General features: G+C 43.4%; 1 protein-coding gene across 1 annotated transcript; it reads right to left on the bottom strand.

The window, feature by feature from the left end:
- Nucleotides 1–25,883: 25,883 nt before the first annotated feature.
- LOC309793382 (RAD52 motif-containing protein 1-like) lies at nucleotides 25,884–54,067 on the bottom strand (the record flags this gene model as incomplete). The annotated part of the gene is made up of 6 exons (XM_082603854.1): nucleotides 25,884–26,172; nucleotides 27,634–27,719; nucleotides 29,370–29,468; nucleotides 30,419–30,587; nucleotides 30,964–31,086; nucleotides 54,062–54,067. The coding sequence occupies 6 exons, from the start codon at nucleotides 54,065–54,067 to the stop codon at nucleotides 26,071–26,073; spliced, it is 585 nt and encodes a 194-aa protein (XP_082459980.1). The 3' UTR covers nucleotides 25,884–26,070.
- Nucleotides 54,068–72,089: the final 18,022 nt, after the last annotated feature.

The following is a 72,089-nucleotide window of genomic DNA, read 5'->3' as shown; positions in this document are numbered from 1 at the left end:
TCTGCAGGCTGTCACTCAGGTGTCAGTGAATTGTGGAATCCGTTTAAAGGCCATGATCAGCACAAAATACTCTTTTCGAATACAAATAGAAGAGAAAAAAAATCACAGTGCACAATAAGTTTGTTTCAGAAACTACTTATGTCCATATAGTATGTGTCTACTCGACTGTGACATAAAACGTAGCTCACAGCCCAAGCACAGTGTGTGATCAGTGGAGAAGTCCTCAGTGGAAAGGGACCATCTTCTTCTTGGTAATCACTAGCAGCATGACCATGGGGCAAGATAGTTTCCCTTTCTCTTTCTCCAGTTCCTTATTACAAAAGGAAGAGACAAACTAGTGTCTAAAGTTTCTCCCGGTTAAAATTCTATGAGGTTTGGATAAAGGGAAGAGAGAGTAGGGGCCTGAAAAACAGTAGGATGAGAAGGGAAGTTTTCTTGCCACTTTCCAGGAGGGACTCATATGTTCTACCTTTCATCAGCTTTGAGTGAGGCCAGCCCCTAAATCCCCAACCATGTGGCCCTCCCTACCCCAGAGCCTCCTAGAAGGCCTCTGGCCTGGCCTGATGCCTGGGAGCCAGGCATCAGCCCAGCAGGAACAGGTACAACCAAAACCTCTCCCCGTCCACCCTCTTTCCTTAAAGGACTAGTGAAAGCAGATGAATGTGTGCCAGTCCTGTTCTAACTCAGCTTGGGCTGGGGAGCTAATTCTGCTGATAAATAAATTAGGGTAAACCTTTAGGGTAATTAAACATTCCTCCTGCCTTTGGCGAGGAAATTGAAATAGATGAGTTCTAAGTTCTCCTCTAGTTGTAAAATTCTGCTTTCAAAGACCAATATTTACCTTCTGCTTCTTTTTCTATCTTCCTCTTTTGCAATTCTATGAGAAGAAATCTGTTTTGAAAGAAAACAGGATCATGATTATCCATTACAACTATTTCCAAATCCTTATTCATTCCTTTTTACTTTAAATCTGATCTATCCAGTAAGATGATAACTCTTTCAAGGAAAGGAATTCTACCCTGTTTAAGAATCCTTTGACTCTTCCACAGTACCTAACTTAGGGTCTTGCATGCAGCTGGCGATATATTTTATTGACTGTTTTAGATAACGTTCAACAGATAATTCCTAATAAAAACTCTTAGAAGTAGGAAAAGAAAATAAAATTATCTGGCAGAAACCTAAGCATTGTTTTAAAGTCAAGAACAAGAGTAGGATGCCCAATCATTACTGCTACTATTGAGCATTGTGGAGGAGGTCTTAATCAGTACGATAAGAAAAACGAAGTATTGGAAAGAAGAGACAAACATATCTGCATATGAAACAAGGGACCCAAAAAGACCAAAAGAATCAACTGAAATTTTATTGGAAGTAACATGAGTAAGATGGCTCCATACAATATCAAGAGATCAACATATTAGCCTCAATAGCTTTCCCATATAACACAACTAACTAACTAAAAAACAGAAGAAACATCCCATTTACTATATCAATAAAAATGCATAAAGCACCTAGGAATAAATTTAGCCACAAATTTGTAAGACCTATGTGATGAAAATATTAAAACTTTTTTGAAGGACATTAAGAAGTACTTACATGGCATGAGATACCATCCTCCTAGAATGTTGTGAAGAGGTCAATTCTCTTCAAATGAAACTAAAAATTCAATGCAATCCATTTTATAGCCAAAATAATTTCTAAATAAAACCTGGCCAGCTGACATTTGGTAGAGAATATATGTAAGAATAGTTACGAAATGTATGCAAATGAAGGTCAAAGAGCAGGACATTTCCCTACCAGATATAAAATATGTTGTAGAGCAACTGGAATTAAGCAGTGTGATATTAGTACTGGTACAGGACAAGATAACTGGATCATAGAACAGCATCCAGATGAAGATAGCATATTAGACCAGGGAAGAAAGAATAAACCATTCAGTGAAAGATTTGAAAAGAATCAGATCTTCATGTACGGGGAAAATGTTAGATCCCCTACCTCAACCACACGAACAAACAAATACAACAAATTCTGGACAGATTATAAAAGTACTTGAAGAAAATATTAGAGGTGATGTTTACATCACGAGGTGACAAAGGCCTGGCTAACAAAACCCACCCCACATGAGCCATGAGGAGACGACAGGCAGATATGGTGGCAGACTGTCAACACACCTAATCTTCACAGCCCTCGCCCCCTTTTCCCCTGGACTGTTTGTCTTCTTGTTGACTTATAAAACTCTTGGGAGTTCCCTGGTGGTCCACTGGTTAGGGCGTGACTCTTTCACTGCTGTGGCCCGAGGTTCAATCCCTTGTCAAGGGACTAAGATCCTGCAAGCTGCACAGCATGGCCAAACCCCACCACTTCGAAACAAACAAACAAAAACTCTTTATGGTAAAGAAATACTGGCTTTCATTGAATTTCAGTGTTTCGAATATTTCCAGTGTTTTTGTCTCTAAGGAGACAAGACAAAAGAGTGGAGGAGGGAGCACCAGCTTTGCAGTCGGGTGAAACTGCCTTCTGCTTTCGGTTTGGCCGCTGGGGCCTTACACTGATCTCCTTCATCTATGAGGGAGGGATAGTAATATCATCCTCACAGGACTGTGGGCTTTAAATCAGACAATATATGGAAAACTCTTCATCTTACGCTCGGCATGAATCAGTGCTAAGCTGGTGTCACAGACAAGATGGTGGAATATATCAAAGGCTCTGCTTGTGGCATCAGGCTCTGAAGGCTCTTTCCCACCAGAAGATTATAGAAATATTGCTTTTATTTTCTTCTAATACCTTTATGTGGTCTTTTTTCACATTTATGGATATATGTTTATTTAACATGAAACATGGGGATCTGCTATTTACCCCCCAAATAGTTAGGCAGCTATTCTATCACCATTTATTCATTTTCTTCCGCTGATTGCAATATTAAAACATGACATTTCAAAAGTCTTAAGAACACAGGGGTCTATTGCTGGACTCTATCCTACTTCAAATAAATATTCGGTTGCATTATTCCTCACTGTGGAATTGACATAACGCCTCATCTCTCTTCCGTTGAACACCATTATTGTCTACCATAGGAAGAACACTGCATGGCCCCTGTCCTCCAAAAGCTTATGGTATGTGTGGGGAGAGGAAATAACGGTTAGGACTCCTCGGTTTCACTGCCGAGGGTACAGGTCCAATCCCTACTTGGGGAACTAAGATCACACAGGCCCAAACAAAACAAAACAAAACAAAACAAATGCAAGAAGTTAAAAACAATAAAAAGGGGACTTTACAGAAATTCTAAAAATGCCAAAGGCCATATGCCACCTGAGATGTAGAGGGTACAGTCTGGGCAATGGCCAATGACTAGCAAGCTAGTCCCCAGCCTCCTAGGCTCAGAAATCATACTCTTCCTCACCAAGCGAGAACTCACGTCTTCCTGTTGTGGCAGTCTCACTTTAGCAATATCACAGGATTGATCAAACATCAGAATGCCAAATTATTACCTGACAATGAGAAATACATCTGTTCTACACACGGGGCATCTGTGTCTACACAATCAGAGAATTACCTTCTGTGGGGACAGGCCTCCGTGGCACACTAAAGCACAATCACAGAATCGAAGGCTACTTGGTGAGAACAGAATTAGAAAAGGAATCAGCTGAATCCAGAACTTAATGGGAAGGCCTGAGGTAACTGGATCCATCCATCTCCTCAACAGGCAGCCTGGCTAGTGGGCCTGACTCCTCAGTTATGCTGCCTAAGGTGCCATCTCTACTCTTGGGCAATGTGAGGATGGGCACTGCCCATGTTGGCCTCTCCTCACCTTTTCTATGCTTTCACTAGTGACCAACCCTCCTGCAGATAGACACATTTCTCTTTAGAAGTTAGTACATCATGTCAGGTTTGATTCAACTGTGATAGGCCAGGAAGCCATTGGTCCTTACACATCTCTGCTCAGCTCCATGATGTGCTAACCTTGGTGGTTCTCTCTTGGGGGGCTGCCTTTCAAAAAACTGCTTACCACTTTTGTGAGTTCTGAGGGGAGGGGACTGCTTTGCTATGGCCCCTAAGAAATGGTGACAAACCTCACAGGACTAGGATCAGGAGGGCTGGAGTATTCAGGGAAGGCTTTACAGAGAAAGATATCTGAACTTGAGTTGGCTTTTCAGAGATTCATAGGAGTTCCACAGGCAAAGCAAAATAAAGGAATTTTCGATGGACAAAGGCACAGACAAAAGTAGGAATGGCTATGGTGTAACTAGCGTATAGTGAGGAGCTGCTTTGGCTGGAATGGAGGGCTGCCATTACAGGAGAAAAGATAACTAAAGTAATGTGGAGTGGTAGTGTAGAATCAAGACTGTCAGCCTATTAAAATCACTCTTTTAATGTTAGCAACTGCCTGCTGGGAAAAGTAATCAACCACTATGTAACTGAACAAAAGGTAAACAGGCTAGCTCCAGGAATAGGCTACTATAAATATTTGAGTGTAGCCTGCTGCAAGAGTTTACTTGCAGTGTTTTAATGGAACCTATCTACACAATTCCTAATACACCGGAGAAGAAAGCTGCTAAGTAAACCTGAGGAATTGACGAGATCACACTTTTGTCTTTTAGGCATGTCCTTTTAGCCCTCCCAGGGTGACTGATAGCTCCTTGAGTATGGAGATCCTATATCTCTCATCACTTCAGCCAAGAAGGAAAGAAATCAACAGTAGAATGAGAGTGACTGGTGAGTACATCAAGTCAGCATACTTTCTTGAGCTGAAGAAAATTTACTATCATGTCAACTCTGGCCTTCTTATAAACTTCACGTGTCAAAATAGTCCAATAGCTTGTTATCAGGGATCCAATTCCATAGGGATCTCCTGGGAGTGAAGTTCCTTTTAAAAATCCTGTGGGGACTTCCCTGGTGGTGCAATGGTTAAGGATCCGCCTGCCAGCACAGGGCACACAGGTTCGATCCCTGGTCTGGGGAGGTCCCACATGCTGCGGAGCAACTAAGTCAGTGTGCCACAACTCCTGAGCCCGTGCATCTACAGCCCGTACTCCACAACAAGAGATGCCACTTCAGTAAGAAGCCCATGCACTGCAATGAAGACCCAAGGCAGCCAAAAAAAAAAAAAAAAAAAAAAAACACACACACACACACACAAAAACATCCTGGGAATATAATTTTCATTAAAAGAACAAAGTGTATGTCAGTCCTCATGGCTAAAGGGAAGAATCAAGTAGTAGCAGGTGGAAAGGTGGATTTGATTCTCAGTTTCTGGGTTCTGAATCTGAATTAATTATTGTCCTTACCTCAATGAGACAGAGAATTCTAACACAAATCGTCACTACTACAGGTACAGATACTGCCAAGATGAGTTTGTTGTTATAGTCATAACCTGGAACTTCTTTTGTGAGCTAAAAAAATATATAACAATTTTTAAAAACAAGGCGATAGAAGGGATGAAAACTTACGATTCTTAATCCTATTCTAAACGATAGCTAACTCTTCTTAAACTACTATGAAACCCAATCCTTCCAGGCGAGTAGCTTCTATAAGAACAAGTCAAATTGAATGTTATTAGTCTTATCATTAGCATTTTCTTCTACAATTTATCTACAATTTATTTATCTTGTGTTATGTCCTTTTCGCGTCTACCCTAGGAATAGTGACACACTCTCTCAATGAGCAAAGTTGGAGATCACTGTCTTAGCCCGTTTCATGGCTGAAGATAAGATACTGACTAGGAGCCCGTGGTATTCCCGCTTGGGCACGTTAATGGCATGTCCTAAACTGAGTAAAAGTCCAAGTCCCATGTGTCAGGGGTTATCCTCACCTCACTTGACTCCTGCTCTTTCTGCTCACTCTGGGCTTCTGTGCTCTCACTGATATAGTTGTCAGCTTTCCACTGGTCCATATCCCATTCCGCTTTGGACACATTTACTTCTTGCTGCTTGCTGAGAAGCTTCATCAGGAGGCCTGTTCTAGAGATGAGGTTGGCACAGGCCAGCTGCACGTGGGTGTCCGAGCAGTCTATTTTCAAAGTCTGGATAACATGAGAAATGAGCCTTTGCACGTCAGTGTTGGGGATGAGGGACCAGAGCTGCTGGTTTACCTGAGTTTCAACTTGATCACCCGGGGATGCGAGCCCTGGGAAAGTGAAGCCTGTGGGCTTAGAAGATAATTCAGTGACCGTGTTGTGGTGCTCCCATTGTGTTTTGTTGGTGTGTTGAACAGCTGGCATACTGCTGTCTGCAGCAACAGTAGAATGTGCAGTGGAGACGTTCCTATGGCTAGTGTTTCCAGGGCCGGTTCCTCCTGGCAGAGTAGCGTTTCCTGTAGAAATAATTGCTTCAGAAACATTTTGTGCAGTATTGTTTTCTGAAGTAGTGTTTTTTGCAGAAGGGTCTGAAAGAGAAAATAATTCTGGAAAAGGATTTTCCTGAGAAGTCACTTCTCTTGAAGACGAAACAGCCTCTCGTGGAGGGGAATTTATGAGACTCCTCACGACAGAGAACGGAGGGCTTGCAAGCATCATTCTATCAAGTGAACTTTTCTTTCTGAACTTTCGACTCCCTTTTTTTTTTTTTTTTTTTTTTTTTTTTTTGCGATACACAGGCCTCTCACAATTGTGGCCTCTCCCGTTGCGGAGCACAGGCTCCGGACGCGCAGGCTCAACGGCCATGGCTCACGGGCCCAGCTGCTCCACGGCATGTGGGATCTTCCCGGACCAGGACACGAACCCGTGTCTCCTGCATCGGCAGGCAGACTCCCAACCACTGTGCCACCAGGGAAGCCCCTCGACTCCTTTTAACTTTGGGTTTTCTGTGGACCCGATGAGACCTAATTTTATGGAAGATGTTATTTTTTTTCCAGAATGTGAGATTAATTCAAAGTCCTTAATATTTCTAACTCTTGCCTTTGCATCTTCGAAAACATGAATAGCGTTGGATAAGCCTTTTGATTTGCTTTTAGCCTCAGATGGGGATTTTGGCGGGATGGAGGAACAAGGCCTGCCTTTGAAGTACGGTTTCAGGAAAGAGGAGCCTGCGGCCTTGTGTTCCTTTAGGAATGAAGACTCTGCATTGGAGGACTTTCCCACCAGCTTCCTGGGCCTCTGCACCATGAGAAGCTGTTTCAGCTTTCTTGGGGATGGCCTCCTGAGCTTTCATTCTTTGGCAGTGTTCGTCACAGATGGCTGGGCATCCTGTTTCCTCCTGACTCTCTCATCTCCCACTGCTTTGAGGTGCATTTTCTGTATGCCCCTTGAGGACCTTGTTCACTCTCAGCAGCTTTTCCTCTGTACTCTCAATCTTTGCTAGGCTGTCTTTCTGTGGTTGGGCAGTTTCTAATTTCTTTTGAAAGATGTAGCGTGTAAACATGGCACTTAAAAGGTTGGAATGCATACGCATGGCAGGTTTTTCTTCCTTTTTAACCTCATCAATTTTTTTTTTGAGTTTCTGCATCTAACAAATTTTCCACAAAATGGAGTTCCCTCAATTTGTTTTTATTAGTTGAATTGTTGGGTACAGGTTTAACAGAAAGGCTCCTTGTATTGTTTTTCAAAAGGCCCAGTGGCATATCTCCATCTTGTGTATTTGAAAAAAGAAGTTGAATGAATGGTAATAATGTTGATTCCACATCTCCTAGATTTCCCTCTGAGATATAAGGCAGTATGTAATTTAGTGTACTGATAATACCACTTTTATTATTAAAGTCCAGCTGCTCATTCATGAAGCCTGACAAGCTGACAGCACTGTTAGGTGAGGACATCCTCTCTGACTCAATAGTCAGCTCGATGCTGTTGTTCTTCTTCTGGGCTTGGAACAACTTCATCAACGATCCTCCTGCATTCTCTATAGATGTTTCTTCATCTGTCAAAAAAAGAAGGGACTGTTTTTCATCACTGAAGACTGATGGGACAGCCTTTTGTCAGTCCACAGCCAAAGAAATGAGGAATCAGTCAAAGTTTGAGTGCCACTTAGGAGAAAAAGAAACCCACACTTAAGCCTATGACTGGCAACAACAAAATGTGAAAAAGGCTCTCTTGAAAAAGGGGCTATCTACTCAGAAAATTCTGTAGCGTGAAATATAGGAACTATATTCAGGATTACTCCACTGGTTCCCAGGGGCCAGTACTCAAGAAAAGCCAAGGCTGGAAGACAAATATTCCCCTAATCAGCTGGACTCTCTGCAGATCTACTGTGACTCCTCACATTCATATACCCCATCCTGTCCTGCCTCAGAGGCACAGGAGTGTGAGGCTTCCTCTCTCCACCTCTTCAGTGTGCTTGTGTTCTTGCTGCTATCACAGATCTCCACGACAACCACCGCCGCTAACAGGTCGTCATCTGGACATGTCCTTCTCCAACTACCCACTGAGTCCTTTGCTTAGTCCCTGCTTCTATATATCCCAGTCCCCATAACAGAAGGCTCTATACAGAAAAAAACACTATGTCCGCCCTGGCTCTTTGCTAAAATTTGGGCAGGGATCTCGGGTATAAGTTAAGAGATTTGCCAGATTGTATGCCCATGTGGAATGTTCAACAAATCAATGGAATAATACTTGAGGCCCTAAAATGTAGACGGGAAAAAGCAACTTCTGTCGGATGGCTACTTTGCTTTCAATTCATTTTACTTCTAATGTTTCCAGCTCTACTTGGGGAACCATCCAAATCTTCTGACTGTGTGGAGGTAATGTGTACCATTGTGTAGCTGGGCTTGTCTCCCAAAAGGATTAAAAGTATTTTTGGTGAGGGTCAAAGGAGGAGGGAAGGGTCATGAGAAAGGAGGAGCAGAGGCTAGCAGAGAGCCCCAAACTGGGGACAGGAGATCGGGGCCCTAGGGTCATAGCACTTAACACCTCTGATCTTGTTTTTCCTCACCTGTAAAAGGAGAGTAAAAATGCCTTTTCTGCCCACTTCTGGGGGAGAAGGGAGTAATATAATTAGTAAAAAAAAATGTTTGGGGGAGTTCACAGGTGGTCTAGTGGTTAGGACCCGGCTCTTTCCCTGCTGTGGCCCGGGTTCAATCCCTGGTGGGGGAACTAAGATCCCACCAGCTTGGTGGCCAAAGAAAAAAAAAAAACTGTGTTGAAAAATCAGCAATATTGTCTTTATATAAGTGGCAAAGTGTTATTATTTATGATGTGCTCTAGATCACTGAAAGAGACCTGTATTCAAGCTACCTGGGCATGAAAGCACATTTTGGAAGTCATCAAGTTAGTGCCCATAAATCTAATATATAGAAAAATAGTTGAAAGCCCCTGAGTGTTTTCTGGATGGAAAAACTTGCGATTCAGAGCAAGTTCAGAGCTGGACAGTCAAAGAAATAACTAGCTCTCCCATGCATTAGAAGGGCTTGGTAGCAGCTTCTGCTTATGGAAGCAGAAACTCTCAGGCTCCAGATAGGACCTAAAACAGCATCACTTGTACTCTTTATAAAATTGCAGAAACAAACCAAATAAACAAAAATATATTTACACCTGTCTTATAAGACAAAGGGTACTTGAGACCTAATGTATATAAAATCAGTTTACAAACTGTGATGTACTATGTGAATAAGTTCTCATTTGCACAGAGGGCAGCATAGGATATGTGGCCATTAATGTGAATTCCCTTCCCCCTTCCATTCCTTTCTCTGGTTCCTTTACATATGCAGATCAGTTACATTATGAAGCTAATAATGTAACTGGGCTATTCTTAGCTTAATAATGTAACCAAGAATCTGATTTTTAGCAAGGGGGTAATTCTTAGAAATTTAGGGAGCTGGAACTCTGAATGAATGTATTAAAATAATGTAATTACATCATTAGTTTTAAAATGTATCATCCTTGATTAAAAATAAAAAATTAAATTAAAAATTAAAAATGTATTATCCCGCAATTGAGACTCACCACAACGTGTGACGTCCCTCAGGCGTTCACTGTCACAACGCAGCTTGACTGTCTCACAGACGACCTCAATAGTATTTTTAAATTGGCAGAGGCAGCAGGCCCTCCGGCTGGGTAAGATCCTATAAATGGAAACACAGGTCATTAAATTCGTGGTAAAAGAGTTACCTGAGTAGGTAGAAGAGGTAGGCCAAGGCCACCACAGACCAGTGCAAAAAGGAGTTCTTGGGGCATATGGACTATAGAACTGGATAGGGGCCGGTTGGCCAATTGCTGCCCTTGACTGTTGGAAATAAATATCGAGGAGGAGAGAGGTGCCCAACAGAAGGATTAGGATGGCAGTAGGTATGATATGCCTAGAAAAAAGGGAATAGGGATTAGAATTGGGTGACATTGAACTGCAGTTTAATTCAGAAGTATCTCCTTCCAACCCGAAAGCCTCACTTTGGGTTGAGAGTACACCCGAAGAAGGCAGACTTCTAAGAAGAGTATGAATAAGACCGCACATTCTGGAGTCACTTTCTCAGTTCCTATTTGTGAGGAGTAATATATTAGAAATTATTCTAGTAATAAAAAAGCATCATGTGGCTAAACAATAACAGAGATCGCATTGACCAAATCTGGACAAAAGGAACATTCCAAAGAATAACATTATCATTATAATAACGTATAACACAGTTAATTGAAAAAAAAGCACATGAGTTCATAATGATACTCCAAGTGAAAAGTGGGGGAGCTCTTCTTTATAGAATAATGTCAGCTAATAAATGCAAAAGGAAGGATAGAATTAGGAAAGTGTTATTTTGCAACTATCAATGTAATAACCGATTCAGACAAGGATTATCATTGATGCACAGTTGGGTGAAGAGTTGTTTGAAAGTAGGATCTTCACTGATCCCAAGGATCACCCCACATATTATTTATCAATTACCAAGGGGAAAAATAACTTTACAATGGAGAGATATGGAATAGACCACCTTAATCAAGTGATCAAACTTAGCACTGGGCCACCTCAAGGGATGAAGTATGAAGAATACATCACCTATATAGTATTCTTCCCCAAAATGTTTACTTTGAATCTAATGAGGAAACAGACAAATACAGATTGTGGGGCAATTTACAAGACAACTGGCTTAGACTCTTCAAAAAAGCCAATGTCATAAAAGACCAAAAAAAGATAGTAGGGAAAAATTCTAGGTTAACCGAAACACAGACATGACATGCAATGCCTCATCTTTAATTGGACCCTGTATCAAAACAAAACAGACTTAAAGAATGTTATTGGCTTCTGGCCAAGATGAAGTACAAGGGCCAACTTAACCTCCCAGCTGAAACAAGGAAAAAATCAGATGGAACCTATGAAACAACAGTCTTCAAGAAACGGAACCTCAGGCAATACATTTCAGTGATTCCCGAGGAGATGGGAAATACATGAAGTGATCCCTATAATTGCCCTTACTTCTCTGAGAGAGTATCCACGTCATGGTACAGGGAAGAGAAGTCCAGACAGAGACTAGTGGGCTCCCTGACAGACGAAATGGAGAGAAGAGTCTGGGAAAACCAAGGTAACTAGAGTTCACAAAGCAGAGTATCAGAGAGAAAAGAAGTGCACAGACAAAGAACTCTGGAGATATGCAGAGGGAGCTCTTGAGAATTCAACAAAGTATTGGTCAGTACATTTGTGTGAGGAATAACTTGATGCCAGGAAAAGAACCACATGAAAGGATTAATAAGAAGAACAACTGGATATCACACAGGGTTGTAGGAATAGTACCTGTTCCTACAAGTCAGACTGGAAAACCTCATGATACGCAGAAAGGACTTGTCTCAGTAGTTGCAAATAATGAGCTCCAGACTAAAGGCTACTTGGACTCCTACCCAACGAACCTTAAAAGCTAGACCTAAAAGAATACAATTGTTTTGAGTAACCTAATTTCACCCAAAACAAAGCCCAGGCATTTTACAGGAATAAAAATATACATAACACACAATAAACTAAAACTCACAATATCTGGGATCATATGAAAAATTGCCAAGCATGCAAAGAAGTAGGAAAATATGACCCATACTGAGGAGAAAAGGCAATCAATCAACAATAACCCATAATCGATACAGATGTTAGAATGGGCAGAAAAGAACTTTTAAAAAGTTATTATACATGAAGAAAAGTTATTATAACTGTATTTCATATGTTAAAAAACCCAGACTAAACTCTGAAAATGTTAAGTACAGGCATGGAAAATGTAAAACAGACCTAAATTGAGCGTCTAGAGATTAAAAACAATGTCTAAATGAAAAAGATATTGCAGGAGGTTAAAGGCTAATTAGACACGGCAGAAGGTCAGTGAACATTAAGGCATAGCAACAGAAACTATCCAAAATGAAACAAAAGGAGTAACAAAACAACAACAAAATGAATAGAGCCTCAGTGACTTGTGCAACAACTTCAAGTGGCCTAATACATGTGTACTTAGAGTCCATGAAGGAGAGGAGAAATATAAAAATTTGAAGAAATAACAGCCAAATTTTTTCCAAATTGGTAAACACTATAAACCCACGAAGTCAAGAAGATCAATGAACTTTAAGCAGAAGAAACATGGACAAAACTACACCAAGGCACAAAAAATAATCGAATTGCTCAAAACCAGCAATAAAGAGAAGAATTTAAAAGGAGCCAGAGGAAAAAATTATACACTACATACAGAGGAACAAAGATAACAATGACAGCAGAATTCTTGCTTGAAAAATCGTAAACGAGAACTCAGTGGAATAACATCTTTAAAGTAGTGAATTGAGTTCTATCAAGCTAGAGTTTTATACCCAGATCTGTCAAAACAAAAGCAAAATAAAGACTATCTCAGACATACAGAAGCTGAAAGAATTCATTACTAGTAGACTTTCACAATAAGAAATGTTAAAAGAAGTATTTTTAAGCAGAAGGAAAATGACACCAGATTGGAATATGGATCTACATAAAAGATTAAGAATACTGGATACATACAACAAAGAAGACCCAATTCAACCAAAAATAAATAAACAAATTAAGAAAAGAAGGGAAAAATCATATAATCATTGCAATAGATGCAGGAAAAGAATGAAAACATCTAACATACATTCCTGATTAAAGAAAAAAAAAACAGCCCTCAGTAGACTAGGAATGGAAGGAGACTTCCTCAACTTGATAAATGACTTCTACAAAAAACCTAACATCATACTTAATGGTGAAGGACAAAGTACTTTCTCACCAGGATCAGGAACAAGGCAAGGATATCTGCTCTCATTGCTTCTATTTGACATTGCACTGAAGGTTCTAGCCAGTGCAATAGGGCAACAAAAAGAAAAGACATATTCAGAATGGAAAGGAAGAAGTAAAACTATCTTTACTTGCAGATAACATGATTATGTAGAAAACCTGATAGAAGCTACAAAAATGCTACTGGAACTAATAAATGAGTCTATCAAGTTTGCAGGGTACAAGATCAACATACAAAAAGATGAATTTGTCTCAACAAACAATCAGAGATCAAAGTTTTAAAATGCTACTTATAAAAGAATCCAACATATAAAATACTTAGAATAAATCTGACAAAAGACTTGCACACTGAAAACTGTAAAATATTGCCGGGGGAAACTAAGAAAGACCTAACTAAATGGAGAGATATAAAGTATTCATGGATCAGAAGATTCAATATTGTTGAGACATCAATTCTCCCCAAATCGATTTATACATCAAAACCCCAGTAGGCTTTTCTATAGACATTGACAAGCTAATTCTAAAATTCATATGGAAATAAAATTTAGAATCACTAAAACAACTTTGAGAAAGAACAAAGTTGAAGAACTAACAGTAACTGATTTCAAGGATTATGAAGCTACACCTTCAAGACATTGTGATAGTAGTGTAAAGAGAGACAAAAAGACCAAAGGAACAGAATACAAAGTTCTGAAGTAGAGAGAGGGGGAGAACTGACTTTCAGGTTCAAAGGCATTTCAGTGGAGAAATGATAGTCTTTTCAACAAATGATGCTGGAACAACTGAATATCCAGGTGCAAAAAGGAAAAAAAAAAGGAACTTCCATCTAAACCATATACAGAAATGAACTCAAATTGGTTCAAAGATCTAAATGTAAAACATAAAAGTATAAAACGTCTAGAACAAAACAGGTGAAAAATTTTATGACCTTGAGTTCGGCAAGATTTCTTAGATACAACACCAAAAGCATAATGCATAAAAGAAAAAAATAGATAAATTAGACACCATCGAAATCAAGAATTTCTGCCCTGCAAAAGACACTCCTGAGAGAACGAAAAGATGAGTCACAGAATGGGAGAAAATACCTAGCAACTTACCTATTGGATAAAGGACTAATTTCCAGAATATATAAAGAACTCTCAAAACTCCAGAAAAATATAGATAAAAGATTCAAAGATATACAGATGGAAAATAAGCATATGAAAAGATGTTTGACATGATTAATCATTAGGGATGCTACAGTGAGATACAACTACACACCTATTAAACTATCTAAAATTAAAAATACTGAGCATAGCAAATGTTGGCCACAACGTGAAGAAAATGCAGCTCGCATACACTGCTGGTAGAGATGTAAAATGATCAAACCACTATGGAAAATAGGTATTTTTTAAAAACTTAAACATACACTTACCAATGATGCAGCCATTCTACAGGCAGGCATTTACCCAGGAGAAATGGAAGTAAACATCCATACAAGACTTGTACACAAATATTCATAGCAACTTTATCTGTAATAGACAAAGACTGAAACAACTCAAATGTCCATCAATGGTCAATACATAAATGGTGGTACATCCATATAAAGGAATGCTATTCAGCAATAAACAGAAATGAATTACTGATATATACAACAATATGGATGAAGATTAAAATAATCATGCTGGGTTAGAAGCCAGTTAGAAAAAAGTATACACTGTAAGATTCCATTTACATAAAATTCTAGAAAATGCAAACACAAAGCAGATCAATGGTTGCATGGCGATTGGGAAGTGCAAGGAACGATGGGAAGGAAGAATTACAAAGAGACATTAAGAAACTTTCTGAGGTGATGGACATTTTGATTTTCGTGATGTCTTCATGGTGTGTATGTATGTGTGTGTGTGAACACAGATTATTGCATGTCAGTTATACCTCAAAAAGCTGTTAAAAGAAATGATATTATATAAGAGAGACAATGGGGGAAATTTGAATAGCAACACTTTATTAGGTAATATTATTGTGTAGGAATTTAATTTCTTCAATACTGTGTATTAACAGTATCGTCGTTACACAGGGAAATAATTTTTTAATATACAGAGAGGAGGGCATCTAGCTGACAAGAGGGATCACAATTGTGGCAGATGCCGTGGGACACTGAGGAAGATGAGGCTAGAGCACTGACCAATGCGTGACGGCACGGTGAAGACAGTCATTTGTCAGGTGACCTGACAAAGACGGTTGGAACAGACTGCTAAATGCAGGGCCGTTTCCGCATACTAATCTCACGCAATCCCCTCAACTAGCCTTGGCGTAACAGAAAGTTTCTATTAGCTTGCCATATGGGAGGGGGGATGGCACAATTTAAGGTGCAGTAGGTTGTGTAATAAACTGTCACAATAGGGTCCTACAGAAATAGTTTTTTAAACTGCTAAAAAATAAAACTTGACCCTTCCCTCACAACATATATGAAAATTAACTCAAAATGAATCATAGACCTAAATGTAGCTATACAACGTCTGGAAGAAAACGTAGGAGAAAATCTTTGTGATTTTGGGTTAGACAGTGGGGTCTCAGAGAAAGATTTCTTAGATTAAGACGCAAAAAAGCAGAAACCATCTAAGAAAAATTGCTAAGGGACTTCCCTGGTGGTTAAGACTCCGAGTTCCCAATGCTGGGGGCCCGGGTTCGATCCCTGGTCAGGGAACTAGGTCCCACATGCATGCCTCAACTATGAGTTCGCATGCCAGATCTAAGAAGCCCATGAGCCGCAACTAAGGGGCCCATCTGCCGCAACTAAGACCCAGCACAACCAAATAAATAAATTAAATATGAAAATTTATGAAAAATTGCTAAATTAGAGTTCATCAAAAATTTAACACTTCTAGTTTTCAGAGACACTTTAATATAATGAAGATAAGTCACAATCTGGGAGAAGATATTTACGAAACACATATCTGAGAGCAAGGACTTTTTCCATTGCTTTTTATATAAAACACTCTTAAATCTCAATGCAAATATCCAATTAAAAAACGGATTTGAACAGACACTTCATTTAAAAAGATATTTGCACATGAATAGACACTCAACATCATCACCTATTACAGAAATGCAAAATGTGGCAAAAACCACGAGATTCAACTACACACCTACTAGAAAGGCTAAAATGTTTTTAAAAAACAAATATAAGGATCAGGTGAAGATGTAGAGCATCTGCAACTCTCATAGACTGCTTGTGGGAAAGCAACATGGCACAGGCACTTTAGAAAACAGTTCAGCAGTTTCTAAAAGAGTTCAATGGGCACTTAGCATATGATGAAGCAATCCCACCCTGAGGTATTTTACCCCAAAGAAATGAAAACATATGCTCACACAAGACATATGTTCACACACACATGTGAGTGTTTTCAGAGGCTTTGTTCATAATAGCCAAAAAACTAGAAGAAACTCAAATGTTCATCAAACGATGAATGCGTAACCAAACTGTGTATCCACACAACTAGAATACAACTCAGTGCTCAAAAGGAATGAGCTACTGACAGGTGCAACAAAACAGATGAATCTCCAAAGAGACTGGCTAAGTGAAAGAAGCCAAAAACAAAAAGCTACATACCACATGATTTCATTTATCAAATATTCTGGAAAAGGCAACATTATACGGACAAAAATCAGATTGGTGGTTGCCAGGGGCTGGTAGTGACAGGAGGATGGATTGACTACAGAGGGACATGGGGGGTCTTTTGGGAGTGCAGAAGTTTTCTTTACCTCAAATGTGGTGGTGGCTACAGAACTATACGTTTGTCAAAACACATCACACTGTATATTTAAAAAGAGTGAAGTTTGTTAAATGAAAATTATACATAAATAAACCTGACTTAAGAAGATAATCAAACAAACCTAAAAATACAATTGAGTGAAAATCAATGTAAGAAAAATCAACTTACAGTGTTTCCAATTCAAGGGTCATCATGAGGATGCTTTCAATTGCTGTAAGTGACACTTGTGCTGTTCCCATGTCTCTGAAGGAGAAGCCCAAACATGCATGATATAAAACCCAAAGACAAAATTTCTAAACTGAAAAAGATACGTAACATGGGATTACTTCCACTTTGGCTTCTTACTTGCCATAGATGATAATTCCAAAGAGCTCTTTTGGAAGAAATTTAAATTTGCATCATCAAATTAATGACCTTGGTGCTGAACAGTACAATCATTTTCTATTAGCCTCACTTCTCATTTTCAATTGCGTCTACCTCTTTTGATCACTCTTTTTTAAAAAAATAATGTACCCCTTATTCCTTTTTGCTTTCTTGGATAAATACTATTCCTATATGCATCTTCATGTTCCATACCTATATGTGTTCTTCAACACTGTTCTCATCCTCTGCTGGCTCTCTTACCCATATATATTCTTTCTTAATCCTTTTCTTTGCCAATAACTCTTATTTTCAATAACCCAGTTAAAATCTAAATTATGACTGTTTAGCCAAAGTACTCAATTTTTGACGAAAGTCAAAAGGAGCAGAAATTATCTCATGAGCCATGAAACTGTTACAATACTTACAAAGAGTTTAATGCTGGCACTTTAAAAAGACAAGAATCTTCCACTGTTGGCAAAGGATTACGATTGAGAATTCTGAAAAATGGAATGGAATTAAAATTATCTGCATTTTCAATTACTTCCATGAAAGTTTATAGTCATTTTTTTTGCGTATGGAACTTGAAGGTTAAAAAAAATCATTTTCTGTCTTTACCTATAAATCTCCCTTAGAATCTGTAAAACACTCTTTCACTGGGAACTACCCAGGTCTCTAGATGATAAAGTGGAGAAGAGAAACAAACAAACAAACAATAAAATAGAAAAAAAGTGGCTAGCAAAGAAAAAATATGCCAAAGTACTTTTCACGTTAAAAACCCTCGAAGTGACTATGCTGGTAGGAAGCCCTTGCTCTGTAAAAAAGTACTATTTCTAGTGTCCTCCATAATTCAAGGTGTTTTTCTTTCATCTCTACAAAGTTTGAAAAATTTCATGATTTAAACTACCCAGCTAAAGACAAAAATAAGGCTAATTCCTTGGTTCTGGAGCCAAAGAAGAGAGAAATCCAAGAGGAACTGGTGAAAGCCATACTCCCATCACATAGTCCTGTGTGTATTCTGGTGCCATAGCCTTTGTTACTGTGTATGTAATCAACTGTTTACTTGTCACTCTCCTAGACTGTCAGCAACTTGAGAGCAGGGACCACACTTTATTGTCATTATTATTCCTGTGCCTGACATAGTGCCTAATAGTTACTAGGCATTTAATAAATGTTTGCTGAATAAATAAATAACATTTTGTTTATATATCAATAAAATAAACAAATTAATTTTGGGGAACAAAATTTTATTCCAAAATGTTGGAATAGATTTTCTTCATAGTTCTTTCTTTCTTTCTTTTTTTCCCCCTTAGTTCTTTAAAACAAATAAGGGGGAAAAAAAAACAGAAAAGAAACAGGAAGAAAGAAGAGAATATCTGACTTTAGGTTAGCTCTACTCAAGAATTATTAGTGTACTTTTACAGAATATTATAAAGATAATTATCAAAACTAATATCTTTTGGGTTGCCATGCATATGTGATCAGCATTTAACATTTCATCCTCACAGTAACCTTATGTGATATATATATTACACAATTGTACAAATGAGGAAACTGAGGCACAGAGAAGTTACATAACTTGTCTTAAGTCATCAAGCTCGTAAGAAGCAGAGCTGGAATTTGAACTCAGTTCTGACTCTAAAGCCTGTGTTTAACCTGAATGAAAAAAAAGGGTTTTTTTTTTTTTGAAACATCTGTTACTTTAACCTTACTTTTGACAGCACTAAATATAGAAATACCTTTTCAAACTTCATCTACCCATCTGGGAAAGCCTCTATGAGAATAATATTTTCTCTTTTTATTTATTTATTTATTTATTTCTCTTTTTATTTATTTTTTCCTTAATCATCTCTCGTGATAAATATTTAATTAGCCTATGGCCATTGAGACTTTATAGATTTTTTTTAAAAAATTGCAGGAAAATCAGTAAAAATGATGGAGGAAGGACATCTGAAAATTCATCCCCGCATAGAAGCAACAAAAACAACAACAAAACTGGCAAAAATGGTCAGAATCAACGTCTTCTGAACTCTGGGAATTTAACCAACATGCTGGCAGTAAATGGGGGAGCAAGTTATTCAAGGAAAACAAATTAATTTCTGTAAGAACAACGAGATCTGTGTTGCTTTAACTTGCCCTCGACCTTTGGTCTCCATGCCAGTGGTAGCCTTGAAAAACAGCCCACATCCCTGGTACCAGAACGAGCAGCATGGACTGGGAGGTCCTTCAAAGCCTCATTCCCAAAGAACTGTCATTGTTGTACATGTCTGGTGGTCCCCTGGAAGACCTCACTTGAAAGGCTTGCCTTTGACCTGACTGAGGGCTGTCTAGTGAGAAAAGCCTCTGCTCAGGTGGCATTTCTGGAAAACATTTTCAAGCAAATATTTTAACATGGCGGTGGCATGAGGCAATGGATAACAGTTTGGGGCAAAAAACAACCCAACCGCAAAGCTTTAAAAGAAAAGCTGAGGAATGAGATGTCCACAGACACTTTGCAATATTCCAATGTATTCCTGGGAAACTGGAAGACCACAAGACATATTCCTGGGCATCTAGGAGAATAACTGTTAGCATTAATAAATGACTTCAGCAAGGTTGTAGGATATAAGATCAATATTATTTCTACACACCAGCAATGAGTAATCAAAAAATGGAATTTAGAAAACAATTCCATGTGGAACAGCATCAAAACAAATATAATACTTAGGGAAAAATTTTACCAAGTAAGTGCAAGATTCACACTGAAAAGTACAAAACTGTTGAAAGAAATTGAAGAAGATCTAAATAAATATAAAGACATGCTGGATTCATGGACTGGAAGATAATCTTATTAAAATTTCACTACTTCCCAAATCGACCTATGGTTCCATTGCAATTCCTATCAAAATCCCAGCTGACATCTTTCCAGAAATTGCCAAGCTGTTTCTAAAATTCCTATGGCAATTCAAGGAAACAGAATAACCAAAACAATGTTGGTAAAGAACAAAGTGGGAGGACTCACACATCCTGGTTTCAAAACTCAGTTCAAAGCTACTGCAATCACAGTGTGGTACTGGAATAAGAACAGACATGTAAATCAATGGAACAGAATTGACAATATAGAAATAAACCCTCATATTTATGGTCTATTGATTTTCAACAAGGGTGCCAAAACAATTCAATGTGGAAAGAACAGTCTTTTCAAATGATGCTGGGACAACTGTACATCCACACACAAAATAATGAAGCTGGACTCCTACACTTCACACCGTATATGAAAATTAACTCCAAATGGATCAAATATCCAAATGTCAGAGCTAAGGCTATAAAACTCTTAGAAGAAAACACAGGAGTAAATCTTTATGACCTTGCTTTAGACAACAGTTTCTTAGATATGATACCAGAAGCACAAACAACCAAAGGAAAAATAGATGAATTGGATTTTATAAAAACTAAAAAGTTTGTGCTTCAAAGGACACTATCAAGAAAGTGAATAAACCTATGGAATGGGAGAAAATACTACAGGTGGGAAGAATAAGATGCAGTGGGGAGAAGAAAAGTATAGTAGTTGCTAGGTGTGACAATCTCAAAATTTTGAACTATTACAAATAAAACAGCCACCCTGAACCACCCCAAAGGGCAGACCCAAGTTATTTTTGCTTTTAGTGTTTATGCCTTTCTAAATCTGAGAAGCTGCCAGGATTCTAGTACATAGCAAAAAGTGAGGACAACACCCTCAAGTGTGTAAGCTTTTGTGTGTACATAGCTATGTAAAGGAAACCAATGCTAGCTGACTGGGGGAGCATTAGGGCGGCTCTGTGACCGCAGCTCAATTTGCCTTCATAGTGTGGACACACCTCCCGCACTGATATTCTCAACAATGGGGTAAATAATTCAATAGGGATAAGGCTTTGATTTTCCTCTTATTCTCTCTTCGTGCTTATGTTCTTGGTACAATATTGATGTACCACGGACAAGCCAGCATGTGAATGTGCTCTGTCTGCTTAAGTTATATAGCCTTTCTACATTGTAGAGTCCTTCAGTTTCTAAAATCATGGAGCTTGTATTGTTAGATCCAATGAAGTGACTAAAAGAATTTTTAAAAATAAGCCATCCGTCTGGACCTGCATAGGTGAATGAAGGAGAAACACTTTACAGTCAGAGAAAAAAAGCATACTTAACATTTAGGATTATCAACCACTGCCGGTTTTCCATAGTATATTTCATTCCTGATTTTATCTGAAAGAGATATGATTACTACCACCATTCAAAAAGTGGTACTTTATTAATAAGCTCTTGGCTCATCTTTGAGGTAGATTTCGGATTTAAAATAGACTACCACACTGCTAACTACTTCACCTGATATTTCTCAGTAACATAGAGGCTTCATTCAAGAAACCTACTGACTTATAATTACCTGACACCCGGTGATGAATCAAGGATTTGTGCGGCCTGAACCTCATCTACTTTGGGAAATCCTATCTAATAAAAACATGCAAAGTTATAAATAGAAAAATCGCTAGGACCCCTCTCAAGACCTTGGAAGGGACCTATGCAAGTGAGGAGCCCTGAAGCCTAAGGTTCATTGAATTCATGATAAGTCCACCTCAGCTGGGGCCCTTTTCCAAACTTATTTAATGCAGGCAACTTATAAACACCCCAGTAATATGTCATTATAGGTAGTAAAATGATTTAACTCGAGGGTGGCATCTTCCCTTGGTGGCTTGCCTTTGGTAAGAGATGCAATAAAGTTTATATCTCACCATGGCAAATGTATCCTGAAGCAAATTAGCTTTGTCTATTAGAAAGACTTAGTCCAAAACAAAGACTTACTATACTGTGACAATCTTTTGAAAGTAACTGTGAATGAGTTTTCGGAGTACAGTACTAATTTATTTACAACACCAGATAGTTCTGATTCTTTCACTACCTTTTTCTGTCATTTAAGAGGAGCACAAATTCCAAAGGAACATGTTGGTGCCTCTTCCATTACAAATCTTTTCTAACCTACCACCCGTTTTCTACTTCATCACACCCCTCCCTCACCTTGTTACCCTGCTGCATAGATGCTAGAATGGCTCTCATATATGTTTTCCCATCGACATCCATATTTCTCCTTCCAGTATGAAAGCTTCTTGGGGACAAACTCCCTGCCCTATGCGTCTTTGTATCCCCAGCACTTAGTACAGTGTTCACAGACAGTGGGCATGGCACTCAGTGAATGTTTTGGAATGAATTCGTTAATTTTTAAACTGTGATTTATTTATTTATTTCCACAATGTATTGTCCTGTGTTGCCTACATAACTCTAGTGAAACTCTGATTCTTATAAGGAACTCTTGGTGTTCTAGGATGTTTAGGAAAAGTGGTGAGTTTCAGACGTTGTACTGACGCTACTAAAACCTCCTGGTGAAGGGACCTCACGAGCCTGCTCTCCGGTGTGCTAACAAAAGAAAAACCGACCCTTGGTGCTCTCTCCCCAAGGTAGGCGTCAGCAAACTAACAAGGGAAAGGAAGGAGGCCGCTAAAGATAGGCATCTGCAGGAATTGTTAATCCAGCTCCAGACACAGCCTCAACACCTTCATTAACCCAAAATGTGGGAACTGTGTGAAACTGGATTTCTGAACCACAAGACAGGTAGGAGAGTCTTTTCCAAAGACAGGTGTAGAAGAGCTCTTTACCTTGAGTCTAAAATCGCCTTCGGGCCATTGAACGTACCCACTATTATTTCCTTGTGTCATGAGAAATAAGAGAAATTTTGAGCTGAAGGGGTGTAAAACCCACACTTCTTATTGAAGAGTAGTCAGCAAAGAAAATATATTGAATTAGGCCACAGCAAAGTCTTTTCTTTATATTTTTCACACTACAGCTGAACACAAACAACGTCTTTTTCCATACCTCAAAGGTTCCTATTGGCCACAGATAATTCACTTCAGCAATATATGCTTTTTTGAAAAATAATGTTCTGGGTGGCTGGGGAGAGCCCCGTGGTGGGTGTTCAGGAATTCTTTCTGCTTTACCATTTAAAAGAGCTAATGATGGTTGGGGAAGCACCCACACCCACTGAACCACACCCTGCTAAACTTAGTTCTCTGCAGCTCTGTGTTGCATACATTTTGAGCAGTTAGGAACTTTGCACATGAAAAGGAATCAAAGTGAAATTCAAAAGTGGAAGTGCCTGGACCATTCACATATTGGAGAGGCATCCGTGGGATTCCATGACAATGCTAATCTGAGTGTTTTGGTTCGGGGCCTTTAATTGACCATGCCAAAGATCAGTACTATGGAAAGCAGAGCCTTTCATATATATGAGTTAAACAAGTCTCTTGGCCTCTTTGTACCTTAGTTTCCTCATTTGAAAAAAAAAATAAATGGCTCTCAAGACATACTTTCCAGAATTCATACTGGGCTTACTTACACCCAGCTAACCAATAACTGCATGATTGTTTTTACACACAGTTGTTTACATGTATTCATCTTCTATTTCACTTACAACTTGTGTAAAAACTGCATTCCATGCCAGGCCTGAAACGTTCCAAAGCTCAGTTCTGGGAGTAAATTGCAACCAAGATTTCTACAAAAAAAGACACAAGCAAAAGAATTAGAAAAGTAGATACTCTTTCAGAACATTTATCCTTTGGCAATAATTCTAATTTATATATGATGAAACATAACATCACTACTCCCTCCATACACTAAAGAAATCTCACTGTGGGAGATATTATGATTTATACTTTCATGATTATATATGTGGTGCAGTAGATACAAAATACTAAATGCTCATTAAATACTTGTGTTAAGTCATCTTTATTTCTCTAGCTAGGCAGCACTATTGACACTTCGGGCTGGATAATTCTTTGCTGTGGGAGGCTCTCCTGTACACTGTTGGATGTTTAGTAGCATCTCTGGTCTCTGTCCACTAGATGCCAGTAGCATATACAGTTCTGACAAGCAAAACTGTCTCCAGACACTACCAAATGTCACCTGTGTGCAAAATCACCCTGGTTGAGAACCACTGCTCTTGATACTGGGTGATGTTGGATGCTCAGCATGATCCTGCTCTGTGCTGGAACTGTCACCTCGGGATACAATGGAGACTGAGCTACAACTTCCTTACGGAGCTCTGGAGGCTGAGATGGGGTCTTCTGCTGGACTGGAGAAGGTTCAACCTCTTTAGTGACCTGTGGATTTATGGGAAGTGCCAGAGCCAGAGATTTAACAGTGACATTGTACAAGTGTGACTGCTGAGCTTCATTTACCCCATGATGAACACATGGTCAAACTACAACCTCCTTAAGTGTCTCCAAGGGCCGGGCGCGGGCCTCCTGAGGACTTGAAGTTTCTAGTTCCTCAGGGGCCTCTGAAGGCTGAGATGGAGCCTCCTGCGGAAGTGGAGGTGGTTCTACCTCTTCAGTGGGCTCTGCATGCTGAGCCTGGGCCTCTGCCTGGGGTGAAAAAGATTCAACGTCCTCAGGGGTCTGTGGATGCTGAGCAGGGGCCTCTTGATGAGGTAAAGATTCAGCCTCCTCAGTGAGCTCTGGATGACGAGTTTGGGCCTCCTGCTGGGATTCAGACATTTCAGCTTCCTCATGGGGCTCTGGAGGTTCATCTGGGCTCCCCAGAAAATCCCTAGGTATGCTCTCCTCAGGATAAAAGGCCTCCATACTTGGATGTAAATAATCACCCTGCAACTGTTGTTCTAGACACTGAGTGTTTTTTTTCAAATTGGCCTATAGTTCCAACAACAACTTTGGCAAGCCGTCGATGCTGAACTAGATCTTTCTTCAGGTTTGGGGGTGAAACAATAAAGCTCATTGGTTTTGAGCTCTTACTACCTAGAGGTGGAACAAGTATTTCAAATGATTGGTGACCTTCAGCCTGATCTAGACCTATGTGTTTAGTCTTACTTTTGTGTCGAGGAGGCAGAACCAAGGGCTGATTCTGATCCCACTCTAGCACTGGAACCGCCTCTGGGAGCTTTTGATGTTGGATTTGCTCGTTATTCAGATACTGATGTGGAACAGCAAACTGATCTGGCCCTATAGGCAGCTCTACAACGGAATCCGTGTCCGGGTATGGAGCCTCAGTCTCACTCAACTCCTGATGAGGCAGGGCCAACATCTGGACTGGAGACGAGGACGTCAAGTAATTAAAGCCCCCGGCTTCTTCCAGGGGTGTAAGGGCAAGGGGCAATTTGGGAGGGCTGTCTGAGGTGTATGAAGACCAAGTCTCGGTCAGGCGCGGGGGTTAGGGGGTCACCTGGACGCGGCTCAGGGCCCACTCTGGAGGCTGAACTGCCTGGACTAGAAGCCACAGTCGTTGCCATGTGAGGAGGAGCCGTGGGGCGCAGCAGCGACACAGAGGCACAGCCAGGACATAACATGTGGCGGCTCCCAGGCACAGCGACCCAGGCCAGCGAGAAGCCAGAGCCACATCCTCCTTCAGAGCCGAACTGAACCGTTATGCCAGCGCTGCGACGTGAGGGTTCACCGTTAGCAACCGTTAGCAACCGCACGCCCCTCCCCCACCTAACGTCCCACCCGTTATTTATGACATCTGTAGTTACTCCACCTTTATTAGGCTCCCGCGGAGATCCAATGCACACCACCAGAGTGAGCCTTTTTCCCAGAGTCCCCAGGGCACAAGCCACCCTTCCCCTTGCAAAGGAGACAATTACCTCCTGCCGGGCCCCCTTCCCAACCCCGCCCTGCCCTCCCAGGCCCCAAACAATGAGGCGGGATTTGGGCTGCAGACCCCAGTGGCCCCAAACTCCAGCAGCCCAGGGGTGGAGGGGGGTTGGGAAGGATGCAGAGCTTCCCGAGGAAACCACAGGATGTGGCATTCTGGGAAATTCAAAAGTGCTAGTCCAGTTCTGACAATCTGAACTCTTCCTCCTCGAAGCTGAAGTCTGAGAGACATTCTTCCTCCCTTTGGCTACAGGGCTGACAAGAAAAGTAGCTGACCTGCAAAATGAGCACCAGTCAGGGTGGCGGGAGGGGAACACACCTTACAATTATTCTAAATTGTTGCCATTTCCTCCAAACTCTCAGTATTCACGTCTCATTATTAATTCACCACTCTGTCATCAGAGGTTACCACTGAATCAGTGATGACTCCAGAACTTCTGTAGGAGGGGTTTGGGGCAGGTGAGCAATTCATTCTGGGAAAGAGTGTCTAAAACCAAGCGAATGGCCCTTTATATTAGCATGGGAAAACTTCCCCCATCCCACCTTGTCTCAACAGAACCATTAATCTAGAAAAAACTACTGTGTCACTTTTCAGAGGTCTACCCTGTGTGCAGACATGGAGAAGACACTTAGAATGTTAAAGTCAGCATGTGAAGTAGTTTTCTCCAAATACTGTAACTAGCACCCAGTTTACTTTCTTCACAGTCCTTTTCATAATCTATTTAATTTTAGTCCTTTTTAATTGTCTGGTACACCTGTAACACCTAAACTCCAAGAGAGAAGGAGCTTCATCTTATTTCCAGTGCCTGGCACATAATGGTTTCTCAATGGAACTGATTCCAAGATTGGCCTCATTTAGGAATGGATCTGTTGTTACAATCAGTTTTCCGAAATCTTTACTATCAATATGGAGTCCTTTCCTCTCACATTTCACAGGAAGCTAGACTTCTTAATGTCCAAACATGGATACGTTTGAAGTTTCCTTGACTGATTTCAATTGAATTAAAATAATTATTTTGTACAGGAAAAACTTTCAAAATTTCTACATTTTTCAGAACATAACCACCTTTTCTTTCTCTACTTTCTTCCCTTCAAAACAAACTTTGCAACGTTGGGGTGAGTTAAATAATCAGAAAACTAGCCCCAAAATAAGCTCTCAATGACATGAAACACATTTTTTGCTCCTTTTTAATAAAAATCCTATATACAGTACATTAATGTTTTCTTTTAGAAGTTACGTTGACAACTTAATCCCTAATTCGAGGCATCCATATAATTGGTTTACAGAAAGGTGCTTCGGCAAAATATTTAACACAAGATATATATGAGATGCTGAGATCTGGGTAATATACCTTACTTGAAAGGCATGAATAGTTTTAAAACACTGTAGCATAATCACACTTAAGGCCATAGTTACTTTGTTCCCAAATCCCTGCAATTCTATTTGAGGGGAGTTCTAAAGGGCCTGTGTCTTCTCCTGTGTCCACAACTGTAGACGTACACTGATGGCCCTCAATCCTGCTCTCCAAACTTCAAATAACGGGCCAGAGACAAGGCTCGGGACTTGGGAAAGTCCTAGAAATTCCCTGCCTCAAAAGCAGTTTCAGAGTTTCACATTTTCCTAAGGAAGACAGAGCTGAGTAGACATGCCAAAGTCTTCCAAATCCTGCTGCTTGTTTTGAATTATGGCTACACTGGCTGTGTACCCCTTGAGTTTGTATCTCCACATACACATACTTGAATTAAATCCTGTAGTTCCTCTTTGGTTCTAGCATCTGTGACCTCTTCACAGAGTCTATATGCCACGGCTGTTTTACCAATTTCTGAGATAAAGTTAACAAGGATCAATGCAGAAGTTTTCTTGCTCTAAAACTTCCTGTATACAATGGTAGCACCCAATAATTAGACATTCTTTTGATTTCTAAAAGCAGAAAATAAGAGCATTTTCCTAGAAGTTCCCTCATCTGACACTCCAGTTTTTATCATAATTAGTTGTGAAAAAATATATAAGAAGTATCAACTTTGGTTCAAAAACCTTTATGATCTTAGAAATAAGAACTAAGGAATAATGACATAGAAATTAAAAGCTGTGGAAACAAAAATGTTCAATCACAATACAATGAAATAGGAAGGCATTAGGTGGGGGTCAAAATGAGTTCAAACCTGGAGAGATACCACTGGACTATAATAGATACTTCATATTAGAAGCAAGGCCAGGGCCTACTCCTTGGGACCAAACTTCTACCAGATACAATGAACAAAGCTTTGGAGACAGAGACAGAGAGAGACAGCATTTGAACACTCTACTGGCAGAAACTAGCCCATGTACCTTTTGGACAATTCAGCTTTCCTCAAGGCAAGCTAGAGCCACCAGGCTTTTTGGTCTAAGGAGTTTGGAGTACATATAAGGAATACCTTGGCATATTAGGGACAAACAACCCAGACATTTAGTTTCGTTCTTAAAGGTTGTTACCCAGAGTTGACAGCTGATGGAGATTCTGCCTGATGACCAGGGAAGTCAAACTTCACTGGAAGGACTGCCCAGGCTGGAAGGCCAAGACCAATCCAGGGTCAACTCTTACAAGCAAATAAGGTCTCTGACAACTTTGCTCGGATTTTCTCTAAGCCTGCAGGGCTGTGAAGCAGGGGAGCAATTCTGTTCCGGGAATCTACTCATCATAAAGTTTCCTTTGGGCACAGCCTGTGACATTCTCACCACTGTATAACTCGATAGGGAACACAATCAACACTATTCAATAGCATGACCACTTTCAAGGCTCACAAAAACGTAGCCAATTATTATATAAGAATCATATTCACCCAATATATCAGAAATGAAAACTGAAATTAAACTGATTTCAAAAACATCATCTAATAAACTCTTCAACAAGAAAAAAACGATAATAATAATAGTCAATATATTTTCTCTGCTTACTATGTTTCAGGCATAGTTCTAAGCTTTTTACATTCATCATCTCATTTACTCTTACAATAGCCTCCATTAGGTGATAAGCTGTATTACTAGTCCTATTTGCAGATAAAGAAATTGCAGCTTAGAGATATTAAATACCTTCCAATGCCTCTGGCTAGAAAAGCCTAAAATTGCAACAACAACGACAACAACAAAATCTAAGAGACGAAGTTAGGACTCAAACGCAGGTGCCCAAGGCTTATCATCACTGCACTATTCTGGAAGATAAGCAAGCAATTGGGGAAGAACGGGATCAAACGCTTTCTGTAGGAACTGTGGCAAGTCACTCTACATCTAAACACTGGGGACAATAATATTTGCTGTCATTTTTCTCATAAATGCCACAAAGAACAAATTTAAGACTGCTGCTGTGAAAGCACCTGGTGAATGAAAGAATATGTAATGTTTTCGCTAACCATTATTTTCATCCAATTAACTTTTCAAGTAACTTTACTTGCTCACTGAAACTGAAGTACTTCAAGGACAATCAAAAAGGTCTTACCTAAAGCCACAATCAGCAGTTTCTGGAATGCATCTGTCATAGCCTTCTGAATAGCAAGCTTCTGGGTTACCTTCCTTTCCATAAGGAATGATAATGACCCTAAATCCAACCAAAACAGATGAATGTAAAATGCCTGTCTGCATAACTGATTTCTAGGTTATGTGTGTAAAACTAAAAATGCATCTGTGATTCTTAGATCATTATCTTAGTGATTAAGGGCAGGCACAACACTGGGGTACGGGTGAATGTCTCTGTTGTAGGTATACCCTGGCATGGCACATTTTGACTGCTATTCTGGAAGTTCCTAAAACACTCGATGGGAAATGCAAACCAAGAACGTGCACAAATCTCATACTACTCACAGATTTCAAATGGACAAGCTGAGGCTGCACTGCTACAGACCCTGCTCTCCTGTGCGTAAAGGGCTGGATTCATACAGTGACATAGATTTGGCGGTAGTGCAGATGATCTGGCCTCTCCTCAACCATCACCCACTCAGGTGGATGGTGGAGCCTCCTCCACTCCATTCACTAACAGCTCTGCCTCTGAGTTAAAACCCTAAGCCCAAGTGCCATGGATTCTAGGAAAAAACTCAGTACCAATTGGAATCCCCTTTCTAGGGATCTACATTAACTTTTTCTGCTCAGGCCCTTCTATAGGAGGCAAAGGACTGAATATTTACACAAGGGTTTATTTCAATCTTTAGACAATGATTTTCTTGGGATAACTGAAGGCCAGAAGACATCTGTATTTGAAGGAATATTTTAGCACATAACAAATTATTAACAACAACCACAACAAAAACTAACTAATTTTCCTTCCTCCTAAGCTTCTTGGCAGGCGGTCAGTTCTCAAATTCTAAAGTTTAAGGTGCTGTCAGGTATTGCCTAAGATAAAAACCTATATTGTCAGGCAGAAAAAATCTGCCCAGGGCTTTAGTGGCTTAGAAAAGCGATGATGTGTCTGAAAAGGTGAGTTTCAGAAAGAAAGGAAAAAAGAGAAATCCCACTCCCTCACCTCCCCACACACAAACATACTGGAAAACAGACCTTCCTCCAACTTATGCAAAGGTTCCTCAGCCATGACAACTCCGGGACTCCTGCACTCATGGGAGGGCAACACCACCTCTAAAGCACAGAAGAACTTCAGGCTTTGCTTCTGAATTCGTGTCACAATAGCTTCATTTTCCCTTTCTTCAAGGTTAGAAAGATCCTGAAGCTGTTAGGATTATGAATTAAAGGCTAGGCTTCAAAATATCCTGTTGTTAGAAATAAAAACGAAACTCCAGCAATCCCAGGTAATAGTTTAGGTATGCAATAGCTTCAAAATCAAGTTGGGACTTGCAAATGAATGACTAGATATGGACAACTATTTTTTATCATATACCATACAAATACTGGCGAAAATTATGGACACCGCCATCCAAGTCATTGAGATTATCACTAATTCTAGGTGGCAGGCCAATGCTCACATACTTCCATGTGGAAGGCTCTCACATCTCCTCCCCATAGCCCTGTTCTATTCTTCTCTCTAAAGTCTAGGAGTTCAATGTTGAAAGGAGTCTGGTTAGTCAAAGAAAATCTACAGACTTCACTTTGATGATCCTTTTTGACCACCCATTGAAACCAAAGTAGTGATTTGCCAATTCTTGGCATCTGGAGCTGTTTAGGGCCAGCGTATTATGTTGAACCGCCTTATGTCTGGTGCCAAGACGAACCTAAAGACATAAAAGTCCTAAAAATATCACAATCCTACATAGAGACTTGTTTTGGATATACCTGAGATTTATCAATACCAATTTCCTAGAGTGGTTGTGAAGATTAAGTAGGACATTTTAAGCAATGAGCTCACAGTCAGCCCTAAATAAATGTTATTTATTATTTTTAAGTCAGTACTTTTCTGCATCATTTCCAGGGCCCCTGATTAACCGGAAGGTTCCCTGACCTCTGGTGGTGAAAGTGATGATGAAAGCAACCAAGGAAGCCCAGCAGAAGCCTATCATGGGGCTGGGGGTAAGCAAAGGAAGTGAACTGTTTTACTCGTCTCATCCTGTAGCTCCTGCTTGACAATATGACCTGAAGAGGAGGTAAGATGGACCTGCCACTGAATCAGGACCTTAATCTGTAGCACCCCCTCCCCAAGTTACTAACCCCTGTTAGAAGAGGGAATACCTATACCTCTATAAATGTAAATAAAGCAACCAAAAGAAGTAGGGGTTCATCTGCATGAACAAGCTTCTTGGAGAGTGCAAATATCGCCAGTCTTAACTCTCTAAATAACTTACATATTACTGTGGATTTTTTACATCACTAGTTCTTTCTTAAATATCTATTTCCACTTTGAACAGGGTGTAGTATATAAATATAGTCATAAAAATTCAAATAATACAAAGGAAGTCAAAGCATTGTTAATTCTTTATTGATTGGTTTGTGCATCTTCCTCTGTCACTAGTTTATGAGCTCCTTAAGTGCTTGAAGGAACCATAACAAGGAACCATTCTTTCCTTGTTACCAGAAGCAAGCATAGATCTTGGCATATAATAGAGGAGTGATGGTCTGTTGACTGAGTGAATGAACGAGTACATAAGAAAATGAAGTTACTTTCTCCAACTGAAGCTGCCTGCTGGGAAGGAGAAATGAAGACTAATTTTTAAATGTTGAGTGTCGCATGAGAGGCTAGGCCCTGTACGGTGAGCCATAATGGAGCTGTCCTGGACAATTAGGAAGCTTCAGAAGGGCTCTGAGCCCCTGGTAGTAGAGACAGTTGACATCTGGGATAACCTTGCCACAGTTCTTGCTGGCAAACATTTCCCTTCGTGCTACTGAGAAAAACTCAGATACATTAGGCCTTTCCTTCATTTTATTTTAAGATGTTATTCACTTTTCTGTATTTATAAAAATACAGGGGAAAAAGATAAGAATTATGTATACATGCCAATGAATAAAGGAACACATAATTGGAACTTCCCTGCTGGTGCAGTGGTTCAGACTCTGTGCTCCCAATGCAGGGAGCCCGGGTTCGATCCCTGGTCAGGGAACTAGGTCTCACATGCATGCTGCAACTAAGAGTTCACATGCCACAGTTCAGGAACCTGCGAGCCGCAACTAAAGGAGCCTGCCTGCTGCAACTGGGGAGCCCTTGAGCCGCAACTAAGGAGCCAACCTGCTGCAACTAAGACCCGGTGCAACCAAATAAATAAATAATTAAAATTTACAAAGAACACATAATTAAAGGAGGTAATAATATCGGGGGTGTGGGTAGTAAACTAAGGCTCTGCATTAACAAAAGAAATCTAGGGCTTCCCTGGTGGCACGGTGTTTGAGAGTCCGCCTGCCGATGCAGGGGACACGGGTTTGTGTCCCGGTTCAGGGAGATCCCACATGCCGCAGAGTGGCTGGGCCCATGAGCCATGGCTGCTGTGCCTGCGCGTCCGGAGTCTGTGCTGCGCAACGGGAGAGGCCACAACAGTGAGAGGCCCGCGTACCGCAAAAAAAAAAAAAAAAACCAGAAGGTGCAAAACTGTTTCCTATCCCAGGCTCCTATCTTCCGTCTTACAATACTGTAACTGACACTTCAGAGAATCAAAGTCCACACCGTGTAGGATTTTTCCCACCAGTACAAAACACTGGCTCAAGGGCAAGTTCGAACTGGCTATTAATTCAGTTCAGCAAACATTTCCTGAGGCCAGGCCCTGTGTTAGCAGCACTAAACGCAAAGAGGAAGCATGCCATCACTGCTTTCAAGAAACTCAGATTCTAGCAAGACAGGCAAAGCACAAATGAAAAATAGCAAGAAATACCTTCCATCTGCCGAAAGGCATGAGCTGCCCTCAAAAGAACACAAGTTCACTGTGCAGAGATGATAGGGAGAGCACAGGGGAGTTTATCAGAGAGAATGCACAAGAAGTCACCAAGACAAGAAAAAGCACATGATACACTCCAGGTGTGTCAGAGAAAGTGGGAAAGGAGCTAAGAATGCCCTCCAATGCCACAAGAAGTGAGGGCTTTATTCCATAGCAATGGAGCATGATGGGAGGTGTTTAAATAAAGGAGGAACCTATCGGGCAGTGCAGTGGTTGGGACTCCGCGCTTCCTCCACGGCAGAAAGGGGCGGGGAGAGGGTTTGATCCCTGGTCGGGGAACTAAGATCCCGCAGGCGGCATGGTGTGGTCAAAAAAAAAAAAAAAAAAAAAAAAAAAAAGGAACCTATCATGTAGAAGTCCTGTGAACAACTGGTGATAAGCAGGCATTGCCATTAATAACAAACCACTAAGCAGTCCAAGTAATAGAGATTGAGAATTCAAGCGCAGCCTCTCCTGAGCTATACCACTCATAATGCAGGGAGCAGCAATCCTGGGCAAAGAAGACCTAAGATCCTCTGACCTGACAGTCACAACATTGCTCCGGCGGACCACGCTTGCAGACCTCCCACCACCATCTCTGTTGGTTCCGAGACTGCTCTTCTTGCCTCTTCCCACCCTCGCTCACTCTCCCCACTTTCTACCTCACCAAACGGCCCCAAGGTACAGGTCTCCTCCATCCTTCCAAAGCTCAATTTATGCCACTTCGCTTTTAAGAAAGACCCACGTTAGCGCCTGTTTTCCCAACCAAAAGAAATCCAAAGAGGTATCTATTTTCACAAAAAAGGGGGGAAAATGAGAACAGTGCCCGGCACGTGTTGTGCAGCAGCCCGTACAGAGGCAATTCGCACTGTGCGCTGCAAAAGCGGGTGCAAGGGGCACCACCCAGCTCCTTCCTGGGAACCACACTCAGCACCTCAGCATCAAGCCACCATAGCTTTGAACTGTCACTGAGCTTCCGTACTTTAGCTCAATTTATTCTGTGCATCCGTTAGCAAGATGTGTCCTATGGTCACTGCTTCTTCGCTTTACGCCACTTCGGCTTATGAAAGGTTTCATGGGAACGCTCTGCTTTCAGTCATTGGGGGAAACCCATACTTATTGTCCTCCCGCCTCCCTCCAGCCTACGCATCCACTCTCGGCCTGGCCTTTCCAGCTTTGAGAAGACAACCTGGCTCCGCCCTCTACCGCCTATATACTGCAGTGAAAGATGAGGGGAGAAGCTGACAGGCAGACAAAAGGCAGCAGCAGTGAGTGAGGCCTGACGACAGACAACGGAAGAGTTCCAGGCCCCTTCAACTTTTGAGATGTTTGGTATAATAAAAAATGTAGAAACACCTAAGGGATGGGATGAGAAAGAGCTCAAAATGGACTTCAGTATTTGTTAGCATTTGTTAAATATGGGTGGTACATACATGGGGTACAATGTAATATTCTCCACTTTTCTCAGTATGAAATTTTTAATTAAAAAAATACCAAAACACGGTTTTAAAAATTACAGGATATTTAAAATGTTTATACATTTGACAAGTTAATACAACACAAAAAATGAAATCTAATTGTGTAATTCACAAGGTAATCCAACAAATATTTAGAGTATTGTATCCTCAGGCATTACATGGCCTCCCTTTAAACTTCCTCAGCTCTCCCTCAGTGGGCTATAATTCCCAGTTTACTTTAAGGGAACTTCAATATTTAAGTTATGGTTGCTGTTTATGTCCCTTATACAAACATGCATTCATTTGGGGAAATCAATTATCAAACAAACATCAAAACATCAAAAGTAATCATTTCTACATTACTAATGTGACTTTGCCCGTTAGAGATCAGAATGGCATTACAAGATCATCAGTCACTCATTCTATAGGCCAGAGTTGATGCTATTGACATTTTGGGCTGAACAATTCTTTGTTGCGGAAGGCTGTCCTGTGCTTCATAAATGTTTCAGCAGCATCCTGGCCTCTGACCACTAGGTGCCAGGAGCACGTCTCCTGACTTACGACAACTAAAGATGTCTGTCTCCAGACATCAGCAAATGTCCCCTGGGGGGCAAAATCATTCCTGGTTGACACCTACTGATCTAAACAAGCATAGAGTGTTTGCTTGCCAAATAACAGCAACAGAAGATGGATAAATCCATGGATTCCAAAGGTCCTAGAATTAGCAAATCTTCTCTATAAAACTCCTAGCCCACATCTAGAAAATATTACAAAAAGAAGCAAAATGAAAAGAAAAACTAACAACACATGAGCTAAAATCTTTACTAGGGACAGAACACAGCATAGTGATCCAAAGCACAGGCTTGGAGCCAGAGGACTTACATTCAGAACTCACCAGCTGTCACTCACCAACTGTGTCACTCACCAGCTGTGTGACCTGGAGCAAATGACTTAGCCTCAAGTATCTCAACTTGCTCACCTCTAAAATGGCAAGGAGACAACTAATACCTACCTCCTATGGTTATTTATTTTCACTTAAGAATTAAGCGAAATAATACGTGTAAAGTGCTTAAAAGAATGCCTGGCATACAGTGAGTGCTCAGTAAGTGTTAGCTATTGTTATTTCACTAAAATTCCATATTTTCAATTTATACAAAGTGGAAATCACTTTACAGATTTCAACATACAACACTCTAGTTTTAGAAAATAAAATATCATGCTATGTAACTACTTTATCTACTTGACAGAGGAATTATTTTCACCCATTTTCACCATCTCGGTAAAATAATAATGGTTATGATTATGCAATCATAAGAATGATTATGCTCTCCAATAGCCATTGGAGAAACAAGTGTACTTGTACATCACTGACAAACACAAGCTAACCCCTAAAACTGGCTCTGAGGGGAGATCACAAAGCCTACCATCAACATTAATCACCAAACATATTAGCCAGGGATATCTCAATAAAAGTAACACAGAAGTAGAGATTAGGGACAGAATTACTAACTCCGGGAGCTATGGGGGGAAGTGACTTAATTTCAAGAGTTAATGTCTCTGATATGTAGGCTCAGGTGCCCACCTCAGCTCTGGATATGAAGATGCCTACCACAATTAATCAGGTCCCAACAGTTCATTTCTAACTGCGGTCTCCCTGAACCTCACTGCGGGTACTTCTGTAGCGTAGCTCTCCATACAAGGCAGGTCTCTGGTAACTGCCTTCTCTGGTTCTTCAGAAAACAGCATGACCTGGCTACACATACTCCTGAAGAAGTTCAAGCGTCTTCTGGAAAAACATAAAATAGAAACTGCCAGCCGAAGTCAAAGTGAGACAATGTCTCAAGCCACACTAAAATGGACTATAAAAAATACAGAGATCTAGAAACTACCTCTAAACGACGCCAGCACCAGACACACCTCACCATGTAGCCAACACTCTTGGCCAGGATACACGGATACACCCGTGTCTACAGCATGCAACCCTGCCATGTAGCGGACAGACACTGACCAAGCTGGGTCTTGTACAGCCTCTGCCACGGGGACAGAAAGGCCCGGAGAAGGGCGCTGAGTCGCTTAAACCCACCAGTGTGGGAAGAAGCACCACGTCCACCCATTGAGAAGGCCACCCCTATTTGCCTTGACTCTTTCTCTTCCTGTTAAACATTATCCGACTTTCACCAAAAGAATACACAACACTAACTTTCTGCAAACTCCTGACCCTGTGGGGAACGGCATTCCTGAGACAAAAAAGCTGGAATCAGTAACCAAGGTTCTAATTCAAATCCGGTCTAATTCAAATCCATTAACCCCTGTGATCCGTTGCCGATCTACAAAAAGAGCCTAACAGCACATTAGTCGTTTGACCAGCCAGCGTCCAGCCCTTTTTCTGGTAATAAAAGCCCACAAAGTCCCTCAGAGTAGGTACCTCTCCCCGCCTCTCAGTCAGCGTGGCTCCGGTGGGCTCGACTCCGCCAAAGAGCCACGGGTGACACGTGACCAGAACTGGCCAATCCCAGTCTCACAGCCTCAAACAGCGATTGGCTCCAGGTCAGACATGTGACCCCATAAGAGCCAATGAGACATCATGAGACTTTTGCTGAGGCTTCTGGGAAAGAGACAGGCGCTCTTTCCGGCTGAATCTAAACGCTGACAGGCTACAGGCGGTGAATATGCTACAGCCAAGTTTCTAACATACAGTTCCGACAACTGAAGTCCATACAGGAAAAGGCAGAGTTGACTCGTGGGGAGAACCTGAGTCCTGATGACTTTACTTGAGCCCTGAATCCAGCTAGCTGTGCCTGACTTTGCAGTTAGGTGAGCCTAACTCAAATTTCTTTCCAGCTTAAGCCAATTTAGGTTGATATTTCAGGCAGCTGAGGCGAACTGATGTATATGTGTATATCTGATTAGTACCTCACAGGATGTGAAAAATGGAATGAACTGATAGCTGGCTTGTAAAACAGTGTATATATACATGATTATTAAAAACACTGGTCACAGGTATTGATTAATAATAACAAGTGCAAAGAGAAAAAAGTGGGCATGGGAGAGAAATGACTTAGTGTGATATGTGGTTATTCTGACTCTTGAAAATATTCCAAAACATTTGTTTAAACAATTTTATCATAAAGCTATTTCAGCAATAATAATAAGAATAATAACAAGAGCCATTTGCTGAATGCTTCCTGTGGGCCAGAGGCCGTTGAAATGACTATATTATGTAATCTGCTTGAGTCCTCATAATGACCTTACAAGGTGGATGTTATTATTATCATTCCCACTAACAGATAAGGAAACTGAAGCACAGACAAGTTAAGTTACTCACCCACAGTTACACTGTAAATAAAAGGCAGGATTCAAATGCAGACATTCTGATGCAGCTCGTGCTTTTAGCCATGCCACTGAATCTGAACCTACACTCAGAGTTCTAATGCTGTTCCAGTGAAGCAGAAACTCAAACTCAGGCACTCCCCAAAGCATCAAATGGGAATGTAATATACCACTCTTTTAACCCTGGAAGAGTCTTAAGGACTAATTCCTACATAGTTCTGCATTATGAAAGTATACATATTTAACCACATTAGTGATCATCATTTTTTTAAAAAGTGTGAAAACCCTCACAAACCTCAACCAATTGCATCCTTTGGTTAAACAAAAGTCCTAGATGTTCCCAAGACTAAGAGGTATATTAATTAGTACTACCTTTCCAGAAAATAACATTTGCACCTTCCACAAAGTCAACTTTATGAGGACATTCCCATCACTAAGTTACTTTTCACCACTTTTATAGAACAGAAACTTATTTTAAAATCTACCCATCTTAGTATAATATAAAAAAGAAAAAAAATTATGAAATGGACTTTCTCAAAATTAAACCTTTTTCCTCTTTGAAAGAAACTATTATGTTAGAAGGATACGAAGCCAAGCTAAAGACTGAGAAAAAACCAATGGCAAATCACATACCTGAAAAAGGATTTGTATCAAAATATATAAAGAATTCTCAAAACTCAACAGTAAGAAAACAACCCAATTAAAAGCTAGGCAAAAGATTTCAATGGCACTCCACCAAGAGGATCTAATGATGGCAAATAAGCACATGAAAAGATGTCCAATGGCATTAGTCATCAGAGAAATGCAAATTAAAACAATGATAAGATATTACCACGTACCTATTAGAATGGCTAAATTAAAACCACTGATAGTGTCAGTGATGTGGAATAGGTGGAATTCTCGTACATTGCTAGTGGGAGAATATAAAATGGTACAGACACTCTGGAAAAAGGGTTGACAGTTTCTTATAAAGTTAAAAATATACTCACTATACCATCCAGCAATCCCCTCTCCCCAGAGACAGCTACCCTAGAGATAGAGAAATGAAAACTATGTTTGCACAAAAGTCTGTACACAAATGTTTACAGCAGCTCTATTCCTAAATGTTAAAAATTGGAAACAACGCAAATGTCCTTTAATGAGTGACAATGGAAAACTACTCAGTAATAAAAAGGAATAAACTTTCAATACATGCAATAACTTAGATGAATCTCAAAGACAGAGTAAAAGAACCCAGTCTCAAAAGCTTACATGTATGATTCCATGTTTAGGACATTCTCAAAAAGACAAAACTATAGGGATGGAGAAAAGGTCAGTGGTTGCAGAGGTTATAGGATGGGGACAGTTAACTGTAAAAGGATAGCATCAGGGAATTCTGGGGGGTGATATTATTATTCTGTATACTGATTGTAGTGCTGGTTGCACAAACTACACGTGTTAAATTAACAGGATAAAAGAAAAAGGTTAGTTTTACTGTACGATAATTTTAAGAATAAAATTTTAAAATTATTTTTAAATATGAATCTCAATGTCACAATGGACACGGTTTTTAAAAACTGGAAAGAAATAAAGAAGGATAAGTTTGTTAATAAAAGGAAAACCTGGGCTTCCCTGGTGGCGCAGTGGTTGAGAGTCTGCCTGCCGATGGGGGGGACACGGGTTCGAGACCTGGAATGGGAGGATCCCACATGCCACGGGGCAACTGGGCCCGTGAGCCACAACTACTGAGCATGCGCATCTAGAGCCTGTGCTCCACAACAAGAGGGGCCACGGCAGTGAGAGGCCCACGCACCATGATGAGGAGTGGCCCCCGCTCGCCGCAACTAGAGAAGGCCCTTGCACAGAAACGAAGACCCAACACAGACAAAAATAAATAAAAAATAAATAAAAATAAATACATTGAAAAGGAAAACCTATACATTTCCCTTTCTGCAAATGTAGGTTTTCGAGGCAAGAGTAGAGCCTCAGAAAGAATGTCTGCAAACAGAACAATCACTAGTTCACTAAGTACAAAATGTAGGATACTTTTGAAGAATCCCGTCACAGCTAGATAATTGGTCCAGAACCAAAAGTAAATACTGGAAGAAAAATGAAATCAACAGTGTTCCACAGAGGTGGTAGGCAGACTGGCCTGGACTAAGACATGTTCAGTAATAGATAATAAGGGTGCAGATTTGTAAGCATCATTCTCGTCCCACTGTGGACTTCCTTCTGTGACAGTATAAGGATACCACCAGATCATCTTGAAATCAAGTCATGAAATGTACTTTTATGTTTTTAAAAATCCATTCTTGTCCTTAAATTAACTTTTCTTATTAGTTTAGTCATGGTCCTCTATTACTTCTAAAACATTAAATCTTATTTGATTAGAGACAGACTTCAAAAAATAAAAATAAACTGTGATCAAATAGCAGGAACAAAGAGTAGTAACTAAAATTTCTTCAATCTAAACGGAAGATGATTTCTGTATCTCTGTCTTTTACATTTGTCTCCATTAAGGGAAAAAAATGATGTACCTCATAATTAACTTGGCTGGAATGAATCAGACTGCATTTGTAAAGGTTTCAGAAGACCAATGAGCTGTGCTAAACAGTACCACTATCCACCTGAGCAGAAATTACTATCCATAAGTTTCTTTATATAACTAACGAAACAAAAATTTAAACAAAAGAAGAACTACTAGAAAAATATTAGAGATTCATTTTTTAAGTCAATAATTTGCCTCACACATTATTATTTTCCCTGTGGAAACCCAATTATTACCCTGAAAACAAGACCACGTTAGAAAGTAAATGCATTGTGACAAAAGAAAAAAAAGGCAGATTGATACATTATTAAAATAACTCACACGCCATACCCTGAGGAGTAAGGAAGCCATGGCAGAGCAGGCCCCTTTCTCCTCAATGGACAGCACAGCTGTGGGGAAGACACTGCAGCTAGCACAAGCGTGTCACACTTCTTCAGGGAGGAAGCAAGTTACACACCACTCTAGAGAGGGCGCCCATAAACTCACGGCCACGCTCATTACCCAACGTCCAGGCCACCCACAGGCTGACTGCAACCCAACTTTCCCACCATTCCCACACAGGCCCCAGGAACCGTCAGGCCTCTGAGGCTCTGCCAGTGCCCTTCCCTCTACCCAAATATCCTTTCCCTCCTCTCTCCGGACCTCAATCCTGCCCAGCTCTAAATGAACACTTCAAGGCCTATTTCCCTAAGAATGCCTCTCTCAAAACCAAAATTACTTCCTAGACAATGATCTGCCTCTTACTCATCCATTATCTTGGATTAAATACATCATGTAAGATGCCTTATCTGACCAACACAACTATTTTATAAATAGGAGTCATGTTTTATATCATCTATGACATGACATGACAACCAATCAGCTCACTAAAACCATTCAATAAATACTCTAATTGAATTTCCCAAAGAGTTGACCTAAAATAACCTAAATGCTAAGCATTTCAAGAACTGTCCTGAACCAAATTCACTTCTCATTTGAATGCCAATGTCCTAGATAGGGATGTTGTATTGTCTTGAAATGTACTTGCCTTTATCCAAAACTAGAATCTCTGATGAATCTATGGGACACACATGTAAAATATTCTGCAAAGGAAAAAAGCTTTATTTAGTGTACTGTGCTTAATATTCAGCCAGACTTGCATTTTTCTCTAAAACTTATACAATTACTGAGTATGCAAGAAGCATTAGAAGAGAGACTAAGTCTATTGAGAAGAAAACTGGAAGCGAAGGTCATCAATCATTTTCTACTTTGAATCATCTCTTTCATAAAGAGGTAAATTCTCCTAAATTCCAGAATGAATGGAATTCAATACAGCAAAGTAAAATGCTTTAAATACATAAAATAAATATCTTGATGGACCTTCCACCATCTGTTTTAGTAACTTAAATTATAAAAAAGAACCTTAAATTTTAGAAAAGTTATATCAAGAGCTAAAATTGAGATTGTTTTTCCATCTATTACTTTGATTTTCCTGACCCATTTTTGAGAACTGTCAGCATTCTGGATCAATAATTCCAAATTATTTCTTGAAGAGAGTGAGATTCCTCCCAAGTCATTTAATATGCTTACTAATCAATAAAGATATGAAAAAACAAAAAATCCATATTTATGAAGCAAGCCAATTATATTAAAAGACTGACTTTGAGAAAAGGTTGCTGCTTGCCAAGAAAATTTTATTATTATAAAATATTTTCTGTCATTTGTATTTCTTCATTTTCCCTTCCAGATTATCTGTGTAGCCTTGTAAACACATCATAATCCAAAGCAGTGGAGCTTTATAAATAAAATGTAAATCAACGCAAGAGAGCCAACTGCATAATTAAAACAAAAGTGTACCGGGCTTCCCTGGTGGCGCAGTGGTTGAGAGTCTGCCTGCCGATGCAGGGGACACGGGTTCGTGCCCCAGTCCGGGAAGATCCCACATGCCGTGGAGCGGCTGGGCCTGTGAGCCATGGCCGTTGAGCCTGTGCGTCCGGCGCCTGTGCTCCACAACAGGAGAGGCCACAACAGTGAGAGGCCCGCGTACCGCAAAAAAATAAAAAATGGGCATCCCTGGTGGCGCAGTGGTTGAGAGTCCGCCTGCCGATGCAGGGGACACGGGTTCGTGCCCCGGTCCGGGAAGAACCCACGTGCCGCGGAGCGGCCAGGCCCGTGACCCATGGCCACTAAACCTGCACGTCCGGAGCCTGTGCTCCGCAACGGGAGAGGCCACAACATTGAAAGGCCGCGTACTGGAAAAAAAAAAAAAAGCATACCACCATCATCCCAACCAGATTACAAAATAGCAAGCAGATTATAAAATAATAGTCTACAAGCATGCTTTTTAAAATATATATCTATATGCACTGAATATCTTATATAAAAAGCCAAGAGAGAGAGATGAAACAAAATATTAAAAGTAAACATCTCCTTCCCCAAAACCCTAACTCCATTCCAGTCATGAGGAGGACATCACACAAACCCAAGTTGAGGGACAGTCTATGAAATACATGAACCAGGACTCTTCAAAATTGTCATTAAAAAAAGGAACGTCTGGGACTTTCCTGGTGGTGCAGTGGTTACGAATCCATCTCCCAATGCAGGAGACACGGGTTCCAGCCCTGGTCCGAGAAGATCCCACATGCCGCAGAGCAACTAAGCCCGTATGTCACAACTACTGAGCCTGTGCTCTAGAGCCTGCGAGCCACAACTACTGAGGCCACACGCCGCAACTACTGAAGCCCACACACTCTAGGGCCTGTGTGCCGCAACTACTGAGCCTGGGTGCTGCAATTACTGAAGCCCGCGCACTTAGAGCCCGTGCTCCGCAACAAGAGAAGCCACCACAATGAGAATTCCGTGCACCACAATAAAGAGTAGCCCCCACTTGCCACAACTAGAGAAAGCCCGCGCGCAGCAACAAAGACCCAACACAGCCAAAAATAAACAATAATAAAAATAAATAAATAAAGGCATCATCACATAAAAACAAATGAGGACATAATTTTTTGATAAAAGAAGAACTGGTGGGGCAGTGGTAAAGAATCCGCCTGCCAGTGCAGGGGACACGGGTTTGAGCCCTGGTCCGGGAAGATCCCACATGCTGCAGAGCAAGTAAGCCCGTGCGCCACAACTGCTGAAGCCCACACGCCTAGAGCCCATGCTCCACAACAAGGGAAGCCACCACAGTGAGAAGCGCGTGCACCGCAATGAAGAGTAGCCCCTGCTCGCCGCAACTAGAGAAAGCCCACACACAGGAACGAAGACCCAACGCAGCCAAAAATAAATACATTAAATAAATTAATTTAAAAAAAAGAAACTAAAGAGTCAAAAACAAACTAAAGAAATAAAATATATTTTGGGAAGAAATAGGAAAAATTATACATGGACTTGATATCTGATAGTATAACTATTAGTATTACTGAATTATCTTCTTAGGTGTGATAATGGTATTATGTTTATGAAGAAATATGTCCTCATTCTTAGGAGACACATGATGAAGTATGAATGAAATGCCATGTAAGATGTCTGCCACTTACTTTCAGCTGGCTCAGGAAAAAAAAAATTCTATCTATTTGACAGAGAAAGGGAGACAAGGCAAATTATGACATAACGCTAACAATTGGGTATTGATTATACTATTCTTACAACTTTGCTGTAGGCGTAAAGATTTTCATAATATAAATTAAACTAACAGTTTTCTTTAACTTAAAAATGATTCAAAACCCAAACTAATCCAGAAGTTATAATCTTCTCGTAAATATAAAATATATTTTATTTTATGCTGCTTAACTCATCTCCTCCAAATTAAAAAAAAAAAAATTGAAAAGGGGTGACTTATTTTCCATAGTAAGGAATTATAGCTAACATCCAGGAGTAATATTTAGGTTTCCTTCAAATTGATATTGAATAGAGTCTTTTTAATCATCTGAGCAGTTTATACTGATCTTGGGCTCATTAATTGCTAACTTACCTAGTTTTTTTAAATAAAAATGTTTATTTGAATACAATTACCTTATCCCTTAATGAAGCTGGAAAGAAGATTAAATAACCCAGAAGACACAGTTGGAAACTGTAAAGAAGTATAAGAAAGAGAGTCACTGGCAGAAGAGAAGAGCAGATCTCTGGCAAAGCTGCATTCCATGTACCCTGCCTGGGTCAGACATAGTTCATCTTGAGCCGAAGATCCAGTAGAGACCCATCTGCCCAAAATGCCTTTCTCCAACTGAGAAAGAAGTGAAAATGCTAAGACATATGAGAACATTTGTTGCTGTCTACAGCTAATTGAACCAGAAATCTTTAATACCATTTCCAGTCCTGAAATTCTATTATTCTACATAAAACACCTTTAAAAACAAGTATATATTATCATTTCACACCCATTAGGATGGCTACTATCCAAAAAATAGAAAATAACTGTTTGCGAGGATGTGGAGAAATTGGAACCCTTTTACATTTCTGGTGGACATCAAACGGTGCTACTGCTATGGAATACAATATGGGGATTCCTCAAAAAATTAAACACAGAATTACCATATGATCTAACAATTCTTCTGGGTATTTCCTGAAAGAACTGAAAGTAGGGACCTGAACAGATATGTATACACCCAAGTTCACAGCAACATTATTCACAACAGCCAAAAGGTGGAAGCAACCTGAGTGTCTATCAAAAACTGTATGGATTTTTAAAAATGTGGTATTTACATACAATGGCATAGTATTTAGCCTTAAAAAGGAAGAAAATGCTGCCACGTGCTACAATATGGATGAACCTTGAAGACAGGCTAAGTGAAATTAGCCAGTCACAAAAAGACAAATATTGTATCAGTGCACTTACATGAGGTACCTATGGTATGAATGGACCCTATTCAAATTCTGAGAAACAGAAAGTAGAATGATGTTTGCCAGGTGCTTGAGGGAGAGGGGGATGGAGGGTTAGTGTTTAATGAGTACAGACTTCAATTTGGGAAGATGAAGTTCTGGAGATGGATGGTGGTGATGGTTGTACAACAATGTGAATGCACTTAATGACACTGAATTGTATGCTAAAATGATTAAAATGGTAAATTTTATGTTATGTATATTTTAACAATATTCAAAAAAAACCCCACAGGTATGCAAGCCATAATACCCTCCTAACCCTCCTTAAAAGGAGTGAGGCCCATGTCCTAATCCTGATGCAAACTTAAGGAATGCTCACTGCCCATTTCCCCATCTTCCCTGCCCAGGAAGAAGAACCACGAGCTGGCAAGGCAGAGCCAGAGCCAGAGGCGGGAAATTGGTCCTGACGTTAGTCCCGCTGAAGAAACTCAGAAGAGCCACAACAGAGGGTAAGGCCCAAGAAGACGGACAGAGGCAGGCTAGGGAAGAGAAGGCAAAAGCAGAAGGAAGGAAATCCCTGAGAACATGGGCAGCTGATGACACTGGGAAGGGACACCACAGCTGTGAGGAAAAGGAGGATCAGACAACAGGGGAAATCAGAGAAGGGAACTGCCCCAAGGTAAGGAAAGAGAGGAGTAGGAGAAAAAAGAAGAATTGTAAGCAAGAAGGAGATTCATTCAAGAAGAGACTCTTCCCAAGTACCAGCAGGAAAATGACTTCGTTCCACTGAGGTGGCCATTTGTATCTAAAGAATCCAAGAAAGTTGCTGAAGCCTATAAAAAGTTAGGAAGAAACATTCTTTTCTGTGTAAGAATACTAATATACCCCCATCCACAGAGAACTGTGTACTGCCATTTTTTTCATTTGGTTTTGTCTTTTTTTCTCCCTCAAGAAGAGAACACTTACTTGTTTAGGAATAATTTCAATCAGGGCCTACCTTTTGTATTTGTACCAAACACTAGTACGCCATGAATGAGCTAAAGTGTTTTAATGGCACAGGGGTAAGAGTACAGGCTTGAAGCCAGCTCTGCCTGAATCTGAATCCCGGCATTGTGACCTGAGGCAATCTGCTTAAAAATCTGCTTTGATTTCCAAATCTGCAAAATGGGAATAGTAACAGGGCTACACTTCAAGGCATTACTGCAAGAATTAAATAGGGTAAAATATGAAAGCACTTAGAACAGTGTCTGGCCCACACTAATCACTATGAAGGTAGTAGCTTCCTATTATACTCCAGACCTAGAACATGAGTTCCAGGAGAGCTGAGATTTTGTCTGTTTTGTTCCCTGTTGAAGCCTCAGGTACCTCACATCATTCTTTGTTGAATAATAAAAATGTATTGAATGCCAGCAACACAGAAGCCCAAAGGAATAGCACTACCTTTCTGTTATTACCAACAACTAAAATCTGCATAACACTTCAGGCTCACAGTTCACAGAGGGTTTTCTACACCTTATCTCAGGTGATTCTGTGACGCTGCCATTATTACCTCCGTCTCACAGACAAACGAAGGCTCAGAAGACGTAAGTGACTTGCCCAGGAATCCTGGCAATTAATGCTACTTCTGTTCACTCTAGACCCCCACCCAGAAAGCTCAGAACATACCCTACTGAACTGTTCAATTCTCCTTAACTACAGATACGCAGAGTTCAAGTTCACCAAAACACTTTATCCGATTTGCTTCAATAGAATTGATGGAGAGGGAGGAAACAGAGGAAACAACATCACTAACTATTAAAGTTGAACAATGGGTACAGTGGGATTGATTATACCCTTTCCACTTCTATACATCTGAAATTTTCCATAATAAAAAAATGTAATTAAAAAATAAACTCTTCACTCCCAACATAAGCTCTGCCACTTCCAACTTCCTATTGAGCACACCTGGGTGCGAGGAAAACACCACAGCAGAGAAGTTTCTCAGTCTGAGGCACTGAAGAGAGTGCTGCACTGGGAATCAGGAAGCTTCAGTCTTCACTCTGCTTTATCTAACTGTGAGACCTCACTGGTCCCTCTAGCTCCTCTGGGCCCTGAACTTCCTCATCTGTTCCTTCCAGGGTTAAGATTCTGATTTCACCTTTCTACTAGTTCCTTAAACTCAACACACAAAACCAAAATCATCTTTTCTCTATTCTAAACCCCTAAGACCTGCTCTTCCTCCTGACCTCTGTATTCCTGCTGTCCCATTCTGCCAGCCATCCAACCACAAATACCTCAGCATCATCTCTGACTTAAGACACAGAACTGACTGTTCCTTCCCCTCCTACCTAATCAGTCACCACATCTCTCTGTTCAACCTCCAAAGTACCTCTTGACTCCACCACCTCCTTTCATTCCCAAGCACACTAACTCAGGCACTCATCATCCCTCACCTGGAGTAGTGCCATGAACTCGACTGAAAACCCTGTCTCTAGTTTCTCCTCACTCACAATCCATCATATGCATTCTCCAAAACCCAGTCATGACCTCTCAACAGCCTCACTGTCCACTATGTTCTTTCATGTAACCCAGGGTCCGGGTAATTTGGATACTCAGTTTCCGGACATCCACCTCATTTCCAACACCACCCCTCAGCCTTTGCTCGAGCTACCCTTCCCTCCAGAATGCCCTTTTCTTGCCCTGGGGCAAGTGGTGCAATTTAATGGTGCAATTTAAATGCCACCTCCTCAGTTGAAGTGTTCCCTTACATCCGCAAGGGGGCAGTATCACTCCCTCCACTGAACCCCTAAGCACCTTGTCTGAACCCCTCTTACAGCACCCTTCAAATTCCTATTAGTCCTTTCTTGTTTTGGTGCCCCTACTCTCTCTACTAGATGATTCGCTCCTTGTCAGAGGAAATGATGCTTTATTCGTCTTTGTATCCTTCAGAACAGAGCTTCTCAAAGACTGTGCCGTGGCACTGTGGTATGCCCTGAATGAGCTAAAGAGGTTCTAGTCAGTCATCCCCTCAGCCCTCCACAAAGAGACTTCAGCAGCCAAAGTCCCACAAGTCAAGCCTCAAGCAGCCTCAAGCAGCCTCCTCCTTCAGCCAAGTATACGCCACGATGACTTGAGAAGCACTAAGAGGATGCAACACGTGGTACACAATGGATGCGCACTAAACATGTGCTGAGCTGAACCTTGGAATAACTCACCCGTTCCCCTTCAACCACTATGTTCTCAAGAAAACTTACCATCCAGACTAGACTCTCTCTGAACATTCTCCCCGAACAGGTTCTGATCATCTTTTTAATAATCACCTGTTTATTAGCTGGTTATACTTGCCTTACCATCCAAAGCCCACATCGATAGTTTACTGATTAAAATAGCAAAGGATATGAACAAACAATTCACCATGAAGAGACTCAAAGAGAAAAATTCAACATTATAGAACAAAGAAGTACAAAGGCCAATTTACACTATTAAATAAGCAAAAACTTTTAAGGAAAAAATGTATTTATATCCAGTTATGGCGAAACAGGTACATCTGTATATCTCTTAGTAGTACAAACTGGTATAACATTCTTGAAAAACAGGATGGCGATATATATATCAAAAACCATAAAAACATTCATACCATTTAACACAATAATGCATTCAAAAATTTATCCTAGAGATCTAATGAGCCCGAAGAAAAGTACAATAATATCTACAATAATGTACATTAAAGTATTAACTGAAAACGAGCCAGCAACATAAATAACTAACATAAAAAGAGTTAAGTAAATTATTGACGGCATGACTTGATGAAATATTTTGCAGCCTCTCAAAGTGTAATCATGTCAATTAAAATTGTGACAACTATAACATGGAAATGTTTCATAATCTAATAAGTAGGAAAAATTCAAATTATATACATTATAATTAAAAAGGAGTACAATAATCTATGTGTGTGTGTATGTATATATAGATAGATATAGAGAGATATATATCTCTCTATATATATTTTTAACAGAATGCCAAAAATAAAATCAACTGTTTTAGGGGTAGTAACCCAAATATTTAACAATTTACTTAATAACAATTCTTAAATTATTTTATAATTTAAGAGAGGAAGTTCTACCATACTGAGCAAACTTAGGGGTCCCAGGATGCAAACTCGATATAGTCTCAGGAAGAGGTCCACACCTCTCTTTTATTGCTCACTTTGGCCTTAACTGAGAACGCTCATGTACTTCTGATCACAATGACCTATGACAACCCAGACCCCAGCTTTCCAAGGACCAAGAAACCAGCTCAGCTAGCCTTCTGATCATCCCCATGAACCTGTGGGGGATGAATCGTGCAAACTACCCTAACTCAAGAAACAAAGAACCCCTACAACAATGTTTTACTTTAGCAATCAATAAGTAGCCAAGCCTAAGTTTAATTATAAACCCTAAAAGTATATAGCATTGTCTCATTAAAGTCTCTGGGACTAGCATTAAAAATACATCAAAAAATAATTTTAGCACTGATGCCCCACAAGGACAATATTAGAACAGTCTTCTAATTGTTTTTCTGTAGTATTACCATTTTCTTAGTTTAATACTGAATGGCCAAGATACTATAATGGACCAAGAAGATTAATTACTGTGAAATAATAAATACTCAAGACTAAAATGTCATTCTTAGGGCATTTCAGCAATAAACAAATAATTTGAAGGACTAATACAACCATTAGGGAAAAAGTTTAACCTTCTGTTTCCATTGGTATGTTCCTGGTATCCAGATCCTCAGAAATGCAGATATATAGTCATTCATGACAATACACACATAGTAGATAACAGGAAAAACAGACAATGTAACACTTAACCTGTTCATCAGAGCACTGGGCGGTCAACACTCAAGAATGTTGACACAAAAACTGAAGGACCTCTGAAGAGCCAATCATATGCAGATAGGTTGAATCCCTGTGCAGTTACTCATGCAAAACAGAAGTGGAAGATTAACCTACCCTCACTTCTCTTCAAACAAACTGACAAAGCATCAGGCAGTCTGTTTGGAGTAGGTTCACCATCATCCAGTCGGCCCCAGAAGTAGCCAATTCAGTCAGGTCACCGCTGCTGCACCAGGGCCCTACTTCCTCCACCTTGTCCCAGCTCATCTTGCTGACCAGACACCCTCCTCTAGATTAAGTCCCTTTGGTCTTTTCCTCAGGCATTACCAAGTCCTTGCTTTGTAAATAAGGCTCTCCCAGACCTTACTCACCTGCAGTTCACTGCACTGGGTATCACCCAAAGAGCCCATCAGAGCTCTTTATAATTTCTGAAAGAGAGAGAAGGAACCTTTGAATACATACTAGAAAACACCACTGCTGATGTATCAGTTCTGAAGCATTTGTATCCAGTGGTCACAGCATATGGTCCTTTGGTCCACAGTACTTCAGTAAAATGTAGCATAACCAGCCAGGACCAAGAGTCCTGAGATAAAAGTTTGGTTTAATGTTACTACTAATCAGCTGTATGACCTTGGGAAAGTCACTTGACTTCTCCAGGCCTCAATTTCCTCATCTGGAAAATAAGACAGACTAGATAGAAGCAGCAGAGCATACTGCAGTGGAAAGAGAACGCCCTTTCCAAGGCACAGCGCCAGCACCACCACTTACTGGTCTTGCGACGTTATGTTCGTTAATTCACATTTAACCTAAATCTCCTCTGCAAAGCAGAAATAACAGCTATCTTGGAGTTGTTCTGAAAACTAAAGGAAACATAATGAGTTATAAAAAGCCTAGAGTAAGTATACTGTGCATCTCATCATAAAATTCCACAGATGATAATTACCAACATTACTCCCAGCCCTAAGGTTACGTGAATTCAATTTCCAAATATTTATTTCCTTACAAGATCAACAAATCAAAACTTTACCAACCTGACAATGCAATTAACTGTTTGAGTGTTTCACTAACAATTCAATTACAGTTATCTTAAACTAATGGAAGTTTAAGATGATCAATATTAATTAACATCACAGGAAATAAGGGTGGAATACCTGCCTAACATCTAAACGGGTTCCGTGGCCATGCCTTCCATGACTTCTCCCTCTGCTTTCACTACTGCCCGCGCACCGAGTCAAGAGAGGTCTTCCAAACACCAAGTAACACCAACTGCTTTCTACGGTCAGATTAGGGGGACATGGCTAACGATGGAGGAAGGAGAGCAGAGGCTTTTTATCTTTTTTCCTATATACACTTAGCACTGCTTGGATTTGTTGACCATAGCATGCATCAGTTTTACATAAAAATAAATAAGTTTTTAAACTATATTAGTTACACATATTGCCTACTGAAAGGAAGCTCGCCTCACAGGATTATTTTCACCACTAGGAGAATATCGACAGAAGAAAGCAAAAAGGCAAATTCAGATGTTCCGAGAACACCTAAAATATGGCACAGAAATAACAAAAATCACAAACATTCACACGTCACAATGGTTTACTCAAAAAAATGTGCCTGCATTCTTTGAAGAACCTAATGATGAATCAGGGTTTCTGGGGGTCAAAACAAGTTGAACACACAAATTCTGGCTTTAGGGGCTTCTCTGGTGGCGCAGTGGTTGAGAGTCCGCCTGCTGATGCAGGGGACACGGGTTCGTACCCCGGTCCGGGAAGATCCCACATGCCGCGGAGCGGCTGGGCCCGTGAGCCATGGCCGCTGAGCCTGCGCGTCCGGAGCCTGTGCTCCACAACGGGAGAGGCCACAGCAGTGAGAGGCCTGCCTACCGCAAAAAAAACAAAACAAAAAAAACAAATTCTGGCTTTACCAGACAACTTCCTGCCCTTGGAGAAACTGACCCAGTACAATTTACACCAGTAAACAAGTTGGTATGACTCTTTAGTAGTATGCTGAAAAACGTTCAATTTGCTTTAGACAATTGGTAGCTTTTAAAATAAAGATAGATACATATATAAATATATATGTACACACATATATATACATATAAATTAAAAATCTTCATGTTATATCTACTATTTATTTTTGAAAGAGGAATATTAACCTTATTAAATTCAGGATAGCTCAAAAGTATAATCTCAGCCACCGGTGAAGTGACAGACCACTAAGTTTTATGTGGCTCCTAGCCAGTGCTACCGAAGTCATCCTGACTACACCCAGCAATTTAAATGAACTACAAGCTGCTGCGGCCACACTCTCCACACATATCATACTTCTCTCCTAGAAAACAATTCAAACTATTATTTAGAAATCAAATTATATTTGCATGTATACTTATCTAAGTTTATGGAAATAAACAGCCATAACACTTTGTTTATAATTTTTAAGTAGCTCCTCCCCATCTCTTGTTTATCGACAAGTTGATAAACTTGGCCCCAAGTCTACTAGGCATTTCAAACTGTTAAGCATTTAAAACAACAGGCAAAGGACCTTACTTCTTGTGCTGGGCCTGTATTTAGAATCTTAAATAGAGTCTGACAGATAATTATAGACTAATTTGCATTTAATATCAATACCATGCCTACTTCTTAAACAGAGGACAAAAGTGCATGTGTAAGATCTGGTCTACTTAGTTGTAGGTCCCTCTGCAATATTCTTAGCCTTTCATGAATATGCTCTATAGTTTTAAACTACACAAGGTCCTTTGCAAGTAGAAATGATTTCCCCTGTTATTTTGGCATCACTCCCTGCTCCAGTAAAACACTGGACTGTCCATAAATGTATACAGACTTTAAAACAATGTAGATTGAATACTTATGGTATTAGAAATGAAACTTCTTGCTAACAACTGCAAAAATCAAGCACACCAGCTGATAGAGAGGCACTTACTGACTCCCCAAAACTCCCGCCTTACCTAAAAATATTGTCCCAGCTTCCCAGCCAAAAGGGCAGACTAAAAAAGCGATGTGTTCAAAGACACAGACCCTCGCTTCACCACAAACTTCAGTACTATGGCATTTCCCATTTTAGAATGCTTCGTGTGACAACCTGTTCGGTGGCCAACCACCAACTTCACTTTGAAGTGAATACTAACACTTCACATGGTAATATGTATTCAAAGTAATATGTATTAAAAAAGGTCCAGAGGCCCGCAGACCGGTCCCCTCCTCCCCCGTACTGGTTGCCTTTAAAACCGCCCCCCCCCACGCCATGTTTAAAAACGTGGCTTTGGGGCCTCCCTGGTGGCGCAGTGGTTGAGAGTCCGCCTGCCGATGCAGGGGATACGGGTTCGTGCCCCGGTCTGGGAGGATCCCATGTGCCGCGGAGCGGCTGGGCCCGTGAGCCATGGCCGCTGGGCCTGTGCGTCCGGAGCCTGTGCTCCGCAACGGGAGAGGCCACAGCAGTGAGAGGCCCGCGTACAGCAAAAAAAAAACAAAAACAAAAACGTGGCTTTGGGTCTTTCCCGTCGCTCCTGCCCCGGCCTCCCTTCCCCCCACCCTTCGCCTCCACGCCGGTTCCCTCTACCCCGCCGCCCTCCTGTCCTGGAAGACACCCCGCGTCTGCATTTAATCAGCCCGAGGTTTCCCTGCTGCTGGCAGCAAAGAGCCGCTCATTGGTTTATTTATGCGTCTGTTATTGCTCTAGATCTTCGGTGCCCGGAGGCGGGCTTCTGCTTCCCGCCCCCGGGCAGACGGGGGTCGCCCTCGGGGCCCCGGAGCCCGGCAGCCCTGCAGGCCAAGCGGCGCTCTGACTGCAGCATCCGCGTATGGAAAGATACCTCTGTCCTGCCAAACCGTTCCGGGGCGGACACTGTGTCCCCGAGCCTACCGGCATCGCAGCGCGTAAGGGAGGGGGAGGGGGAGTAGTAAGCGAAAAGCAACTTTTACCTCTGTTGACTCTCCCTTCCGCTGTCTCCTCCCCTCGGCCGGTAATGCGATCTGCGACCCTCTAGATGGGGACCCCACCCCTCCCCTAGAAATGTGGTTTTGGGCTCTGCCGAATCCACCCTTTTACAGTCCCGGCTGCTTGCGAACTGGGACTTCCCGAGGCAGGTAACTCGGGGGCGCAGATGGCGAGCTCTGGCCGGGGAGCAGAGGCGCGCCAGGGCTCGAGGGAGGGGCCGGGGCCGGAAGGAGGGTGCGCCCGCCGCAGTCCACCTGCCGGGTCCCAGCCGGGCGGCGAGCGCCGGCGGCCGGGCGAGCGGAGGACTGCGGGCAGCACTCCGGCCCAAGGCTGGTTGGGGGACGCTCAGGTCGCCTGGCTGCGACGGGGCGCGCTGGAAGTAGGGGCGCCGAGATGCCAGCCGGAGAACCAGGCGAGCGTCCCCGCAGCCCACGCCCGCCGCCTGGGCCTCTGCTCCTGCCCGAGGGCTCGCTGCAGGGGAGCTGAGCGCTCTCGCGATACTCGCCGCCCGCTTTCGGTTGCGCGGGCGAGTAGAGCTTCGGCCCGCGCCCTCGCGCGGTGGTCCCCTTGCCCCGGGGCCCGTTGGTCAGTCCGCCGCACTCTCACCTCCCATTGCCACTGGTCTCTGCTTTGCAGACTTTGGGGGCCTACTCTGGTTGCTTTTTTGTTTTCCCCTAGCAAATTTTGACCAAGAGGTGTCCAAGGGAAAATTCCTCCAGGACACCAAGACTTGCGAAATTGTATTCGGTATAAAATGCTGTTGAAAGGCTCTGAAATTAGAAGAATGCACAGGCATTAAAGCCCTCCTTCGGTGCACGGGGAGGGCCTGGGGCCTTCGGGTCCACCCAAAGGTTTTACGCTCCACCAGCCCCTAGGAGAAGCCTCTCTCGAGGAACCTGGACGGTTGCTGACAAAAGCCCTGCCCCCGGGGAGCTAAAAACTCCACCAGGCAATTGTCCCGGCCAAGTGAGAAGAGTGGGGTGTAGACTCCTTAAGGGATTGGCCCGGGGTCAGCGGTGAGGGAGGGAGCGAGGTGGTGAGTCACTGCAGGCCGGCTGAGAACGCGGCGTGTCGGGAGGGCCCTCGCCTTTGTCACCGCTTCTCTGAGCTCCGAGTGAGTTGGGAAACTGGAGCCCGGAGCCAAGTTCTTGGACAATCCAGGCCCCGCCGCCACGCGGGGCCGTGGGCTGGGGGCGGGGAGGCAGCGCTGCTCGCGACCCTCTGCCACTGCCCGCTGGAAAATGAGCCGCCCCGCCCGTCTGGAGAAGGCTCCAAAGTCTCCCCTTTACGCGGTAGCCAGTTACTGTTTCCAGTCCCCCTTCTGCACCTAGTCAGCCTCTCCTATGCACTGACTTACTGGTTGCTTTGTGTTTACCCGGCACCTTAATATGTGTGGTCTGAGTTTCCTGTAATTCAGCATTCAGTAAGCTTAGGGCAAGGACTGTACCTCGCTCATGTTTCTTTAGGAGGTGCTTTTCTTGGCCTTGCATAGGTCTGGACCCAGAGAAGAGCTTGATATATGTATGACTGCCTGACCCACCCGTTCGTTCAAGACAACGTGCATCCTGGCCCATCCTAGTGCAAGATGCCACCTGTGGCCTCAGCTCGAAAACCCTCCTAAATCCTTTCGCTGCCTCCACTCTGCCCCCTACTGTCTGCTCTCCATCTGACCAACCCAGTGAGGTCTGTGAAATGTTGTCACGTGAGTCCTCTGCTTAAACCCACGGGAGGTGTCCTCGTCACACTTAGAATAAAACCAAATTCCTAACCATAGCCTCCAAGGTCCCATGTGAGGGGGCTCCTCACCATGATCAGCACACTGGCCTTCAACATTCCCCTGCAGCACTGCAAGCCTCCCTCCAGCCAGATCCTTGACCCCCAGATCTGATGGCCATCATCCTTTTAGCGCTCAGGTCTCAGCTCGGATGTCCCCTCCTGGAAGAGAATTTTCATGATCCCCTGCACCAAAGCAGGGCATTCTCTATTCTTTTACCCTGGATTAGGAATGTTCTTGTTTGTCTATTTGTTGCTTGTTTATTATCTGCCCCAGCCCCCTTATGGAGTATAAGCTCCAGAAGGGCACAGGCCTTGTCTAGCTTGTTCACTCAGGGCCTGGCACATATATAGGCATTCAGCAAAGATTTGTTGAATGAATGACCAAACCTTTATGAGAGCGAGGGGTGGTGGTGAAAGAGTGCAGAAGCATGGAATGAGCAGCTGACGGCCCTGCCCATCATCAGACCACTGGGATTGTACACAGCTAGAGGCAGGCAGGTAGGAGTGGAGTTGGGGGGAAACAGACCCCTTGGTCACCATTAATGGTGCTCCATTCTGATTCTGATCTGATGAACCACAGCCCCAAATAATTCCCCACTCACGCCCGCTTCCTTCCCTCACTTTTTTTCTCCCCATCCCCAGCAATGGCCACATCTTATTCTGTCCAGACCTAAGGCTCAGTCCTTGGGTCTCTCTTTTTCAACTACACTGCCTGCCCTTCTCTTTCGGTCTCAAGGCTTTGAGTAGCGTCTTTACCCTGAGAAAGGACTCTAAACCTGTAGCTCAAGCCCAGGGCTTTCTCCTGAGCTTCAGACCCTAGTCCAGCAGCTTCTTAGCGTCTCCACATGAAACTCTCATGGACGTCGCAAGCTCAACATGTCTAGAGGTGAGTTCTTGAGTTCCCCCCACAAACGTGCTCCACCATGGTCTTCCCTAGCTCCATCTCTTAATTGCTCAGGCCACAGTCACTCCTGTCTTTCTCTCAAACTCCATCTTCAATCCATCTACAAATCCTGCTTTGCCTTCAAATTGTATCTAGCAATCTACATCTCTCATCACCTCCATTGTTGCCACTCTGGTCCCATGCACTTTTATCTCCTTCCCTTTGCCCCCATTCAGTGTATTCCCAACGTAGCCACCACACTGGTCTCGATAAAGTGCAGATCAAATCCTAGCTCTCCTCTGCTCACACCCATCTGATTCTTCTCGTCTCATTCAGAGGATAAATCTAGAGTCCCACACGATTTGCCTCTGATTTGTTTGAGCTCATCTCCTGCCTCTCTCCGCTGGCTCTGTTTCAGCCATAATGGGCTCCTTTTTGAGTGTTTCCTCTTCCAGTCACACCGTCTCCCCTATATTCACATGGCTCACGCCTCTGCTTCCTTCAAGCTTTGCTCAGCCCAGTGAGTCCGTCTCTCACCAGTCTATTTAAATTTTCAATACTCCCCCCCCTCCCAGACACTCTATTTCTTTCCTGCATTTTTCCCATAGCATTTATCACCTCCGAAAGTAATAAATAATTTGTTATTCAGTTTCTTGTCTGTATCTTTCCATGTGAAGAATCAGTTTGCTGATCACCAAAGACTTGTGTTTGTTACTGGGAACTACATTTCCCAGCCATGCCCTTGCCTTTGGGGCCATGTGACTAGTTCTTGCCAATAGACGTGAAGCAGAAGTGTCACTCTGAATGAGCAGGGCAGATCTGCATGACCAAAAATACATGCAAGGACTCTCAGCTGAGCAGACAACAGACCTTTATTATGTTAACCTGCTGAGAAGTTGTGATCTGTTTGTTACAGCATTTAGCACCTCAATCACTGTACCTTGGGTACAGTGGCCCACTAGAACAGAAGTTCAGTGAGGGCAAGGGCTTGTGTAGGTTTTGTTCATTTGTTTCTCCTCAGTGCCCAGAACAGAGCTTGGCATATAGTGGGTACCTAATAAATGTTTGTTGAGTGAATGAATTAGTTTCCTTTTTCCACGACCAGTCATGAAAATAAGTGAATGGTTGGCAAGGAAAGGACAATGTGAAAGGAATTTTTTGTTTGTTTGCTTGTTAAGCAGGTAGTAACTCTGGATTTCTACAGAAGCGCTGGCTACAGGTCTTGGTAAAACTAAATGGAGCTTCCTTTAATTCTGTTCTCCCCGCTTCATCTTTCTCTTTTCTTTTTCCCGCTTTTCTGCCTTCTCCATCTCTATCCCTCTAGGTCCTCCTTCTCTCTCCCTTTCTTCTTCCACTCCTTTTTCTTCCATGGATTTTCTTCTCTTTTTATTCCCACTTAATCTAAAAAAAAAATTCACTGCCTGTTAATGTGAGCTACTGCGAGTACTCAGCCAGGATATCTACTCCAGGTTACTTAAAATATAGACGTGGGAAATAACATGGGTTAAAAAATAAAGAAATATTAAATCCATGGACTCCTACTCTCCTTCTACCTTTAAGGCCCACTTCATTTCTTCTTGAAATACAGAAAAGAAGTGATGGTGGTCCAGATAATTCAGACTAACCCCCCCCCCCACTAAGGACTACTAAAACAAAATAGACAATGTATTCCTCAAAACATCTGCTTGGAAACATCTGGTAGGTTAATAAGAGTGAAAACTATCAGGGGTAGACAGAACAGGGAGGTGATTCTAAGATTTGGGGTCCTTGTGCCCTAAGGTCCTTTGCTTTTGACAGCAACTTAAGTCCAGAGTAAGTATCACCTCGCACACATTTAGACAACTGTTATCAAAACCAAAACAAAAAACAGAAAATAACAAGCGTTGGCAAAGATGTAGTGAAATTAAAATACTTGTCCATTGCTGGTAGGAATGTAAAATGGTGTGACCACTATGGAAAACATTATGGCAGTTTCTCAAAAAATTAAACAATGACCATATAACCCAGCACTTCCACTTCTGGGTATATAACCAAAAGAATTGAAAGCAAGGACTCAAACAGATATTAAACACTCATGTTCATAGCAGCATTATTCACAATCACAAAAAGGTGGGAGGAACCCAAGCGTCCATCAACAGATGAATAGTTTTTTTTTTATTGTGGTATATACACACCATGGAATATTACTCAGCCTTCAAAAGGGAGGAAATACTACACATGCTACAACATGGATGAACCTTGACAACATTGTGCTATGTGGAATAAACCAGCAGCAAGAAACAAATCACTGTCTGATTGTATTTGTATGAGGGCATCTAGAGTAGACAAATTCTTCGAGAGTAGGAAGGGTGATTGCCAAGCAGGGGGTAGGAAGGAAGGATGGGGAATTGTTAACTGGATACACATATAGCGTCTTCAGTGTGGTAAGATGAAAAGACCTCTGGAGATTAATTGCAGAACAATGTAAATGTACTTTACTGTACACTTTAAAATGACTAAAATGGTAAACTTCATGTTAACAGAGTTTTTACCACAATTTTTAAAAAGTTTAATGGTTAAGACAGTAAATTGTGCATTGTACCACAATTTTTGAAAGAAGAACAAAAATTTAAAAAGACAAACCATGCAAAAACTACCAAAAGAAGGTAGGCATTATGGCAAAAAAGCATGACTGGAAGTAAAGAGGGATGCTTCATAATGATGGAATGCTTCATTCACCAAGAAGACATAACAGTTCTGAATTTGTGTGTGCCTAATACACATAGCCTCAAAATATAGAAAGCAAACCCATGGACAGAATTGCAAGAAGGTAGAGACAAATCTACAAATATAGTGGAAGATGCATATATCAGTAACTCTTAAAATGAGCAGATGGAGAGCTAGTAAGAAAGAGATCTGAACAACTGGATAAGCAGACCTTACCTAATAGATGTATAGAGAATACTGCACCCACAACTGCAGATCACAAATTCTTCTCCAGTCTACATGGAATGTTTATGAAAATGCTGGGCCATATAACAAGTCTCAACAAATTCAAATGCTCTAAATCATACAGAGTACATTCTCAGACAGTGATGCAATTAAGGTAGAAAACAAGAAAAAAACTAAGAAAATATCTACATATTTGAAAATTATTTCTTTCTTTCTTTTTTTTTTTTTTTTTTGCGGTATGCGGGCCTCTCACTGTTGGGGCCTCTCCCATTGTGGAACACAGGCTCCGGACGCGCAGGCTCAGCGGCCATGACTCACGGGCCCAGCTGCTCCGCTGCATGTGGGATCTTCCCGGACCGGGGCACGAACCCCTGCCCCCTGCATCGGCAGGCGGACGTTCAACCACTGCGCCATCAGGGAAGCCCAAGAGGTGGTTATTATGTAGTCATTAAGAACAATGAGTTTGGGAATTCCCTGGCGGTCCAGTCGTTAGAACTGTGGCGCTTTCACTGCTGAGGCCCGGGTTCATCCCCTGTTTGGGGAACTAAGATCCCGCAAGCTGCTCGCAGCGGGCCAAAAAAAAAACAACGAGGCAATGAGGTCAATCCGTAAGTACAGACATGGAAAGATGAGTACAGTACATTAGGAAAAAAAACAACATGCAGATCAATATGAGTAATATCCCAATTAGGTTAAATATCAAAATAAAGCAAAACAGAAAACCTGAATGTGTTTATATATGTATAGGAAAATCTGGAAGGCTGCAAACTGATTGTTAATAATGGAGTTACCTTTCATAGTGTTGGATTATCACTTTTTTTTTTTCTCATGGTACGCGGGCCTCTCACTGTTGTGGCCTCTCCCGTTGCGGAGCACAGGCTCCAGATGCGCAGGCTCAGCGGCCATGGCTCACGGGCGCAGCCGCTCCGTGGCACGTGGGATCTTCCCAGACCTGGGCACGAACCCGTGTCCCCTACATTGGCTACATTGGCAGGCAGACTCTCAACCACTGCGCCACCAGGGAAGCCCAGATTATCACTTTTTAAATTACGTACTTCTTTGTATTTTTTTTTGTCAAAGACATGTATTACTTATATAATTTTTAAATTTTGTTTATTTATTTAATTTATTTTTTGCTCTGTTGTGTCTTCGCTGCTGGGCGCGGGCTTTCTCTAGTTGCAGCAAGCGGGAGCTACTCTTCGTTGCGGTGCGTGAACTTCTCATTGAGGTGGCTTCTCTTGTTGCGGAGCACGGACTCTAGGCACATAGGCTTCAGTCGTTGTGGCACGTGGGCTCAGTAGTTGTGGCGCATGGGCCTAGTTGCTCCGCGGCATGCGGGATCTTCCCGGTCAAGAGCTCGAACACGTGTCCCCTGCATTGGCAGGTGGATTCTTAACCATTGCGCCACCAGGGAAGTCCGTATAATTTTTTTAAATAGGTAAAAACATGAATAACAAAAGCAGCACTGTAGCATTAGAATTGACTTGAACAGTTAGAGGTGCTTAAATACAATTTTGTTACTTTCCTTTTATTTTTGTGACCTTAAGCTTAAAGTATGTTATTGAAATGCCATGTAGATGAAGATTTTTCAAATATATGAAAATGTAATAGGATTTCCATAGCCAGTTTTTCCATATTTTAATTTTTCTTTTTATTTCCTTTTCTTTTTATTTCTTTTTAATTTTTTCCCATATTTTAATTTTGTATGAAGTTATTTTTAAGTACAATTCCATTTTCTACAATAATCAAGGATATAACTCCATTGGTCCAAAAGTAAATAGGTGAAGATTAGTATTTTCCACTTTTAGGCAGGATATCTAATTTATTTTACTGTGACCTCAATTTTTAAAAAAATACCAAAAGAAGGGAAGATTGATTACAGATCTTGCAATAACAACTCCCAATTAGGGCTTCCCTGGTGGCGCAGTGGTTGAGAGTCTGCCTGACGATGCAGGGGACGCAGGTTCATGCCCCGGTCCAGGAAGATCCCACATGCCGCAGATCGGTAGGCCCGTGAGCCATGGCCGCTGAGCCTGCGCGTCCAGAGCCTGTGCTCCACAACAGGAGAGGCCACAACAGTGAGAGGCCCTCGTACCGGAAAAAAACAAAAAACCATCTTGGGAATTTCCCGGTGCTCCAGTGGTTAGGACTCCATGCTCCCACTGCTGCAGGCCTGGGTTCAATCCCTGGTCAGGGAACTAAGATCCCACAAGCCACACGGTGCGGCCAAATAATTAAAAATTTTAAAAAAAGTAAAAAAAATATCCATCTTGCTGGAATATTTTCAGAATTCAAATAATGACAACTATTGTAATTTGATTTCCATTTTAGAAAGTTAGCTCTTTAAATCAACTCACAGTGTAGAGTGAATCAGAAAGGGAGGAGATTAAGGAGACCAGTTAAGAGGTCATAGTTTTAGTTAAGAATGAAAACTACCTGAACTAGGATAGCAGCATTAAAAAATAAGGATGGTGCAGATTCAAAAGTTGTGGGCAGTGTGAGTTGAGGGAAGGGGAGAAGTTAAGGCAGAGGACACGGAGGAGCAGTCCCTGGGGGCAGCTACCACTTAAATGGGATCCTCTGCACGGGTTTTGTCTGCAGGTTGGTTTGTGCCCAGGCCCCAGTGTAACCAGACCGGTTGGTCACAAGTACCCCAGTATCTACTGCCTTGGAGCCTGTATTCATCTGCCCAGGCTGCCGTAACAAAATACCACAGGCTGGGTGGCTTAAACAACACATACTCACTTCTCACAGTTCTGGAGGCTGAGAACTCCAAGATCAAGGTGCCGGCAGACTGGGTTGCTGGTGAAGGCCCTCTTCCTGGCTTGCAATGACTGCCTTCTTACTGTGTCCTCACATGACAGAAAGAGACTGGGAGTTCCCTGGTTGCCTAGTGGTTAGGATTCCCGGATTTTACTACCGTGGCCCGGGTTCAGTCCCTGGTTGGGGAACTGAGATCCTGCAAGCCTCACGGTGTGGCCAAAAAGAAACAAAAGAGAGAGAGACTGATATCTCTCTCTCTGTTCTTATAAAGCCACTAATTCCATCTGGAGGGGCCCACCCTTATGACCTTTTCTAACCCTAATTACCTCTCAAAAGCCCCATCTCCAAATATAGTCACATTGGAAGTTGGGCTTCAAGGTATGAATGGGGGAGGGGGACATGAGTCCATAGCACAATGTAAAGTCCATGGAAGGAATGGGCCTCTTTACCGAGTGTGTGTGTGTGTGTGTGTGTGTATTAGACTGGATTTTTTGCCTTTTGTCTGCTATCTTCTTTCCTTCTTCCTTCCTTTATAACTGTAGTACAACTGTTTTTGTTTTGGGCATTCAGTTTGGCAATATTTAGTAAATTTTCAGCTGTGGCCCAGCTATTTCACTTCTCTGAGTGTCCATGTAAAGGAAAAACATACGCCTGTGTGTTTCCTCTGCTCTCAGTATTCTCCTACAATGCTGATTCACATTTTTAAAATTAATTAATTAATTAATTAATTTTTATTTATTTTATTTTTGGCTGCGTTGGGTCTTCGTTAGCTATGCGCCGGCTTTCTCTAGTTGTGGTGAGCAGGGGTTACTCTTCATTGTGGTGCACAGACTTCTCCTTGCAGTGGCTTCTCTTGCTGTGGAGCATGGGCTCTAGGTGCGCAGGCCTCAGTAATTGAGGCACGCGAGCACAGTAGTTGTGGTGCACTGGCTTAGTTGCTCCATGGCATGTGGGATCCTCCCAGACCCGGACTCAAACCTGTGTCCCCTACAGTGGCAGGCAGTTTTTTATTTATTTTATTTTTATTTATTTATTTATTTATTTTTTGTGGTACGCGGGCCTCTCACTGTTGTGGCCTCTCCCGTCACGGAGCACAGGCTCTGTACGTGCAGGCTCAGCGGCCATGGCTCACGGGCCCAGCCACTCTGCGGTATGTGGGATCTTCCCGGACCGGGGCAGGAACCCATGTCCCCTGCATTGGCAGGCAGATTTTTAACCACTGGGCCACCAGGGAAGTCCCTCCTGATTCACTTTTGACACTAGATGTGTGTGGGTTTTCCGCACATCAGGCAGGAATTGTTAAATAAATTATAATGTATCTATACTATGAACTGGTATTCAGGCAAAACTAAAGTAGAGCTGTATCCACTGAGGTGCAAATATATCTAGGACCACATCGTTTACCAAAAAAAAAAGCAAGTTCCTATATATAATGTAGAGTCTGGATTCATTTCTTTATTTTACTTTTTTAATCTTTATTTATTTATTTGGTTGCACTGGGTCTTAGTTTCTGCCAGCAGGCTCCTTAGTTATGGCTCACTGGCTCCTTAGTTGTGGCATGTGAACTTTTAGTTGTGGCTGTAGAAAGAGAATCAGTAGGCTTTTGCATCTGCCCTGGGGTGCACCGAGGTTGCGAGCCCAGGTGACTGATGGGGGTGCCGGGCGTGGGCTGAAGGACAGGCGGTGTTTGTATTAGATCCATCAAGCTGGAACTAACCCTCCATCCAAGAGGAGAAACCCAGCAGGTACCGGGGCCTCCGCTGGTTCTGTGTTCTCTCCCTTCAGAAGAAGAGCTATTTGTCCGCGTACCACAAAAAAAAAAAAAAAAAAAAAAAAAGGAGAGCTGTTAGTAATCCTGGGGAAACCTGGGGTGTTCCCGTGTCACAGCTACTGGGTGACCAGTGTCACCTGAGCTGCGGTCTTTGTGTGGCTCCAGCAGCTGCTGGGCCTCGGGCAGGATGTGCTTGCATCACCCCCCGGGAGACAGCCACTCCGGGTCAGGGGTGCACAGAAGTGATGAGAGGAGAGACCAGCCCTCCCTCTGCATGTCGCCTCCTGCCGCCCTTCCCAGATCCCCTTTCCTCCTCCTCGCACGGGTGCCCTGCCCTGACTCCTCCCCTCTAACATATTTGACTGGCGCTTACTTCTTTCCCACCCAGGAATGTGGCATCACCCCAGAAAGTGAGAACCTGACCTTGTCACCGAAAGGAGCTATTGACCAGTCGTCCTGCACGGGGACGCCTCTCTCCTCCACAATTTCCTCCACAGAAGGTACATGATGGTGGGTGGGAACAACTGCAGGTCCTTCCCCGTCAGCCGAGTCCTCCCGGATGGACTAGGGAGCAGCACTTTAATACCTAAGCGGCAGACAAAATAGGCCCCAGCTTGAGAGGAAGTGAGACTCGCTCCCTTGCAATGAGAGGGCGGTCTAGCGGCTGAGCTGGGGGAGAAGCAGGTATCTCACTCCCAGTCCTGCTGTCATAAGTGTTTCTTTAACATTATGACAGGGAAAAGCAAATCCCTCATCCCTGAGGTTGAGTTTGGAGTTCTAAAATATAAAGCAGCCAAACCTTGGAAAACCTTCCATCTAAACCCTATTTGGTGAGGGCAAGGCCAGGCCGCTGGTGTCCTCACTGCCCGGGTGCAGCGAGAGAGCTCTGCGACTCTGCTCTAAATGAATCTATTTGGGCATGGAGAAAGGCGCAAAAATACCTCCAAAGCCTTCCGATTTGGCCTGACCGTGCCCCCTCCATCATGATCTTGCAGATCCCATGGCAGGGGGCCTGGTCTTGTTTCCATCAACAGGCAGTTTAAGGCAGACGCGGCCTCTGTGATAAGGTCTTGGAAAGAGAGCCTGAGCCCTTGAAAAGGGAACCTGTAGCCCCTCAGAGGAGAGTGTTTAGTTAGGATCAGAGAGGAATTTCAAAGCCTGCATTTTATAGACTAGCTCTGTGACCCAGTGAGCCCTGGGCTACCACCAGTTGCCTTGTGCTCCCTAGATTTGGATCCCAAAGGAACGATCAGGGGTCGAGGGTGACTCTTCTCCCTGGAGCCCTAAGTCTATAAATTCAATCAGGGCCATCAACGTGCCCCTTATTCCTTCTCATGACACTAAACTGAATCCGGGATGAGTTCTCAGGAGGAGCCCACCTGTCAGTCACACTCTGCGCACTGATGTCTCTCTGCTCCGTGCTCACCAAGGGCTTCAACAACCATGGCTCTAAAGCCACATCTTGCCCGGTGGACTAGGTCGAAATTGCCCCTCCTGGGTTCACAGCAGAGACTGCCTTCAGGTTGCGTGGTTTGTAATCTCTTAAACATGCCCTGGACATACTTAAGCTTCAGGACAGCCACGTCCCGTCATGGGTCCAGTGCTTTACTCTCTTGGCGACGTGGTTACAGGTGCTGGAGGGACACAAACTCCTGTGGTTGCCACTCTCCATCAGCTTGCAAAAGACCCAGGTCCTCACCCCTCTGGCCCCATGCAGGCTTGTGGTGGAGGAAGCCGTAATCCCCAGAGACGCCTCCCACAGCCTTCCCAGGGGCTCTCCGGTCCCTTCCCACTTAGCGTTGACCCAGCCAGGCCTGGGCCAGAGTGGCTGAGGTCCAGGGTACACTTCACTTCCTGCCTTCCTACTCTTTACCTGGCTTCTGTCTGTCCATTTGTTTCTCATGTCTTTTTGCCAAATGTACGTCTGTCTGTCCGGTTTGTTTATTTTGAAACTCATTTAGGTTATCCAGACTTCGTGTGAAAGTTCATGTTCACCCACACCCAACCCCAAGCTTGCTTGGCGCGTGCACATCCGGGGGGCCCTCGCTGAGGCTTCCGTTCCTAACTGGCAAGAGCCTGTATTTAATATGCTGAAATTTTCCAGGAAAAATAAATATTTGTGAGACTAGATTAATCCCTGTTCCACAAAAGCGGGGATGCTTCTGTGGCAAAGGTTACAGGCAGGATTTGTTTTGGTCACTAGTTGGGGAAGATGCCATCTCTGCCCTCACTCCGCCCTGAGTCTGTGGCAGCTGTGCCGGCCAGCCGCTCACTGGGTTTCAAGAGAGGAATCTAGGCTCCTGCCTCCCCGCAGTGGCTCCCCACCAACCCCCGTGTTTGGCAGAGAGAGCTCCTGGGAAATGTTTCAGCCACCCATGCTGGTGGAAACTGACCCCAGGCCTTGTGCTTCCTCCTCTCCCTAACTCCTTCGGGCCAACCTGCTGGTGGATGTTTATTCCACTCTGGGATTGCGGCAGGGGAGCGAGACCTGGAAGGAAAACAATGCCTGGGCTTCTTTATGGTGATCTCGAGAGCCAGCCATTCTCAGATTAAACTGGCTTCACCGTTCAGGCCAGACATGAAACCGAATGACAGTGGCGGCTGCCAGGAGAGGGAGTTGAGGGTCGCATCGTAGCCTCACCCCGAGGTCTCAAGGGCTCTTACGGTAGAAGGAAAGTGCATCTGCTCTCTTGGTAAAATGTTTCTCGGGTTCTGCTGTTAGCGTCACACTGGTAGTAAAGAGCTGGGGAACTCTCTGGAAGCATCTGTCGGGTTAATGTCAGGTTAATGACAGGAGCATCCACTGTGGTAGTTCCCGTGGAATCAACAGACCTCACCACGCTCAGCTGTAAGTTCAAAGTTCCATCCTATGACTGAGGTGCCTCAGGCTGGCTTGGCCATCAGGACAGCTTCTCAGGCACTTGGTCTCCCTCTCCACGCTGTTTCCCTCCCCACACGGATGCCACTCCCCTCACGGAGCTCCCACAAAGAGGGAGCCCGGGGAGCATACCATGGTCCACCCTCCCCAGGCCCACAGGTGCTCTGCCAGGAGCCCCAGTTCGCGGCAAGGATGGCTCAGGTCCCCATCCTCGCTGCTCTCCTCACCCTTGTGGGAGTGATGTTGAGAAAGCACCTGTGTCATTCCAGCACCTCTTCCGCTAAGAAGCCTCTGGGTCTTCTTTGGCCCCAAGACCAATGCGGTGCGGCGGGGTGGGGGGGGGGTGCGATGGTATGTTCTGAGATTGTTCTGCAAGGTTCACAAAGGGAGGAAATCTGAGTTGACCATTGTAGGTGGTGAGCCGATTAGAATCACGAGGCTGTGCTAGGTAGACGGGCCTCTAAGGAATCTGATGGAGTATCACACAGGCTGCAGGAGAGTGGCCAGGGGACCAGTGACAATTCTGTGAAAAGGCTCTGGGGAGTGCGATGGGAGAAAGCAAAGATAATTTGAGTTTATTAGTGGAAATAAAAATGTTTTTGTTTTGTTTTGTTTTGTTTTTTGTGGTACGTGGGCCTCTCACTGTTGTGACCTCTCCCGTTGCAGAGCACAGGCTGCGGACGCACTGGCTCAGCGGCCATGGCTCATGGGCCAAGCTGCTCTGTGGCATGTGGGATCTTCCCGGACCGGGGCACGAACCCATGTCCCCTGCATCGGCAGGCGGACTCTCAACAAAGGGTAAGCTGTGAAAAAGCGAAAGAGAGGCATGGACATATATACACTACCAAACTTGTAAGGTAGATAGATAGTGGGAAGCAGCTGCAAAGCACAGGGAGATCAGCTCGGGGCTTTGTGACCACCTGGAGGGGTGGGATGGGGAGGGTGGGAGGGAGGGAGATGCATGAGGGAAGGGATGTGGGAACAGATGTATATGTATGACTGATTCACTTTGTTATAAAGCAGAAACTAATAAAAAAATAAAAATAAAATAAAAATAAAAATAAATACTTGGGAAGAAAAAAAAAACTTTGCCTCAAGACAAGCTGGACATGGAGGAGTGAGAGAGGGCAAGGGGTAGAGGGAAAGACATATTTCTGGGTGGGAACAGGTGTACCATCCCCTGGGCACAGCTCCTGCCCAGAGGCCTGATAAGGAGCCCTCACCTCCACCCACCCCCTTCAACCAGAGAACTTCCAACTGCAGCTCCTCAATAACTGAAGAGCAGGAAAGCTGGTGACTGGAGGGAGGCTGGGGGAGGGGAGGAGGAAGGACCACAGTCCACCGTTAGTCCGTCACTTAAAGGCTGGTGAAATTAATGGGGCAAATGACCCCAGTCAAAGAATTTGGCAAGTCCACGGCTTTCCTGGCTTTCACCCAGCGGCTCTGTTTCCTCGGCTATCTGGAAAGGAGGGAGAGCACTTCCGAAGAAGCCTCTGGAATGTCAGCTTCTGGGAATCTTGCTGAGGACGGGGCGGGGAGGGAGCGCTTACCGGGAAACACTGGATTACCCTAGCCGCCTTGGGGTGCCTGCGACCGGGGCTGCGGTTTCTGCGGACCTGAGCGGCAGGTGGCATCGGAGAGTCAGACCTGCTTGCGGGCACCAAGACGACACTCGGTCGGGAGACCGGGACAGGCCGAAGAAACGTGAGGAAGTGCCACTCGCAGCCCAGAGGAGAGGAGAGGAAAGGAAAGCCCCAAGCATGCACCCAGCCCTGGCCCCCGCGCCACGGGCTGCGTCCCAGGAGCCGTCGCCACCTCTGAGCAGCCCAGATGGGAAAGGGGTGGGGCGGGGACGGTTCCCGCGGCGAACTGCTCGCCAAGGGCCACGGGGCCTCTGCGGGAGCGCCGAGCCGCGCGCCTCTCCGAGCCCTGCGCGGGGCCCTCGGGCGGGAATGCGCGGAGCCGGGACGCGGTGGCGGGTAGGGGGCTGGGTCGCGCGCGGGAGAGGGCGGCAGGAGGGAGCTGGAAGAGAGTTACCGCGTGAGAGAGCGGTTCAGAGCCCGCGGTCTCTGTGGAGATGCCCTGGCCAATGGCAGAAGCGGAAGCTGTTTATATGGGCGGGGCGTCGCCACGGCAGCAGGGGACGCCTTGCGAGCGGCTACTGAGTGCCGGTCCCCGGCCGCTGGCTTTCAGAGAGGCGCCGGCGGGCGTGAGTGGCGACGAGGATTGCTAGCTGGGCCCTGGAGCTGGGAGCAGAGAGCCGCGGTGAGGGTGGGCGGTGGGAGGAATTTCTTTGAGAAGCTTCCTTTGGCCCGGGCTGCGCTCTGAGCCAGGTAAGGGACGGGGAGGGCTGCCGGCCGTGGGAAGGGAGGGCGTCAGTACCAGCCCGCTCTCCCATCCGTCCCCGACGGAAGTGGTGGGCCCGGGGACTGACATCAGAGGCGTTTGGGGGACACTCACTTCCCGCCCCCTTATAACTCTCTGTATTGTTTCCTTCCTTCCCCTTGAGCCCCATCCTAATATCCCTTTTCAAAGATCAGACGACCTCCCCCGCCCCCCGACCCGTCGTACTGCCCTCCTGGACTCTCTCGCCCCATTTCCATTGTTTGTGGACGGAGAGAGGGGGGTTAATTCCCCGCTTTGAGGGAGAAAGGGGTGACCTCGCATGCCCCTACACTATTCCCTCGTTTGGCTAATTAAGTCTCCTCTAAAAGATCCAAGAGGAAAAGAGCGAGGCGAACCCCGTGTGGGTCGGACTCCCGGGCACACCTTCTGTTTCCCAGACCTCGGCAGTAAAAGATCCTCCCCGGCTGCAGGAAGGATTTTAGTAAGAGCCTCCCCCCTCGCCCACACTCTCCCCTCGGGGGTGGGGAAAGAGGGCTCAGTTCCCGCTCTGGTCCCCGCAGGCACCACATTCCGTTTGGAGGAGGCTACCCCCGGATCGCGGGATGGAAGCCCGCTTCCGGGAGGCTGCGTAACTGAAGCCGCGGGAGTCAGCGGGCCGGAGAGCTCGGCGGCCACCCTCGGCTCGGCTCGTGGATGTTGACAGCCCCCTCGGAGAGTCCCCGCAGATATGGCGGAGAGCTGGCTACGCGTCTCGGGAGCAGGGGCAGCGGAGGAGGCCGGACCGGAAGGCGGCCTGGAGGAGTCCAACGCCCTGAATGACAGCCTGACCAGCCTGCAGTGGCTGCAGGAATTCTCCATTCTCAACGCCGAGCTCCCCGCCCTGCCTTCGGGGGACACCGACCCCCACGGCTCCCACGAGCTGGCAGGCTCGGCCGAGCCGGGGTCTCCCCTGGCGGCGGACCCCGCCTGCCTGGGGCAGCCGCACACACCCGGCAAGCCCACGTCCTCCTGCACGCCGCGGAGCGCCCCCTCGGGGCTGCAGGCCTCGCCTCCCGACGACGTGGACTACGCCACCAACCCGCACATGAAGCCGCCCTACTCGTATGCCACGCTCATCTGCATGGCCATGCAGGCCAGCAAGGCCACCAAGATCACCCTGTCGGCCATCTACAAGTGGATCACGGACAACTTCTGTTACTTCCGCCACGCTGATCCCACCTGGCAGGTAGGGAGGCACTCCCTCCCTCCCTCCCCATGCCTGCGAGGACTGGACTCACATCCCAGATCCGCAGGCCAAGTAGGCGCGGTACGGCCAGGGCCCCGAGAGAGGAAGGCCGTCCAGGAAGGACCTCAAGGGAGCCCAGTGCTTGGACTGCTGCCCCTTTGACTTCAGAGGTGGAGGAGGGAGGATGTTCAGAGGGCTGCAGGGGTGCCGACATAGAGGTTCAAGTGGAAAGAACTTGTCACTCGTCTGGCAGGCTCAGCCCAAAGACCAGGGCTGAACTATGCGTGGACACAGCCTCCCAGGGTAGGTTGATGGACTGAGGGACACATTTTTGTCCCAAGTCCTGCAATTCCTCGACACTACCCTCCTCAAGGTCAGTTTGTCAGGGCCTGACTGGAGGCAGAGCATCGTTCCTGCCAGGCTCTGCATCCCGCCTGCTTTCAGTTGGCTGGAGGGGCTCTGGGAGGGGAGAGGGGCGTGCTGCGGGGTGTGAAGGCCATCGGTGTCCCAGTGGAAGGGCTACGGGGCCTTCCGAAAGCTGCTGTGCCAGCCCCCACCCCAAGCCCTCCCTAGTTTCCTGCCTACACTCCTCCCCCTCTTCTCATCAACCTCCCTGGGGGGACAATTACCTCAGCCACGTGCTTTCCACAGGGGCTCTTTCCTCCCACACTGGCTTCATGTTCCAAGTGTCCGGAACCTGGCACAGAGAAGCCAAAGGGCACAGACCACCATGTAAACCTCCCAGTCTTGCCAGGGGGCACTACTCACCTGCCGGCCCCACCCACCAGGCCCCAGACCCCTGTGCCCCAGCGTGGTTTGGACTGTGCACCCAGGCGTGAACAAGGCAGGATGGTGATTCAGGCTGGGCACACACGGCCCTGAGCCTCTTCGACCATCAGGATCAGAGGCTACTTGGGGACAGAGACCCTGAGGATGCACAGATCCTTCCCTGTGGCACAGGTCACAGGATCAGAGTTCCTGTGATCACAGCTATTCCACATTTGCTTGGGCCCTGACCCTGGGGCAGGTACCATTTGTAACCTTGGTGAGAAAGCAGAGACCCTCCACCACCCCCCACCCTACCCCAAGCCTGAGAGGCCCCAGGAATGAGCGCTATGCTCTTGGCTGGGTAATAATCAACTGAGGCCTCAGAGCCTGGGGTGGGAGGAGGGGGACATGGTGGGTGAGGGCCCAGGCCAGCAGCCAGCTCTAGAAACAAGGAAAGTCATCAGATCCTCCCACACTTCATCCCCCCCCCACACACACACACCCTCACACCCACTCACTCATTTCACAAACAGAGAAGGCCAGCCAGGCCCGGGCAGAGGGAGATGGCCGTCCAGGACCTGGGGGAGCCAAGGCCTTTGGCCAGAGGCCGCA

This window comes from Mesoplodon mirus, assembly GCF_964341445.2.
Source record: "Mesoplodon mirus genome assembly, chromosome: 18".
Lineage (NCBI taxonomy): Eukaryota > Metazoa > Chordata > Mammalia > Artiodactyla > Ziphiidae > Mesoplodon > Mesoplodon mirus.
This window is presented reverse-complemented; position numbering and strand designations above follow the sequence as displayed.